This window comes from Dendropsophus ebraccatus, chromosome 7, assembly GCF_027789765.1.
Source record: "Dendropsophus ebraccatus isolate aDenEbr1 chromosome 7, aDenEbr1.pat, whole genome shotgun sequence".
NCBI lineage: Eukaryota > Metazoa > Chordata > Amphibia > Anura > Hylidae > Dendropsophus > Dendropsophus ebraccatus.
In genome coordinates this window covers 84,959,392-85,031,480 of record NC_091460.1, presented here as the reverse complement: position 1 = coordinate 85,031,480, position 72,089 = coordinate 84,959,392, and positions in this window count along the sequence as shown.

The following is a 72,089-nucleotide window of genomic DNA, read 5'->3' as shown; positions in this document are numbered from 1 at the left end:
ACTGACTTCTCTTACTCAGAGGAGGAGCTATCTGACTTAGACACTGGAAAATATACTGTTTTACAAAAGAGGCACTCTACTCTGAGGCAATCTATGTAACCTTGTGCTTACTCAGAGGAGGAAATACAAAGACTCTGATAACACTGAAATGCAATAGTACAATAAGTGCAATAATGAAATAAGTGCAATAATACCCTGTGTGGAACACACAATCACAGGAAAGTGCATTAGGAAGGAATGGGTTAAGTGTCTCTGTTAGGTAGAGTCTCTTTTAGGCAATTAGACATCGTCCATGTAAAAGGCTCTGGGACAGGCACTAGAGAACCTTTTGTTATGGTAAGTGTCCATCAGCTCATGGCTGGTTAGTACAGGGAACTTGGTCAGGAGGACCAGGCACGAACCTTGAACGTTGCATAGCAGGAACTAAATGGTGAAACAGCACACAAAAAAAAACACAGCCATAGAACTCAGCCCTTGGGAGGACATTTAACAGAAATGTCCTGGAGGACCCCAAGTGGCACCCCTCTTTTTCTCCCAGGGATAATACCGGGAGGAAGCCGGAGCAGGAGCATCATCTGCTGCGGTGGTGACCACGAGGCTAGGGGTCACGGTGGTCACAGGAGAGACAGTAGGGGCCACATGGTAGGTAGCGGTGGTGGTCGCAGCTTTAGCCACGGCAGTGGTAGGGGGAGTCACCGTAGTAGCCATGGTGAGGGGGGCTTTAGCCACCGGAGGTAGCAAGGTTAGGGCCTGCTTGATCTCATCCGCCAACTTCTTGATAACCGGGTCGTCCCCAAACACCCACTGAGGCAGGGATGGTGTCCCGGGCCCGGGGAGCCTCCAGGGACTGGCGTAGCAGGTGGCCTTAAAGTTATCCCCCTGGCTAGAGGCAGGAAGAGGGGCGCCCGGAACCCCGGTACTCACGGATCCATAGTTTTCTGGCGAGGTCGATCCTCCTGTGGAGAAGGCAACCTCGGGAGTGCTGGAGCAACGAGATCCCGGCGAGACGCTGGCGATGGAGACAGGCTCTTCCTCCGGACCGTTGGAGACTGGTGTAGAGCCCCAACTGATATCGCTGTCGGAGGGTAGCGGCATTAGCAGGCACGCAGGATTGAGCAGAGGCAGACTCTCAGGCAGTGTAGGCATCACAAGCGCTGGGGCTGCAGGCGGGTGCTCTTCATAGGCCGCCATCTTGCGTTCCACTGGCCGGAACTTGTAGCAGGAAGGGGAGGAGCGCCAGGCTGGAGGATCAGGCTCCAAAGTCTGCCCAGCAACAATGACGTCAGTAGAAGCGGCCGGCCAATCAGGAGAGACACAGTCATTATCAATGGCGCCAAGCAATTCCCGCTTCTCGGCCGCATGGCAGTTAACCCCCTCGTCACCGGGGGATGGCGCAGGTAGAAATAACAGCAAGAAGCGGCCATTTTGTGTACAGTCTAAGCCGTGCAGCGACTCAGTTATCAGAACTCCCATGGCAATTTTAGCACAGTCTCTGGAGACGATATTAAACTGTAGATCTGGTACACCGCGTGGTGGGTAGATCCTGTTCGTGACGCCAAAAATGCGATGCCCTGGCCCCTGGGGGCCACTTCCGCAGTGCTGGTGTTATGAGCGGGCAATGACCGGGGCAGCTGCAGGGTGTATACTTGTCACGGTATAGGCCTGAGGGCAGCACAGCTGTAGGGCCGGTCTGAGGAATCTGCGGGTGATGATGGGCATGCGATTCTTCGCTGCACTTAGTCAGGGCACCAGTTAGTGGACACCAATGCCAGGGTTCAGTAACAGCGGTTTTATTATAGAAAAGGTAACTAGTAGCAACAGTTCTGTCCGGATGCAACCGGGTATATAGCAGGCTTTGACAAATAAAGCAGGAGTGGTGCTGCATAGGCTGTGAGAATACGTGCCGGATGATGGGAGTAGGAGTATGAGAGGAATAGCGTTGCTGGGTGGATTAGCTTGAGAATAATACTTGCTGTGAATCCTTGCAGCGATGAGGAGAGATAACGGAATGACACCCAGAGGAGAGAGAAGAATCCGGTCACTTGAGCAGGCAGATACAGCCGAAGACTTGAATACAGCAGCAGAATCAGTCACTCCTCTTATGGTGAAGAGGCTGCAGAGAAGAAGCCCAACTCCTCTGAGGCAGGAGAGGGACGACACACATCCTCCTTGCTTGGAAGCAGGGGGAAGACTCACTTGTTAGGAGGAAGTGGGAGGTCACATGGTTGCTCCTGGCCAGAACTAGTCGGCCATTGGAGGAACCATGGTTACAGGTCACGTGATCAACAGCCTTGCATACCACTGTACACTGTAATAATACACAGGAATACATGACAATACACATGAAAATGCACATTACCAGAGAATACTAGGGGAAAACCAGCAGCAGTTGCAGTGCAAACACTTACCAGAACAGGCATTGACACAGCAATAGAAATGGCCATAATAAGAGTAGTAGTCTGTATGTTCTGGGACACTGCAGGGCCATATGATCTGCATGTGTGAAATGATGTGAGAAAAGGGCCATAATGTCACCTGATTTATCGGAATATAACAATTTTTAGGATCCAACTTGCACCACTCGATGAAATAGTATGCAAGTGTGGGTCTATTATACAGTAAGAAACCAGACACTTGCTAGAGCAACATAAAAAGTTTATTAATGCAAATCTAATTCCTAGGTCAAAAAGAGGGACATGTAAGGAGCAAAGAGGAACAGAGCGACAAGGGTCAAAAGTAGGGACTGTCCCTCCAAAAGAGGGACACTTGGGAGGTTTGCTATGGGAGGGCTTGCGCGACTGCTTGCACGCCTCCCATAAAGAGATAGTTTCACACTGCGGCAGGCGGGATTCCATGGCCAGAGAGCTCCACCACACTTCTCACACCACAATTCCGCCACACTTTCTCAGTGTAAACATATCCTAAAATCACCCACATCTTAAAATCACACATACTGTACATCATAAACCTACAATACACACTGTGCATTCATACAGATGTAGCAAGTGTTAAACAGATCTCTCTGATGCTACAGTCCCTGTACAGTGAAACGTCACTGCAATTTATCTAACATAGGCAATGTGCACAGCTCTGCACACTTTTCATGAAGGGATGTACTGCATATCCCCTGGACTGGGAGCACTGCATATAATCCCTTTAACACAGTGTAGACAGTAAACAGTGTAGACAGTGTAGACCAGGGGTGTCAAACTCAAATACACAGTGGGCCAAAATTAAAAAAAATTGGACAAAGGCGCGGGCCAACTTTGATATTTAATGAAAAGTGCATGGTAGTAACCCTTTATATCCCTCAAGCAGTAGGTAATCCCATAATTGTGCCCCATGTAGTAGCTCCTCTCCCAATAGTGCCCCATATACTAGCCAGTCCTACTACTAGAGCCCACACTGGGATCTGCTCAGACTGCAGTACAGCACAGACACAGTGCACCCTGATGTCTGTACTGTGCTGTAGGTCCCTCCCTGGAATTCAGGACACATGTCCCAGATACCCAGGTGAACATATCATTCATCTGTGTGTATATGCCTTTAAAGCAGAAGGGTGGAAGTACAATTAGGTTATTGAGGGCACAAGCACATTTTTTGCACAGGGACCCTCTGCCGTCTATGTCCACCCCTGATACTACAGAAGCAGGCATACATTATATACACTATTTATACACACAGGGCCGCCGATAGGGCAGTACAAGTGGTACTGCCGTATGGGGCCCGGACCCTAAGAGACATGGGGGGGGGGGGGCGCCGGGCGTCCGCTACGCTAGGGGGGCCCGCACGGCCCCCCTTGCCACCTTTTTTTGAGCATCCCGAGAAGCTGCGGCCGCGCAGCTTCTCGGGATGCACTGATCGCTTTGATGTTCCGCCCGCACATTGAGCGGGCGGAACAGTAAAGCGATCAGAATACAGGAGCAGGACCTGTCAGCGTCCTCCTCCTGTTTTCTCTCCCATAGGCTGCCGGCACTTCATACCAGCAGCCTATGGGAGGCCGGGCCGTGACCTCTCCGGCAGTCGTGATGATGTGACGTCATCACGCCTGCCGGAAGTCCCGTCCCTCCAGCCGCCGCCCCCCGTCCACTACGCTGGGGGGGCCCGCATGGCCCCCCTTGCCACCTTTTTTTGAGCATCCCGAGAAGCTGCGGCCGCGCAGCTTCTCGGGATGCACTAATCGCTTTGATGTTCCGCCCGCACATTGAGCGGGCGGAACATTAAAGTGATCAGAATACAGGAGCAGGACCTGTCAGCGTCCTCCTCCTGTATTCTCTCCCATAGGCCGCCGGCACTTCATACCAGCAGCCTATGGGAGGCCGGGCCGTGACCTCTCCGGCAGGCGTGATGATGTGACGTCATCACGCCTGCCGGAAGTCCCGTCCCTGCGGCTCGCAAGATGGAGCCCGAAGAGGAGGAAGAGCTGCTGCCTGCAGCCACACAGCGCGGATTAGGTGAGTAGGATGTTTGTTTTTTTAGGGGCACCTCTGGGGGCATTATTAGCTCATGGGGGGCACCTCTGGGGGCATTATTAGCATATGGGGGCACCTCTGGGGGCATTATTAGTGTATGGGGGCACCTCTGGGGGCATTATTAGTGTATGGGGGCACCTCTGGGGGCATTATTAGTGTATGGGGGCACCTCTGGGGGCATTATTAGTGTATGGGGGCACCTCTGGGGGCATTATTAGTATATGGGGGCACCTCTGGGGGCATTATTAGTGTATGGGGGCACCTCTGGGGGCATTATTAGTATATGGGGGCACCTCTGGGGGCATTATTAGTTCATGGGGGCACCTCTGGGGGCATTATTAGTTCATGGGGGCACCTCTGGGGGCATTATTAGTATATGGGGGCATTATTAGTATATGAAGGCACCTCTGGGGGCATTATTAGCTCATGGGGGCACCTCTGGGGGCATTATTAGTATATGGGGGCACCTCTGGGGGCATTATTAACTCATGGGGGCATCTCTGGGGGCATTATTAGTGTATGGGGGTACCTCTAGGGGCATTATTAGTTCATGGGGAACCACCTCTGGGGGCATTATTAGTTCATGGGGGCACCTCTGGGGGCATTATTAGCTCATGGGGGTACCTCTGGGGGCATTATTAGTTCATGGGGGCCACCTCTAGGGGCATTATTAGCTCATGGGGGCACAGCAGGGAATCCTACATACAGGGGGCATCCCACACAGCACAGTTACTATGGGAGCCGACAGAAGGGAGAAAGGAAAGGAAGCTGCTAGAAATGTGCGGAGCCTAAATTGTTTGTCTCGCAGGTTCTGAAAAGATGAAACATATCTGGAAGAAATCATCATGGAGGTCTGGGCCGGATGGAGAGGAAAAGGGAAAGTGACGCCTCAGATCAAAGAAGACGTCACCTGTGAGTCACTGTATGACACTTTTCTTATTTTGTAGAACATTATTTAGTAGGGGCGCCCCGAGGTGACAGCTACTACATTATCTGTAGTCAGAAATATCACTGTGTTATCTGTGCTGTTACATAGGACTGCAGGTGACATCTACATTATCTGTAGTCAGAGATATCACTGTGTTATCTGTTGTGTTACATAGGACTGCAGGTGACATCTACATTATCTGTACTCAGAGATACCGCTGTGTTATCTGTGGTGTTACATAGGACTGCAGGTGACAGCTACTTCATTATCTGTACTCAGAGATATCACTGTGTTATCTGTGGTGTTACATAGGACTGCAGGTGACTACTACATTATCTGTACTCAGAGGGATATCACTGTGTTATCTGTGGTGTTACATAGGACTGCAGGTGACATCTACTACATGATCTATACGCAGAGATACCACTGTGTTATGTGGTGTTACATAGGACTGCAATTGATATCAGGTGATTTCTCCAGGTTGCAGAAGTTCAAACTTCATCGTGCCCTGGTGTGCTGGTGTCTGTATACATGTGTGCTGGTGTCTGTATGTGTGTATACATGTGTGCTGGTGTCTGTATACATGTGTGCTGGTGTCTGTATACATGTGTGCTGGTGTCTGTGTGTGATATCAATTCTAGAGAACTGGCCCATATATCCCATTTTCCCCAGTGGCTTAAAATGTAACCTCTGTTATACAGTTATAAAATTGTAGAACCTAAATGTGAACAAGGTGCAATTCAAATAGACACTTACTTGTATAGCTGTCTCTTGTGCTCTATATGCAGTGCATTATATTCACCCTTGCAACGTACAATTTATAGTGTGTCTACAAGCCCAGCGGGGCTCATTATGATGGAGACTAAAACTTATACAAGAGTGGGGTAGGGGTTCCCCTGTATTCAGAATGCTGTTGAGTGCTAGGCAATGCCCCGTCTGGGATTATTGAATTTCGAGGGTCCATGCAGAGCAGGATAAAGACACCTCTGCTACACAAACAGGATCCCCTAGAAAGCGTTCTCACCGCCATGTATTCGCTATCACTGTCTTGGGTGAGCTAAACTAGTCTGCCTGGGGGGGGGGGGATTTGTATATGCTCACTAACATGGAACAGCCTCATTATATTAGCCTTAACAACATATTCTATGTTAGTGAGCATACCGGGGGGTATATTGGTGAACATATACGAATCAAACAGCCCCCCAGATCCTCGAAATTCAATAACCCCAAACGGGGCATTGCCTAGTACTCAACAGCATTCTGAATACAGGGGAACCCCTACCCCACTCTTGTATAAGTTTTAGTCTCCATCATAATGAGCCCCGCTGGGCTTGTAGACACGCTATAAATTGTACGTTGCAAGGGTGAATATAATGCACTTCATACAGAGCACAAGAGGCAGCTATACAAGTAAGTGTCTGTACGGTGACATTTAAATTGCACCTTGTTCACATTTAGTTTCTACAATTTTATAACTGTATAAAAGAGGTTACATTTTAAGCCACTGGGGAAAATGGAGTATATGAGCCAGTTCTCTAGAATTGATCTGAACCAAATTATACCTCCCAGCAAGGCGTGGGTCGAACACACAATTTTTTTTTTATTAATGTGGGGGGCCCAGACACTTTGGTTGTATGGGGCCCCGAAATTCCTGATGGCGGCCCTGTATACACATATATACATATAGGGAATTTTCCAGGATTTCTTGGGCTGCATCCAACTTCTTCAGCCACCGGTAATCAAATGCAGAGCGTTCGGGTAACATTGAAAGACTTATGCTACTTATTAAGATTAAAGAAAATCTGTAAGGTGCATTTTTTCTTGAAAGCTGAAGTGCCACAGAAGTGATAGTGAGCCATAGCATGCACACCTCTTCCCTCTCACACACTCCCTGTCTTGACTGACCAACATACAGGGCTAAGCCTTTAGCCCCATATGTCAATTAGTCAAGTAATGGAGAAGTGGGGGGAGGATGCGTGCTTCCTGTGGGTTAGCACCACTTCTGTGGCACTTCACCTTCTAAGGAAAAATACAGTTTTATAACTCAGCAAATGGCCATCAGCAAGGACAAAGGCATGATTTTTTTATCTGCCTGTGTCTTTATCTCTGTACCTCTGTACAAAAAAGTATGAGTTTATAAAGCAAATGAGCACATGCAATTTTTTAATGTGTTTTCTCGGCAGTTCTCAAATGCAAATATAGAAAAAACATTTAGATAATGCTTTTAGCCTGGGAAGTGACAGCTGTGTCCAGCCTGTGGGAGTCAGCAAACAGAGCCAAGATTAGTAGGACACATGGGCCCACATTTACTATTGCAAACACACCAGAATTTTGGCACAATTTGATTTAAAAACATTTGCAGCACATTGAATTTGAGTATTGGACACTTTTCTGCTGGGTCTGACAAAAGAGGTGTCTAATAAGGAGACAGTTTTAATAAATCCAGAACACAGTGTTTGTGGTTCTAAGCATTATGCTTAAAACTGACAACCAGTGAAGCTGGGATTTTACTTTGTAGCGTGCGTTATGTGAACTGTAAACTGTTTGCTGTGTTTTTGAAAAATAAAACTTGCTGTGGCTAGTTTGAAATATATCCCTACTGTGTTGGAGTGAAGTGTCTGATGTGCCAATTGTCTCAGCCCAGGAAATTGAATCCCTGTGAACTAAATGATCCCTGAGGTGTTAAAATACACTAATAAATAGTCAATTTACAAAACCACAAGATAGCTGGAAAAACTGTTAAACTCTGGCCTTTGTACATAGTTAAATACAAGTAGATATTTTAAACAAAATGAATTGTTTAAAGCAATTCCTAATATTTCCTTTCCAAATTAGAAGGTCAAGAACTGTGGATAAAAAGAAAGAATCCTCCTGCAAGAAATGATTTTTCTAAGTACAGTATATCCCAGTCCCAAGTTTCTTTGACCGTTGTGTTCACTGTTGAGGAACCTAATGTAAGTATATCAATACCTATATTTAGGGGACTATTACATTAGCTACATGGCACTCCTGTAACACTAACATTTGCATTTGGACAAATTTGAACAAGATATTCAAAACTGTACCTCCTCCATATGCAGCATCTTTAAAAGTTTCATGGTAATTTACTATTTCAGTTAAACAGTATATGTTAAATTGTTGTGATTTTTCTTATATTGCATGTTTTTATTACTACTTGTCCAAAAAAAAAAAGTTAGAATTCAGAGGGAATTACCAGGCAGTTATTACAATCAAAATGTTTCTTTCCGTGGTCACTTAAATTTGAAACTGCATCTTAAACTGTAAAAGGCCTAAATAGCTCCTTAAACCTTAGCACAATGTATATGGAAGCAATATCTCAAAATTGGGATCTCTTGTTCATATAAACAAACCCCTTACCGTTATGACATTTGAAATTCCCCTTGAAGTCACTCCATCCGTCCTACTGAACAAAAAGGAGGCTTGATTGCAATCAAAGACTCTGTTGTATTTCCCGCCTAATAATGCTAAATCTATCTATGCTATTAGATGTAGTTGTTTCACAGGTTTCAGTTGTCAATAAAGCACTACATACTGACCTGCCAATCCCAGTCTTTAGTTTGTGAACAAATAAATAATTGTGGAGAAGAAACCCTTCTAGGGAAATCTAAGCCTGCAAAGATATTTATCATTTTAACGATTAAATGCACCAGGACCATAGCAAAGATGTTTATCAGTTGTATTATCTGAAATAAAGAAGAATGAAATATCCATACCTACAGGCAGTACCTAAAAAGAGGAGACAGCAGTGCGCATGTTATAGTAATATACATTTACAGTGATCAATAACTCTAATCAGATACCTCAATGCAAACCTACTGTACAAACTCCGTGCAGTCGGAATGTTCATATACGTTCCTGATTGAGGTGCTTACTGATGTGTGCAGGAACGCTGCAGTGAGAGCGGTCCCGCACACATCAGTGCAATCCTGTAGCTGCGTCTCATTAACCTCTTAAACTAAGCTATAGATCGCAGCGTTTAAGGTTCTCAGTGCCAGAGCAAGCTTCTGTCACTGAGTTATCGGGACCCCTGCAGCTATGCTGCAGGCGTCCCAATTGCTTGTGCCCTGCTCTTATCCCGAAATGGAAACATAGTGGGAGATTTATCAAACAGTGTAAAGTGAAACTGGCTCAGTTGCCCCTAGCAACCAATAAGATTCTACCTTTCATTTTTTAAAGAGTCTGTGAGGAATGAAAGGTGAAAACTGATTGGTTGCTAGAGGCAACTGAGCCAGTATTACTTTACACCATATTTGATAAATCTCCCCCTATGTTTCCACTTTGGGATAACAGCAGGGAAAGGAGTTCATCTGGTAATATTGACAGCTGAAAATAATGATCATGAACATCATTTGCAGCCATCAGTATTACGAGAAGGCCGCCTTTCCTTGTTATTATCCCGATATGATCCTGTAGTGGAACATAGTCTTACTGTGATGTTGATATAACTGTTCTGCATGTATGCTTGCTTTTCATCTATTTGGATTGTTTGCCTAACAATAGGGAGGTATTGGGGAAGAGAAGAATGCCAGGATACAGAAAGCCATAAAGTGCAGTATCTTAGAGTGTAATTCCTCAGGTGTTATCTTCATTCCTATCACAACATTCTTACTAAAACATCATCATTACTTTCACACCCTAGATATATTACAATGTTCAGTAAGTAATTTACTGAAATAAGATCATACAGATAATGGACAATATAAAACTATGAGTACTATTTGTGAGGCAAGTGCAGTATAATGGATGCCCATAGTGGACACCATGTAGTGCCATCTGTCAACTATATGTTTTTTTCCAAACTGTGTAGTCAGGGGTCGGAAACCTATGGCTCGCGATCCAGATGTGACTCTTCCGCTGCAACTATAGTAGTGGCAACCTCACCAACTGCCCGCCCCACGTAGTACCCACATTGATTGGATAGGAGGAGTACATCCGGGCGCTATGTGAGGCGGGCAGTAGGTGAGGCTACCTATACAATTGTTGCGGCATCAGCGGGCTACGAGCAGAGAGCAAAGTCATCACCCAGCTTTCCTAGCAACTGAACTTCCTGTCCTCTCATTTCTCAGGTGGAGTCGTGTGTGTGTGTGGGGAAGCGTATGGACACACCACTTTGGACTGCTGAGTAAAGCATCCCTCTCAAAATCTGGCCCCTGAGGTTAGTGTGGCAGTTTGTGTGTGTGTGCGTGTAGGGGGTGTCAGGTGGGATAGTATGAGGGGGGTCAGGTGGGGTAGTGTGTGTAGGGGTCAGGTGGGATAGTGTGTGTGTGTGTACGGGTCAAGTGGGGTAGTGTGTGTATGGAGGGATCAGGTGAGGTAGTGTGTGTGTGTGTGTGTGTTTGGAGGGGTCAGGTGGGGTAGTGTGTATGTGGGGGGGGATCAGGTGGGGTAGTGTGTGTTTGTGTGTGGGGGAGTCAGTTAAGGTGGTGTGTGTGGAGGACTACAAAGCCATCAGCGAAACCATGCAGCACCAGAAGTCACATTTTTGGTAAGAAGGACTTTAGTCTTCATACATATTTAGCAACAGCATAACAATGGTATTTCAAAATAATTCAGAGACTTATTGTACTTTAAAAGTGTTGGGCTTACATAAAATGCAGACATTTACTTTTAATTAAGTTATATGCAGGTTGTATGGCGGAATTACTTTTTAAAAATGTTGGCGTAATGGCTCTCTCAGTCAAAAAGCTTCCCTACCCCTGGTATAGAGGATGAATTTATATAGGGGCTGTTGGCTTTCCTGAAATGTCTGTTATGACAAACCACCAAAGTATGATGTTTTCACCTCCATGCGTCACGGTTTGGACTTTGTTCTTGAGGTGATACACAGCTCTCTTCTTCTTCTAAACACTACAAGTGGAGTTGATACCAAAAAGTGTTTTTTTGGTCTCATCTGACCATATGACCTTCTCCCATGCCTCCTCTGGATTTTCCAGATGGTCATTGGCAAATTTCAAATGGGCCTGGACATGTGCTAGCGTGAACAGGGGGACCTTGCATACCTCAGAGGACTTTAATCCACAAAAACATAATGTATTACTGGTGGTAATCATTGAGATTCTGGTCCTAACTCTCTTAAGATCATTGACCAGGACCTCCTGTGTAGTTATGGGCTGACTCCTGACCTTTTTGAGAATCAACATTGCAATACAAGGTTAGATCTTGTATGGAGCCCCAGACCGAGGAAAATTGACAGTATTATTCTGTTTTTTAATAATTGCCCTGTGGAGGTCTACAATTTTGTCCCTTGTGTCCTTAGGCAGCTCTTTAGTCTTGGTCATGGTGGTTATTGATTGTGTGCATAGTTGTTTTTACACAGGTAAGTTCAAACAGGTCCAGGAGGAGGAGGAGCTTCTTAAATAAAAACTTAACAGGTTTGTGAGAGCTAGAATTCTTGCTGGTTTATTTGCTTTTTTTAGATTTTTTTTATATATTCTGTTTCTCACAGTTGAAGTGTTCCTACTATAAAATTACAGTTAGAGTTAGAAGAAAAGATGCTCACACATTGTTATTTATTAGGGAATACAAATAGTCTTAAGACTACTGTTCACAACATTGTCATGGCTTCCATTACAGCAGAAACGATGGTGGCAGTGCCTGACCTATGACAGACAACTCTGCCACACACAGTAGATATCATTGGCTTATAATGTGCTTTGACAGGTTCCAATGGGATGTCTGTCATTTTGACTTAAAGAATAGTGTAGTATGCTAAGCTTTTTCTTCCTGTCAAATCTGATAAAACTACCATTGGAGCCTCCAAACCTCTGAATGAGTCTCTGAAAAATGTATGCATGGAGTCTAAAACAGACATTTCCAGAGAGATCACGTATCCTCTGTAATTGTTTAGTTTTTTTTTCCCTTTACTAATTCTATTTTTTCTTTTGTGGTCTTCAAAGCATTGTCACTAAACAAGTGAGGATATGCCTGTCTATGTACTTACTCATTTCTATGTTTTCCTAGGTTTCCATTATATTGGGGAGATGTATGGCAGTAATATAGGTGGGATATATGCCAGAACTGCTTTTTAGTCCCTGTCCAGCCCTACTTTGCTCAATTCACATGGGCTCTGCTTACTGACCCATGTACAATGCAAAGTGGGATTTGGTTGTCCATGCCATGCACGCCATGAGTTGTCCTATATCATCTTAGAATTGTCTTCTTTGTTGTTATTTTAATATTAAAGATTTGGGAAAGGGTAATAATCATGCTCTGATGGAAGATCATAGGAACATATAAGGATGTGTCAGTGAAAATTACCTTTGTTATAATTTTATGGTTATACATCAAGTGTGAATAATATATTGTTGTAAATAGATATGGTAATATGTCTATATATCATATAAAATTAACTCTCAAAGAGGAACTGTAGCCAACCACCAAAAATGAGATGTTACTATCATGAAATAGGTTACAATGCTTAATTACAAATCGTTTTAGTTTCTTGTTACGCCTTTTCACTCCAGAGATGTGAGGTTTATAATTTGCCTGACAATTAATAGTTACATGGGTATAAATTTAACAATTTGACAATAGTAGTGATTATCAGGTGATGGACGGGTTACACAGTCTGAGTGTGTGAATGTTTTACATTGAGGGGTATGTAGTTTAACATATACCTCTTGACTGTATAATTAAACCCATCACCAGATATTTACCTCCCTTTATTAAAATTAAGTTCATGACTATATATGTCCTACATTTAAATGTATAAATCCGTGTATAAAAAGAAGACTTATCAATGTGGTTATCTTCCTGAAATATATTGCTGCGATTTTAAAAACAAACAAGAGGGTGCTTCCTAGTGCAATACAATCAGCAAAGGTGAGCACACACATAATTGTATTGAAATGAACTCACCTAGTCGAGTTGTGCAGAAATAGGCACAACTCTATAGAAGCGTGTTGTGGTATACATAAGTCACCGCAGCTCAAAGGAAGAGGGATCAACACCTGTGTCCACTTGTGTCAGGAATATGTAAGAAAGAACGTCTCGATCCAGACCTATCGTGCCACTTGATCCTCTTTAAAATCCCAAGCGCAGGTGAGCGGTTACCACAGTCCGTGATGGATGCAGTAGAGATGGACTATCAATTCAAGAGTACAAATAATTTATTAATAAATTCCAGAAGAAAGTGTTTTCATTTGACTGGAAATTTTTGGGCTTTACTGTATATACAAGATTCGATTGGAGATCATCTTGTACTGTTTCTCACATCAGGTAAAGGAAAGAATAGAGTGAGTATTTATATTACACAGAGAAATTATGTTACAGAAATTGGATAATGGAAAGTTGGATTGTAAATGTCTAGTGGATCAACCAGCTGCTCTAGCTGCTTATTCACAGTCCTTAACCCCTTCACGTCAGCCATCTGTATATATACTTTCCTATTGCACATGCCCCGTGCAGTAGGAATGTACATATACGTTCCTGACTGACAGGGGCTTTGTGATGAGAACGGGATCGCTGCAGGGACAGCGATCCCGCTCTCATCTGTGTACAGCACCGGAGATAATGAGGATCAGCTGTGATTCCGCAGTTGACCCTCATTAACCCCTTAGTGACCGCCGAAACGGCGGTCACTAATGGGCCGGTGCCGCCGCTGTATTTCATCTCCCCCCACCGTGAATCCACGGTGGGAGGAGATGAAATAGGTAAAAATCAGACCCCAGATCAGCCCCCTAGTGCCCCAGTCACTAACCCCCCCTCCCGCGGTGGCCATCGGATCCAAGATGGCCGCCGCGATCACTGTGAACAGACTAATGTTTGTTCACAGTGATCAAAAAAGAAAAATGAATGAAAGCCCCATGCTCTCCGCCACCGGAGATAACGGAGAGCATGGGGCAGTCATCGGGACCCCCCCTGTGGGGTCCCGGTACAAGCGATCAGCGGTATATACTATATACCGCTGATCGCTTGTGCCATGTGCCGCTGGCACTTTTTATCCCCTGTCACCATGAATGATTGGTGACAGGGGATAAAAAGTGATGTCCCCCCCACCCCCCAAGTCGCCCCCCCACCCCCCCTGTCACCCCCGTCCCCCAGTCACCCCCCCCTTCCCCATATACTCACCTGCTCCTGGAGCTCCTTCCTCTTCCGTGTCCTGGCTGGTTATGAAGTGTGCATGCGCTCCACAACCAGCCAAGCTCTGAAAATTTAAAGTGACAGAGACCAATTTGGTCTCTGTCACTGAACTAGGATTACTGTGATAGAAAATATCACAGTAATCATAGTAATACAGTGAACATGAATGTATAAAGTACAAAAAGTGACAAACATACAAAAAAATAAAACACACACTTTTTATTATAGTAATAATTGCAGTTTACTCCCAAATTACCCCTACCCCCCCCCCCCAGATTACTCGTAACCACCGCAGGTTGCCCATAACCACCCCAGGTTGTCCGTAATCACGTCAGATTGCACATAACCCCCCAGATTACCCGTAACCACCGCACGTTGCCCATAACCACCGCACGTTGCCCGTAACCACCGCACGTTGCCCGTAACCACCGCACGTTGCCAGTAACCACCGCACGTTGCCAGTGAACCCCTCCAGATTGTCCGTAATCACCCCAGATTGCCTGTAACCACCCCAAATTACATGTAACCACCCCAGATTAGCTATAAGCACTTCACTCTATCCGTAACAATTCTAGATTGTCTGTAACCCCCCCAGGTTGCCCGTAACCACCCCAGGTTGCCCGTAATCATGCCAGATTACATGTAACCCCCCAGATTGCACGCACCCACCGCAGGTTGCCTCTGACCACCGCACCTTGCCTCTGACCACCGCACGTCGCCTCTGCACGTCGCCTCTGACCACCGCACGTCGCCTTTGACCACCGCACGTCGCCTATGACCACCGCACCTTGCATCTGACCACCGCACCTTGCCTCTGAACACTGCACCTTGCCTCTATCCACCCCAAATTGCCAGTGACCCCCTCCAGATTGCCCGTAACCACGCCAGATTACAGGTACCCACCTCTGATTACCTATTAGCACTTCAGTTTATCCGTAACCACAGCAGGTTGCCTGTAACCACCCCAGATTGTCTGTAACCACCCTAGATTGTCCGTAACCACCCCAGATTGTCCGTAACCACCCCAGATTGTCCGTAACCACCCCATGTTGCCTGTAACCACAGCAGGTTGCCTGTAACCACCCTAGATTGTCTGTAACCACAGCAGGTTGCCCGTAACCACCCCAGATTGTCCGTAACCACCCCAGATTGTCCGTAACCACCCCAGATTGTCCGCAACCACCCCAGATTGTCCGAAACCACCCGAGATTGTCCGCAACCACCCCAGATTGTCCGCAACCACCCCAGATTGTCCGCAACCACCCCACATTGTCCGTAACCACAGCAGGCTGCCTGTAACCATACCAGATTGTCTGTAACCACAGCAGGTTGTCTGTATTCACCCCACGTTGCCCGTAACCACTCCATGTTGCCTCTAACCACCCCAGGTTGCCTCTAACCACACCAGGTTGCCTGTAACCACCCCAGGTTGTCGTAACCACAGCAGGTTGCCTGTGACCACCCCATGTTGACCGTATCCACCCCAGATTATCCGTAACCACCCCAGATTACCCGAAACCACCTCAGACTGCCCGTAACCACCCCAGATTACCCGTAACCACCCCAGACTGCCCGTAACCACCTCAGACTGCCCGTAACCACCTCAGACTGCCCGTAACCACCTCTAGATTACCCGGAACCACCCCAGACTGTCCGTAACCACCCCACATTACCTGTAATCTAATTTTTTTAATTGTATTTTAGTAACTGCGCTATTCTAATAACTGTTACTAGCTGCGGTTTTGCTCCAGCAAATTGACGCTCCTTCCCTTCTGAGCCCTGCTGTGTGCCCATACAGTGGTTTATGCCCACATATGGGGTACCGTTGTACTCAGGAGAACCTGCGTTACAGATTTTGGGGGTACATTTTTTCTCCTGTTCCTTGTGAAATTTAGAAATTTCAAACTAAACCAACATATTTTTGGAAAAATTCAAGTTTTTCATTTTTACTGGCCAATTTTGAATACTTTCCTCTAATACCTGTGGGGCCAAAATGCTCATCCTACCCCAAGATGAATTCTTTGAGGGATGTACTTTCGAAATGGGGTGACTTTTGGGGGGATTCTATTCTGTAGACATTACAGGGGCTCTGCAAACGCACCTGGTGCTCAGAAACTTCTTCAGAAAAATCTGCAGAGAAAATGCTAATTGGCGCTCCTTCCCTTCTGAGCCCCGCTGTGTGCCCATGCAGTGGTTTATGCCCACATATGGGGTACCGTTCTACTCAGGAGAACCTGCGTTACAGATTTTGGGGTGAATTTTCTGTCCTGTTCCTCGTGAAATTGAGAAATTTCAAACTAAAGGAACATATTATTGGAAAAATTCGAGTTTTTCATTTTTACTGTCTACTTTTGAATACTTTCCTCTAATACCTGTGGGGTCAAAATGCTCACCTCACACCAAGATGAATTCTTTGAGGGGTGCACTTTCCAAAATGGGGTGACTTATGGCGAGATTTTACTCCGCTGGCACTACAGGGGCACTGCAAACCCACCTGGCGCTCAGAAACTTCTTCAGCAAAATCTGCATTGAAAAAGCTAATTGGCGCTCCTTCCCTTCTGAGCCCTGCTGTGTGCCCATACAGTGGTTTATGCCCACATATGAGGTAACTTTTTACTCAGGAGAACCTGCGTTACAAATTTTGGGGTACTTTTTTTCTCTTGTTCCTCGTGAAATTGAGAAATTTCAAACTAAAGGAACATATTATTGGAAAAATTCGAGTTTTTCATTTTTACTGTCTACTTTTGAATACTTTCCTCTAATACCTGTGTGGTCAAAATTCTCACCACACCCCAAAATGAATTCTTTGAGGGGTGCACTTCCAAAATGGGGTGACTAAAGGCGAGATTTTACTCCGCTGGCACTAGAGGGGCTCTGCAAACACACCTGGCGCTCAGAAACTTCTTCAGCAAAATCTGCATTGAAAAAGCTAATTGGCGCTCCTTTCCTTCTGAGCCCTGCTGTGTGCCCATGCAGTGGTTTATGCTCACATATGAGGTACCGTTTTACTCAGGAGAACCTGCGTTACAAACTCTGGGGTACTTTTTTTCTCTTTTTCCTCGTGAAATTGAAAAATTTCAAACTAAACGAACATATTATTGGAAAAAATTTGAGTTTTTCATTTTTACTGTCTAATTTTGAATACTTTCCTCTAACACCTGTGGGGTCAAATTGCTCATCCTGCCCGAAGATGAATTCTTTGAGGGGTGTACTTTCCAAAATGGGGTGACTTATGGGTTTTTTTCTCTCTGCTGACACTACAGGGGCTCTGCAAATGCACCTGGCGCTCGGAAACTTCTTCAGCAAAATCTGCAATGGAAAAGCTAATTGGCGTTTCTTCCTTCTGAGCCCCGCTGTGTGCCCATACAGTGGTTTACGCCCACATATGGGGTACCGTAGTACTCAAGAGAACCCGTGTTACAAATTTTGGGGTGCTTTTTCTCTCATGTTCCTTTTGAAAATGAGAAACTTTAATCTAAATGTATATATTATTGGAAAATTTTAATTTTTCATTTTTTTACGGCCTAATGGTGAATACTTTCCTCCAGCCCCTGTAGGGTTAAAATGCTCATTATACCCCTAGATTAATTCTTTAAGGTGTCTAGTTTCCAAAATGGGGTCACTTATGGGGGTTTCCAGTATACAAATCTCCTAAATCAACTTAAAATAAGAACTGGTCCCTAAAAAAATCAGTTTTGGAAACTTTCACGAAAATGTGGTAATTTGCTGATAAATTTCTAAGCCCCGTAACACCCTAAAAAAGTAAAATATGTTTATGAAATGAAGCCAGAATAAAGAGGACATATTGGTAATGTGACTTAGTAACTAATTTATGTAATACAACTTTCTTTTTTTAGAAGCAGAGCATTTCAAAGTTCATAAAATGCTAATTTTTTCAATTTTTCATGATATTTTGATGTTTTTCACAAAAAAACACACAAAGTAGTGACCAAATTTTGCCACTAATATAAAGTGCCATATGTGACGAAAAAACAATCTCAGAATCGCTAGCATACGTTAAAGCATCACTGAGCTATAAGCGCATAAAGTGAGATAGGTCAGATTTTGAAAAATGAGCCTGGTCTTTTAGGTGCAAATAGGCTTGAAGCAAAAGAGCTATAAGAAAAATGACAGGTGCACCATAGTGAATTAGTATATATAATGTGGTAGTAGAGGTGAGGAATTCACTCACCTGTTGATGTTGCACTAAGATGTTACTTCATAGGCAATGCATATCAAGGTACAGTACATAGGACCTCTTTCTCAAGCTACAAGAAAACATGCATATCTTCATGTGGCTTGAAAAGGAGGTCCCATGTGTCTTGAAACTCGATGCATGCCTTGAAGTAATAAAGCTATTCATATCTATAACTACCTTCATCATCATTCTTTGGAGCACCTAGAAGTCTTCAGCATATTGGGAACGGTGTTACACTATCTTAGCACTTTACATACATGTACAATGTAAAAGAAAGGAAATGAAGGCAAATATAATTTTCTAAAAGTTTCAAACGTAAAAATCATATCACCCTAGGTTGATTTAAGAAGTTGCCTCTTGGGGCAATCACTTTTCATCCTTAAAGAGTCACTGTGGTGAAAGGCGATTTTAAGAAACTTTGTAAATGGGTTTATTGGCCTAAAAATGATTTTTTTATCATGAAAAAGCAGTTTGAAGCTCTCCCCCTGTCTTCATTGTTCTCCTATGGAGAGAGGGAAATGAGACACCAAAACAGGACAACAAAGAGTTAACTAAAAGCTACATTACCTGGCTCTCTCCTTTGATGCCACCATGGACCTATCTGACCTCTGAATAACACTCTGAATAGCTCCCCCGCTGTGTAATCCTTTGTTCTCTGTTCTCTGCTGCTGACATTTCTCCTCCTTCTCTCCTCCCCCCTCCCCTCTCCATAGCACAGACAGGATGCGTCTGATTGAGATTTCCTGATTCTGAGCAATGGATGACAGAAAGGAGAGGAGAGGGAGGACCTGGGAAAAGGCATTTTAAATGCAGATAATGGCATATTTGCCTTATAAACTCAATTACAATGTTTCTTAAAATCGGCTGGACTATTGATTTTTGGAAAAAAAAAAAAAATTCACAAGAGTGACTTAAACAATAAAAAAAATGTATGTGTGAAGTGTGCAGGTTATCGAACACTTTTTTCTGATCCAGAATATTGCCAAATCTCACTATGAAAAATACAGTGTGTGAATGTAAAATTTATAAGAGATACATAGCCTGTAGGAATTTTTGCTGGTCTACCTTGCTCGGAAATGTGAAATGGAGAATAAGTAAAATTTATATGGCACATTTTGTCCCAAGATGTGATAGGAGGAGGTAGAGAGTCATCCGCTTTTTTTCATTAGAAGCAACAAATTTTAGGGTGCCATAGCTCAACTTCCTCCCTCTGCTTGTCTGTGCTGATAACTTTAGCAGATGAGAGGGAGACATGGGTGTGTTGTGGGTGCTGCATGAGATGAAACCACACCTGCTCACAGTGTCTAATAGCTACCTAATGTCACCACAACGCCAGTAACATCAGACAGCTATAGGTCGTTGCCTTTAATATGCTTCTGCTCCCCCTCATCTGCGGAAGATATGGACATAGACGGGCAGAGGGAGAAGGTGGATTGCCAGATAGTAGAAAAGATAGGACTAGAAATGAGCAAAGGGAATCTAACCAATTCTGATTTGCAGTGAATCTGGCATTAAATTAGCTTTATAGCGATTCACAAATTCGCCAGATTTGCTTTGCAAATTCACTAAACAGAACAGTCTTTTGGTGGGAGCAAGGGATTATTCATAATCCCTTGTGCCTGTCCAATCAGCTGTAAGCCCCACTATTATGTCAGCAACCAATGTTTACCAATGTCCACTGCTGTCCTGGGGGAAAATTGATATTACACCACTGATCTACCAAAGTCCACTACGGTCCATGGCGGAAATTGAATGATTGACAGGCTGATTGACTTTTTTTTTAATTGAAATTTTCAAATTTGACACAGTCACAGCAACAGATGTTGAAAAAATTGCTACTTTGTAATAGTCCCACCATTGTAGCTACTATAGTTTGACTGTTTTAATAAAAACATGTTTGTATTTTATTCCTGAATATTCGTGAATTTGCGCCAATATTCAAACTTTACAAAACTAATCTCCGAGTGATTCACTCATCTGTAGGAAGAATCATTGTCGCTCTCTGGATAACACCTTAAAATGGGGTATTCTGGGAATTAATGTTTTTGATATATTTCTGGGGCTATGCGCCTACTGTTGGCTTAAGTTCTATTTATGAACCAGTATTTATGAGAGAATATTTTTTAGACTTTTTTTTTTTTTTAAGTCTTAAGTATTCACCCAAAAGTTTGCATATTTTGGGATTAGCACCCAATTTATCATTTGCAACTTTTTCAAAAGTCGCACAAACATTCACTATGGCAGTGCTACATTTTAACAAATCATTTGCAAGATATTGGAAAAAAATATACAGTACACCAATTCTCATTAGAATAGTCACACAAGTTAGACTCCTTAATAAATGCCCCCCTTAGAGTCTACAGGACTGGAATCACAAATGTGTTACCCTAGGGGTCCACTTACAGTGATATAAGTATATGCAGTGCAATGTGCAGTATAATGTTATATGTGAATTAATTGCCATAGACTAGTTGGTAATAAGTTAAGTGGAGAACCTTTAATATTGATAAAATGTAATATTCTCTAAGAAATATGACATACTACACAGAAGTATAATGGAACCTGCTTTTCATAAAAAAAAAAAGTCTTGACATGCAAAATCATAGGTTAGCATGATTGGAAGAATATATAGTATAGTACCGTGTTAGACAGAAAAATCCATACCATGGTAAATACTTGTGATCAAAGTATTTTTGGAGTGATACCTTTATTGGCCAACAAAAAATTGTAAGCTCTCGGGATTCAAAAGATCCCTTCATCAGACAAGTTCACAAATTAATGACTTACAGAAACAACACAACATTTAAAGGATGTTACAAGCAAGAAAAGAGAGTCCCCCCTCGCCTTATTCACAGGTGTCTCTCTTTTATTGCTTGTAACATCCCTAAAATGTTGTGCTCTTTCTGTAAGTCATTAATTTGTGAACTTGCCTGACGAAGGGATCTTTTGAATCCCAAAAGCTCACAATTCTAACAATTATTTGTTGGCCAATAAAGTTGTCACTCCTAAAACACTTTGAACTTATGTAAGTAATAAGCAATTATTTTGGTTATATGCTTGCATTTTAAGTTATTAATCCCCTTACACTGAATCTGATCTTTAGAATTACCTACCCTGCAAGCCTGGCTAAGCTAAATAGATGCATTATACAGACTGAGAGAGATAGCTAATTGAAAAGTACATAAACATGATACTTACAAGTCCATCTAGGTTGCATGGAGAACCTATTACTCTATCAATGGACTTTGAATAGCTTGCTCCAAACACTGGGCCAACCTTCTTTTCCCCCCGCCTCTCCATTTCTTATTTTCTGGAATCCCCATGGACAGTACACATATAATAAAGCCACACTGTCTTTTCACTGACCCCAACCCAGTCTATGCCATTCACTGTATATGCAAAAAAGGGGTCAGTGGAGTCTGGCTGTGAGCCTCAAAAGACAGAAATAGCCAGATATCCCTCCAGGGAAGGAAACCTATTGGCAAGGGGTGCCTTCCAGTGGGGAGATCACCAAACCACCCTGACATGTAGCCCCTTCAGTCCCACTCAGTTTCGAATATTGGGGCACAATTAGAGAAATACCAGAGTGGTCCCTTTTGAGTCAAAGTCTAACTCAGTTGCCAGTATTGGAACATGCCAAGGGATTATCAAAGCCAGGCACCCATCCACAGACAGCTCTTTCAGGGTATTGTCCCTTGTCAGTATGGAGTAGGATTCTGGTAAACAAGGGCAATGAAAAGTAGACCAACAAAACTCAACAATAACTGATCTCAGTGAAAAAATCTAATGGAGTACTCATTCAAGAGTTTCCATTGATACTTTTGTAATCTCTTGTCATGTCGCAATACTAGAGACTTAGTTTGATTTTGATGAAAAAGGGGCCATCCTGGTTTTACCCTTTTTGTGTCCCAAAACCGATGCTCTATGGATCGCTTTTCTGCATATTCAAATTTTATAGGGGCCTGCATATGTGACCTGGACATCTGTGCATCAATGAACTTTGGTCATAAAGGGGTTGGCCATGAAGGCATGGCTATACTCCTACACTTACCGTGTTGGTAAATTTGCTCTTTGTTCCAGCTTGGTATGTAGTTTCCACGGGTCCTCATCAAATGACACCAGAGAAACAACATCCCTGTTCCTCTAAACTGATTATGCATACACGGTCAGACTATCAGCATTACAATACAGTTTGTGGGTAACAAATCTTCATTACATCATTTACAAATGTTCTTCAATATTATTAATCCTGGTTCTGATAGTATGCAACTTCAGAAACAGACCAGTTTAAAGTATGTCACTCATTGTTCTGCATATATCTAATTAAAAACAGTGCCACCAAAAGTGTCATACTGTTCTGTTAAGTATTTGTACAGCACTGAAATACTTCTTTTCAAATTCTTTTTCTAATGTCAGATTAAATCCTGGTGCTGATAGCATCCCACACTGCATGCTCATACAGAAATCACGGATATTAAACAGAATATCATAACATACTATAAGAATACTCAAAAGGCTTAACGTGTTACTGTAGTTATAACTTTCAAAATCTAAATCAACAGTAGATGTGATATAAAGCAAATTTACATGTATTATTATGTTTTAGTCATCATGGAAAACACAGCATTTCCTGTTTTCTGACTCTTTTTTTTCTCAAAAAACAGGAAGTCCTGTGCATCCCAGGCTCAGAGTGCTCACAAAGAGAAGGCAGCCATGTGATTGATGGACATATTGAGCTGTGTTTCTCTGTACTGGCCGTAATTCCTGTGTTTGGTCAGTCTTTTTCAACCAGCACAAGTCAGAAGATTTGCCATCGGGAGACTGGAAATTGATATTTGGTAAGTTCAGCTTTGTTTTACAGCATGATAACAACAAAAAATAATGAATGTATATTGCAAACATGCTTTATTTATTTATTTAATTTGCATAACAATCAATAACAAACAATGTCTTGTGAAAAGCTGGTGATTGCACACCATACATCTCAGGGTATGTTGAGTTTAAAGTTAAGAAAGGACACATCTGTATATTTAATTGCTAATAGTGCCACCATAACTTGGCATAATGGTTTGTATAAATTCATACACATGTGCTCAGGATCAAAGATGTCAAACTAGCCTGCCACCTTGGTGCAGCAGTGCATCAGTCCTGTGAGAACTCAATGTGTCATACATACATACATCAGGTGGTAAGCAAACTTTTTTTGAAAGTGAGTTCTGTTATTAAAGTTATGGAAACACAGCTTTCACAGTTATCACATATATTATAATTAAGTTAAAGTTTAATGAAAATTATACTGTTAACGTCTTTAATAAAAATAACTTATAAACAGCAATAATGCAAAATGGAAATAATATTTCCACTCAAGACATTAGATGTAAACTACAATAATGAAAAAAGTCTGCCCTCTTGAATCAAGCATAATTAAAAAGATTTGTCTATTTCTATATAATAAAAATGAAAGTCTGTCTGTCTGTCCCAAATAGACTTCCCTGAACCGTTTGACCCCAAATTTGGCACACAGATACATTGGGTGCCCGGGAAGGTTATTGCGAAGGTCCCGTCCCCGCCAGATGTACAGGAGGGGAGGGGGAGGGGGAAGAGCATAGCCCCATAGAAATGAATGGGAAAATCTCCACACTGCAAACACAGGTGATATAATTAGCTGCATGTCTCCAGCAGTAAATGGCAGTTGGGAGCCTTAGCAACCAATAGGATTACTACTTTCATTTTCACAGGGAGCTGGAATCTGAATGGTTGCTAGGGCAGCTGCTTCACAACATCCACAGAAATAACTGGTAGACCCCCTACTCCATCTATACAGTACATGTATACAGGACCCCCTACTCCATCTATACAATATATGTATACAGGACCCCCTACTCCATCTATACAGTACATGTATACAGGCCCCCCTACTCCATCTATACAGTATATGTATACAGGACCCCCTACTTCATCTATACAGTACATGTATACAGGACCCCCTACTCCATCTATACAGTACATGTATACAGGGCAGTATTACCAGCTGCCACTGCTGCCCTAAGCACTAAACCTGAGGACGCCCCATCCTCATTCACCAATTAGCATCATGATATGATTGGTAGGTAATAGCTCCGGAGGTCACATTTAACACCACCATACCAGAACTGAGCAATACTGCCAGACCTGACCAATACCGCCACACTGTGACTGGATAGCACTGCCATACCAGACCTGACCAATACCACCATACTGTGACTGGATAACACTGCCATACCAGACCTGATCAATAACGCCATACTGTGACTAGATAACACTGTCATACAAGACCTGACCAATACCGACACACTGTGACTGATAACACTGCCATACCAGACCTGACCAATACCGCCATACTGTGACTGGATAACACCACCATACCAGACCTGACCAATACCGCCATACTGTGACTGATAACACTGCCATACTAGACCTGACCAATACCACCACACTGTGACTGGATAACACTGCCATACCAGACCTGACCAATGCCGCCATACTGTGACTGGATAACACCGCCATTCCACAACTGACCAATACTTCCATACCCCCCTTCGAAAAGACTAGATTTTCTGGCAAGTCTGAACAGGAGGTGGAAAACTAGAAAAATAAAAAAAATTAAAAGTTGTTTCCTTCCCCCTGCTCCCTGGTGCTGCGCCCATGCAAGGTGCTGCACTAGGCAGACCACGAGTGCCTAATGGTAAATACGAACCTGCAGGTATACAGGACACTACAGGTATACAGGACCCCAAAACTATACACTACAAGTGCACGGGACCTCCACAAAACTATATACGACAGGTATAAAGGACCCCAAACTATACACTACAGGTATACAGAACCTCCACCAACTCTATACTACAGGTATACAGGACCTCCATGACTATATACTACAGGTATACAGGACCCCAAACTATACACTACAGGTATACAGGAACTTCACTAACTATATACGACAGGTATACAGGACCCCAAACTATACACTACAGGTATACAGCACCTCCACCAACTCTATACTACAGGTATACAGGACCCTAAACCTATACAGTACAGGTATACAGGACCCCCAAACTATATACTATAGAACACTACAGGTATACAGGACCCCAAAACTATACACTACAGGTATACAGGACCTCCACCAACTATACACTACAGGTATACAGGACCCCAAAAGTATACACTACAGGTATATAGGACCTTCATAAACTATATACTACAGGTATACAGGATCCCAAACTATACACTACAGGTATACAAGAACCCAAAACTATACACTACAGGTATACAGCACCCCCACCAACTCTATACTACAGGTATACAGGAACCCAAACTATACACTACAGGTATTCAGAACCCCCAAACTATATACTTCAGGTATATAAGATCTCCACCAACTCTATACTACAGGTAAACAGCACCTCCACCAACTCTATACTACAGGTATACAGGACCCCCACCAACTCTATACTACAGGTTTAAAGGATCCCAAACTATACACTACAGGTATACAGGACCTCCATCAACTATATACTACAGGTATACAAGACCCCAAAACTATACACTACAGGTATACAGGACCCCAAAAGTTTACACTACAGGTATACAGGACCCCCGAACTATATACTACAGGTGTACAAGACCTCCACCAACTATACACTACAGGTATCCAGGACCCTCAAACTATAAACTACAGGTATAGAAGACCTCCACCAACTATACATTACAGCTATACAGCACCTTCACCAACTATATATTACAGGTATGCAGGACCCCCACCTATACAGTACAGGTATACAGGACCTCTTCCAGCTATATACTGCAGGTATACAGTACTTCCCAAACTATACAGTACAGGTACACAGTCCACCCCCAATTACACACTACTGGTAAACAGGACCTCCCTCAACTATACACTACAGGTATACAACCCCCCCTAATTACACACTACAGGTATACAGGACCCCCTCAACTATACACTACAGATATACAGCCCCCCCAACTATACACTACAGGTATACAGGATGGATGTTTGTAGTTTTTAGTTTATTTCTAATGTGCAGTAACAGTAACAGGGCAGAATTGTCGGGTATATAGGGGCATAAAGGGCTACTGGCGATTTCCCCTTAACCCCTTAGCGACCCATGACGTATCTGATACGTCATGGTGCCGCTCGGGGTGTTCAAAGCGGGGTCCCGCCGGGACCCCGCTCTGAACGGCGCTGATCCCGGCTGACACGTGCAGCCGGGCAGTGCCCCTATTAGCCGGCGTGGGTCCCGTTGCCGCGCTGGCTAATTAAGCCTCTAAGTGCAGCTGTCAAACCTGACAGCTGCACTTAGAGGCACTGCGCCGCATGTCCCTGGTGTCTAGTGGGACGGATCTCCCCCCCGCGATGCGATCGCGGGGGGGAGATCCGTTCTTCTGCCCATGCCGGGCCTCAGCGTCGGAATGACGCTGATCCCGGCTCGGCAATAGATTGCTATGGCCTGCAGCAGGCCATAGTAATCTATGACCGATCTAATCGATCTTTGCTGTGTATATACACAGCATTGATCTCTATGAGAGATCAGTGCTGTCTATATACAAGTCCCCCAGGGGAACTTCTAGTTACAGTAAAAAAAAAGTAAAAAAGTGTTTTTATTAATAAAAAATCCCCTCCCCTAATAAAAGTCCAAATCACTCCCTTTTCCCATTTTATAAATATAAATTAATAAATAAATAAATAAACATATTTAGTATCGCCGCGCGCGTAATCGCCCGAACTCCCCGAAATCAAAACAAATTCGTTTTTTTTTTTCAATTTGACAGCGCAAATGATTTTTTTTCCGGTTTCGCAGCATATGTTATGGAAAAATAATGCCTGTCATTGCAAAGTACAATTGGTTTCGCAAAAAATAAGCGCTCATTTACGTCTCTAGGTGAAAAAATGCAAGCGCTATGGACTTTTAAACTTAAAATGGAATAAGCAAAAGCGCAAAAACGAAAATAGACTTTGACCTTAAGGGGTTAAACAAAAAAAAACCAAGGACATAGATTGGCCTTCTGACCTTAGAATAAATTTACTTAACACACTGAAAGTTTATACCCGGGCAGCGCCAGGTACATTTTCTAGTAATAAAAATCAAAGTCTTTCTGTCTGTCTGTCTGTCTGTCCCAAATAGACTTTCAAACGCCTGAACCGTTTGACCCCAAATTTGGCACACAGATACATTAGGTGCCTGGGAAGGTTATTGCGATGGTCCAGTCCCTGCCAGATGTAGAGGAGAGGAGGGGGAGGGGGGAGAGCGGCGCCCCATAGAAATGAATGGGGAAATCCCCTCACTGCAAACACAGATAATATAATTAGCTGCAGCTGCAGTTGGCAAATGGGAGCCTTAGCAACCAATAGAATTATTACTTTCACAGGGAGCTGGAATGTAAATGGTTGCTAGGGCCAGCTGCCTCACAACAGATAAATAACTGGAAGCCCCCCTACTCCATCTATACAGTACATGTATACAGGGCCCCCTACTCCATCTATACAGGTATACAGGGCAGTATTACCAGCTGCTGCTGCTCTGAGCACTAAACCTGAAGACGCCTCATCCTCACTCACCAATTAGCATCAGGAAGGATTGGTAGGTAATAGCTCCAGACGTCACATTTAACACCGCCACACCAGACCTGACCAATACCGCCATACTGTGACTGGATAACACTGCCATACCAGACCTGACCAATACCGCCTTACTGTGACTGGATAACACTGTCATACCACACCTGACCAATACCGCTTTACTGTGACGGGATAACACCGCCACACCAAACCTGACCAATACCGCCATACTGTGACTGGATAACACCACTATACCAGACCTGACCAATACCGCCATACTGTGACTGGATAACACTACCAGACCTGACCAATACCGCCCTACTGTAACTGGATAACACCGCCATACCAGACCTGACCAATACCTCTATACTGTGACTGGATAACACCGCCACACCAGACCAATACCGCCATACTGTGACTGGACATCACCGCTATACCAGACCTGACCAATACCGCCATACTGTGACTGGATAACACTGCCATACCAGACCTGACCAATACCTCCATATTGGGACTGGATAACACTGTCATACCACAGCTGACTAATACCGCCATACTGTGACTGGATAACACTGCCATACCAGACCTGACCAATACCGCCTTACTGTAACTGGATAACACCACCACACCAGACCTGACCAATACCGCTACACTGTGACTGGATAACACCGCCACACCAGACCTGACCAATACCGCCATACTGTGACTGGATAACACTGCCATACCAGACCTGACCAATACCGCCTTACTGTAACTGGATAACACCACTACACCAGACCTGACCAATACCGCTACACTGTGACTGGATAACACCGCCACACCAGACCTGACCAATACCGCCACACTGTGACTGGATAACACCGCTATACCAGACCTGACCAATAACAACACACTGTGACTGAATAACACTGCCATACCAGACCTGACCAATACCGCCATACTTTGACTGGATAACACCACTATATCAGACCTGATTAATACTGCCATACCCTCCCTCGAAAAGACAGCAGATTTTCTGAACGGGAGGGTACTGCCCCTCTGCAAGATGCTACCCTAGGCACCAGACCATGGGTGCCTAATGGTAAATATGACCCTGCATGTATACAGGACACTACAGTTATACAGGACCCCAAAACTATACACTACAGGTGCACGGGACCTCCACCAGCTATATACTACAGGTATACAGGACCCAAAAACTATACACTACAGGTATACAGGACCTCCACCAACTATATACTTCAGGTATACAGGACCTCCACCAACTATATACTACAAGAATACAGGACCCCAAACTATACACTACAGGTATACAGGACCGCAAAACTATACACTACAAATATACAGGAATGCCACCAACTCTATACTACAGTTATACAGCACCTTCACCAACTCTATACAACAGGTATACAGGACCCCCAAACTTTACACTACAGGTATACCGGACCTCCACCAACTATATACTACAGGTATAAAGGACCCCAAACTATACACTACGGGTTTACAGAAACCCAAAACTATACACTACAGGTATATAGGACCTTCACCAACTCTATAATACAGGTATACAGGGCCCCCAAACTTTAAACTACAGGTATACCAGACCTCCACCAAATATAAACTACAGGTATACAGGACCCGAAACTATACACTACGGGTTTACAGAAACCCAAAACTATACACCACAGGTATACAGGACCTTCACCAACTCTATAATACAGGTATACAGGCCCCCCCACCAACTCTATACTACAGGTATACAGGACCCCAAACTATACACTACAGGTATACAGGGCCCCAAAACTATACACTACAGGTACACATGAACTCCACCAACTATATACTACAGGTATATAGGACCCCAAACTTTACACTACAGGTATACAGGACCTCCACCAACTCTATACTACAAGTATACAGCACCTTTACCAACTCTATACTATAGGTATACAGGACCCCCAAACTTTACACTACAGGTATACAGGACCTCCACCAACTACATACTACAATTATACAGGACCCTCAAACTATACACTACAGGTATACAGGACCCCCTAACTATATACTACAGGTATACAAGACCTCCACCAACTATACCCTACAGGTATCCAGGACCCTCAAACTATAAACTACAGGTATACAAAACCTCCACCAACTATACATTACAGGTATACAGCACCAACTATTTACTACAGGTATACAGGACCCATGGACTATACAGTATCGGTATACAGGACCTTACCAAACTATACACTGCAGGTATACAGGACTTTCCAAACTATACAGTACAGGTATACAGCCCCCCCCAACTATACACTACTGGTATACAGGACATTCCTTAACTATACACTACAGGTATACAGCCCCCTCAACTACACACTACAGGTATACAGGACTCCCCCAACTATACACTATAGGTATACAGCCCCCCCACCCAACTATGCACTACAGATATGCGGGACCCCTAAAAACTATACACTGTAGGTATACAGAACCCCTCCAACTATGCACTACAGGTATACACTAATTCCACTGATGAAACAATACTTTTAGATTGCCCTCCTGGGCACCTTAGAACAAATCTAATTAACACACTGACACTTTATACCTGGGCAGTGCCGTACATTTTCTACATTTTCTAGTTTAATCTATGAACAAGAAGTATTATTAATCTCATTGTCTTAACTGCAAATTGTTTTTAGGAATATAAACTGTGATAGTTCTCTGAAAAACATTTTTATCTAATACAGTTAATTTTCTAGATCTAGATAGGGGATAGATTAGGAAGGCCATATGGTGAAATGAATGGGGATTTGTTCAAAATAAACTGTCCTCCCTCCCTTGTAGCCTATTTCTTTCTATACTTATGTGCTTTATTCAGGCAGAATATAAAGGTGTCAAACACAAACAAATTTAAAAATACAATTTTTAACTGTCATGGTAGTTGCAAACTGTCTTGTCCGAATCCTAATTGATCATTTCTGAGTTGGCTCTCTTGCATTTCTTAACTACAGAACTTGTTTTGTCCAAAATATGTCTACTATATATAAAAAAAAAATCATTTTGTTCCTCAAATAGCTTATAATGTTTACATTCTAACATTTCTCAAGTCTAATAAAAATCTAATATTTTGGATGGAAACATAGAATTGATATTAACAATGCATTAATATTCTGACAATGATTTGTTATGTAACTGACAATTTTTAGTTGTCCTGATTTTTTAAAATACATAACGTTTCCAAAAGGCAAACAACTTAGCTTTGTTGTAGACAAAGTTGAGCAAACAGAGATTTGTTTCAAACCTTTCAAAAATTTGGTTTGCTCATGAACTGAACTTTTTGCAAAGTTCAGAACAAGTTACGCATGATGGCAGCCGTACATAAAAAAAAAAGAAAGAAAGAAAGAAAAAAAACACCTGTCCACACTCCCCTGTTGTCCTCACCTGGTCTTATGAGTCTTCAGATCATTCAGTCAATCACTGACTGAGACGGGACAGCACTGCGGTCAGTGATTGGCTGAGAGGCTTGTCACTGTTGTCTCTAGAATCACTGGCTGTGGTTCTGTTCCATCCAAGTCATTCTTGATTGGCTGAGCTAGCTGTTACTCCGGAAACAAGACTGACAGACCGATCTGACTGAAAAACAGACAAGAGAAGATGGAATTTCGGGGGAGCGATGAAAGCTAAAGTGAGCGTCTTTTACAAGCCACAGTGAAACAGTTTAACACCTGCAAGAATTAAGCTGTTTAAGTGCGGTTAATTAAAGTTTAGTTCCGCACAAACCCAAACTTTATAGTTCGGCGAACCTGACAAACCAATCTTTTTAAAAGTTTGCTTATCTCTTGATCTCTAGATCTTCAATAGTTCCTGGAGAATTAATAACTTTTTATTAGAGGTAAAGTACTAAATCATGACTTCAAACAATTGTTGTGCTGATAATATAAAGGTTAGACCCTGCATTCATTTTCTTTAAAGCGGCACTATTAGCAGGTTCAGGCCAGTAAACCTGCTGATATGCGCCAGCCGCTAATAACCGTAGGACCTCAGTAGCGTTGTTCATACTCCTGTGAGGTCCAGTACTGGGTAGATTTTTGATAATTAGCGATATGCTAATTAGTGGGTTCCAAACATTTGGGGAATTTCCCGTCTGCCCGAAGCACCCGCTCGGCCCGCCTAGCCTGCCTCCCGGCCCGCCCACTATGCATATTCATATATGCATAGTTAGGTTGTTTGTTACTGCGCATGTGCAGGAAGCAGCCACCAATGGTACTAATGTCTAATCTACTCCAGCCTGCAGAGGTTGCTGAACCCCCTATAGCTAAATTAATGCTTTCATGATGTCATTTTTCAGTTATCCAGTGAAAGAAATGCAGTTTTTTACCCTCTTAATTTTTTCTTTAAGTTGTTCCATGTATCCAGTTTACTTTTCTGGATGGTAATTCCAGCTTTTCTTGCCTGTATAGGTATAAAACTTAGCCCAAACATCTCCCATTGCCTTTAATAGGGTTTAAGTTAAAGTCGAACTGTAAACTAAACACCACTACCGTTCAAAGTTCGACTGAAACTCAAACACTTTACAGTTCACTTATCACTACAAATGAAGCAGTGGCCTAATACTACCAAAAAGGTAAAGGTTATTCATTTTCCCAGTCTAATAATGGCACTCTACCACCACCCAGGTTGGTGTCTGACAGTATCCAGCTCTTCCTGGTACCCCTGGTGAAGGGGTACCAGAATCTGATGAGGGGATACCATTTAAATTACTATTGTTTTTTATACTAATAAAGCCTAAAATTTTATCTACTATACCACTTGACGAACTTTGCAGCAGTACCAGGAGACCTACCAGATTTGTTTTCCTTTTTTTGCTTCCTAACATCTCAATGGTCAGCCTTGTGTTTATTTAATTAATTTGGTTCATATTTTGTGGTAAATCTCTTTTCAACTATGACATTCCAATGTAAAAAGTTCCCTAGCCATAGTGAAGGCCTGAATCTTTTATAAAAGAGAGAACATTATATATTCAGCTTTTCAATCTTCATTTTTTCTGATAAAGACTGGTGTTGAGCTGATATGTCAAAGTATTCGAGTTTGGCAGCTGGAACACTCGGCATTTGATTACTCTTAGCTGCAGAAACTGCATGCCGCCCTAGGGCTGCCAGGAAGGCATGGATACAACCTATGGTAATGTCCATGTTTACCTGGCAACCCTAGAGTGGCATACAATCTGTGGAGCCACAGGTAATCAAATGCCAAGTCTTTCAGTTGCCGACTCGAACACTTTTGACAGATCAGCTCCACACTAATAAAGACCACTGGTCCAAATTCCTTCAATTGGGTTGAATAATAAAATGTTTGTATCATTAACTAAAGAAGCCTAGAAGCTAACTTCACGGTGTTATTAAATTAACACAATATCTAACAACCTTTTAAGCTCCCTCTTCTGTAGACTTTTAACTTTATGCAGAAAATTTAGAGCTGTTTTAGGGGAAAAAAATCATAGCTCTAAACCCTTGCAAGGTAAATTAAGAAACGTTAATGTTGGTCCTAAAATGGTATTAAAATATACTTAGATTTGAATTTGTTTAGATGAAATGCAAGTGACAGCAGTGTCAGCGGTTTGCCAATAGATTATCTTAGCTGCTTGCATTAAAAAAAAATTATCTTTCATAACAGAATAATGAAAATGCTAAATTAAAGGACTAAATTATATAACATAATGGACATAGATTCATAATTCCATTTTGGACATTTTCCACTTGGGACTTTTTAAGATATTTGAATGCTGAAATGATCTTCATTAAACCTGTTTGGATTTAGCGCCTAAAATAAACACTTTAATTTGTATCTTAAAAAATGTAAAATATACAGAAAAGCACCAGAGACACACTACTTCATAACAACAATTTGTAGAGATTCTACATTCAATATATTAGGCTGTGAACCTTGATAAAGTATCCACAATAACATCTGTCCATTTAAGCTGTATCCAAAAGTCAATGAAAAATGGTAACGCTTCCAAAAGTGTGACTTACATTTATAACTAGAGATAACATATCTCAAGAAATTTGAATATGCAAAAAAGGAATTTATCTACATTATTTGTTTAAATAATTTTAGATATTTGAAAATATTAATTTTTCCTACAATTCAACAACTAGAACAGTTAATGTTAATAAAAGTAAAACTGTCAGGGCCCCTGGGAACACAGAGACACAGGACAAGTGGGCCCTATGGCTAAGACCCCCCACACTGTCCCTACCTGCTTGCAGAGCAGGCCCTAAATGACCGTCCGCAACTGGGCGACGTTCCCTACGCTGCAGTAAGTGCGAAACACAAAACAAGACGAGACAAACAAACACAATAAAGAATAGTCGGCGGGCAATGTTGGCAACAAACGGGCAGCAGAAGTACCGAGTCAGAATCCACAAGCAAAGTCGATGTCACGAAATCCAGGTCAGAAACACTAATAAACACGGAACGGAGATACAAGAAAAGGTACAAGGAACTAAACACAATAACAGACAGTAAAAAAGGTACAGGGAGAAACAGAAACCAGAGACAATAACCAGGTAACTAGAGGACAAGGCAAGGAACAAGCAAAGGGATCAGGAAAACAGACAATAAGGCAAGAGGCTGGATCTAGCAGAAACAGACAAGCTGGACAAAGCTATCAAGAGCCCTGAGAGAAGGGAGGGAGAAGCTTATAAGGGACCAGAAGTCCCGGACTCCAAGCGGATAGGTGGAGCAGGAGAAACACACAAGAAATCCACAGGTGAAGAGACCTGTCAATCACACCACAGCAGACACAATTAGTGAACAGACCACAACAAGGAAAGTGCATGGAAAACTGAGAAAACATGGACTGGATAACAAAAGACAAGCAGAGAACATAACAAAACCAGGCACGGACTTAATGCCAAAAGCGCAATCTTTGGCGCAGCGGTCGGATCTTCACCGCAGAGGGTGGCACTGATGCCTTTTCAGGCATGATCATGACAAAAACTCTCTCTATAGCTCTTTCTCCTTCTTAAACACAAAAGTTGTCTCTTTTGGGCCATTGTAAATTGAAACCAAAATGGCCAGATTCTCTGTCCCTATAGGTCACAGGTATCAAACTGCGGCACTCCAGTTGTTGCAAAACTTCAACTATTATCATATATGGACAGTAGAGATGAGTGAAGTAAATTCACTGCATATCGGGCCGTCAATTTGCTTCGTTCTGTGAAGGTGGCCAGGTGGCCAGTCCTCTGTGTCTGGAGGAGAGAGCAGTATCGCAGCAGGCAGTCAGAGCAGAGTAGGGAGAGACTGAGAGAGAGACACAGTCCATATTATTCATTCACTGAGCAATGGGCACTGTAAATTCCAATTGAGTTATGCCAATTTACTGGGATCAGTGAATTGAGCATGCGCTTTACTTAATCAGTGCTTGCACTTTACTTCTACTGTGTTATACAATTTGGGTTTCATTACTGAATTCAGCATGCGCTTTACTTAATCAGTGCCTGCAACTCACTTCTACTGTGCTATACAAGATGGGTTTCATTACTGAACTGAGTGTGCACCTTAATCAGTGGTTGCTCCTGTCCTGGGGGAAAAAAAATGATATTAACCCACTAAAGACCGGGCTAATTTTCATTTTTGCGTTTTAGTTTTTTCCTCCTTGTGTATATAAGGCCATAGCAGTTTTACACCCACGGACCCACATGAGCCTTATTTTTTGCGTCACTAATTGTACTTTGCAATGACTGGCTGAATTTTTGCATAAAATATGCTGCGAAACCAGAGACATGTTATATATGTTCCTCAAGTCGGTACGATTAAAACAATAAGCAACTTGTATAACTTTTATATTAATTGATGGCTCATAAAAAAATAGAACCTTTTACAGAAAATAAACGTTCCTTAAAATTGCTCTTTTCCCATGCTTATAGCGCTCTTATTCTTTGGTCTCTGGGGCTGTGTGAGGAGTCATTTTTTGCACCATGATCTGTACTTTTCATTGGTACCTTGATTGCACATATTCGACTTTTTGATCTCTTTTCATTACAATTTTTCTGGATTTCATGTGACCAAAAATGCGCAATCTTGCACTTTGGAATTGTCTTGCGCTCACGCCGTTTACCGTGAGGTATCATGAATAAAATACATTTATATTTTGGGCGATTACGCATGCGGCAATACCAAACATGTTTGTTTATTTATTTATTTATTTATTTTTATTTATAAAATGGGAAAAGGGGGGTGATTTGGACTTTTATTAAGGGAGGGGATTTTTTATTAATAAAAACACTTCTTTTTTTACATACAGTAATAAGAAGCCCTCAGGGGGACTTCTACATACACAGCACTGATCTCCCATTGAGATCAATGCTGTGTATATAACAGAGCAGACCATCTGAATAGATTGCCGAGCAGGGATCAGTGTCATTTGAAGAGTAAATTAGTCGTCCGCGGCGGCTGATACCCGTGGTCACTGGCTGCACATAGCAACTGGGGACCGCAGGCTGCAGAGAGGGCTCACACTGGGAGCCCTCTCTGATCCCCCTTAACGGCCGCATGACAGGTATACCCGTCATGCGTTCTTAAGGGGTTAAGCCGCTGATCCAGGTCCACTGCTTTCCATGGCAGAAATTAGATGATTGACTGATGATTGATATGTTGTCTAAAAACATCCTTAGTGAATTTGCTATTGGTTTCGGCTTGATCCAAACCCCCAGTGACATACCAGACTCAGCTCATAAAAGACCAAACGATGAGAGAGACATCGCCATTCGCCCTACACCTGAAGACGTTTTTCATGGAGTGAAACTAGTTGTGGTGGCAGTGTCTAAGTTTTAATTATCTATTTCTACAGCCTGTAATAACAAATTTCTGGCTGCTTCGCTCATCTCTAATGGACAGCTCAAGCTTTGGCTGTCCAGACATGGTGGGAATTGTAGTTTTACAACAAAACAAGTAATGGAGATAGCTCTTGAACAATTAATTGGAGTTTATTCCTTGGTGCGGCTGTTTTGGCTGGTATAGCCTTTCTCAAGCAGTAAAACATAAAAATTAATTCACTCAGTGCACATACAAATACAGGTGTCACAATATAACAATATATAATAATATATTTAATTAATCTGTTTTGCAACAGATGGAGGTTCGCTAGTTTTATATGAAATCAATCTGTTTTATAACAGATGGGGGTGTCACAATTTTTTGAAAAATTGAAGCACCCTATTTGATTTATTTTTACCATCCAGATATTTATATCCCAAGAGATAACACTTCCCTTATACCTTACCAACTAAACTGCTTAGTGAAATAAATTTGAAAGAAAAACAAAACATAAAGCAATATGGTGTTTGTTATAGTTTTCATGAACATTTGAGACACATCTGTACCTATGTTGTGAGGTTCTTTTTCTATCAGTGTGTAACATACTATTGTCCCAGCATGGTCATGCGTACAGGCATACTGTGAATCAGTGGTCTGTATTTTCTGAGGTCTTTAAATGAATGGCTTCCAAAGCAGTTTAGTCCTTTCATTCTTCCCATTATACCCTCCTTAACCATTTCAATATTAAATAAAAGGTATGCTTTTATCGGTTCTCTCTCATCTGCCTCAGATCTACAAATCTCATGGGGATTACAAATCTTTCCTTTTATCTGTGGTTCTTGAAGAGGAAATGAAAATTACCTTCATAAATATTCTTTAAGTGCAGTTAATTATTCAATTATCATCACTAAATTCACAGTTTATATTACTATGGACCATGTGACATTCAACTTTTCTGGTCAAGAAAATGTGTAAAAGAAGAAAAATAGAAAAGAAAATGTTATTGTAAAAAGTATCAAAGTAATTGTAGAATAAAGAAAAATGACAAGGCATGTTGATTGCTCCAAAGCCCATTTTGTTACACTTGTTAGGGTCACACTGAGTAAAACAGGCGAAATTTTCTGTCAATTCTTTGAGCGGAGAGCAAGGCATCATATTAACACACTGAGGTAAGCAGGATTTTGAGCAGAGTTGTGGTGGTGCTGGTGGGGAATTTTGCATGTTTTACTCAGTGTGAACAGACCTTTAGGCTGGGTTAACACTACATATATTTCAGTCAGTATTGTGGTCCTCATATTGCAACCAAAACCAGGAGTGGATTAAAAACACAGAATGGCTCTGTTCACACAATGTTGAAATTGAGTGGATGGCCGCCATTTAATGGCAAATATTTGCTGTTATTTTAGAACAACAGCTGTTATATTGAAATAATGGCAGTTATTTACTGTTATATGGCAGCCATCCACTCAATTTCAACATTGTGTGAACAGATCCTTTCTGTGTTTTTAATCCACTCCTGGTTTTGGTTGCAATATGAGGACCACAATACTGACTGAAATATATGTAGTGTGAACCCAGCCTTAAAGTGCAAATACTTATACTTCTTTTCTCTATAATACATGGTGTGGTGTATTTCAAGAAGGGAAACATAAGCTGGTGGTAGCACAGGTCCTGCCTATGGACTGTTTGTTGTATTACAGTTCATCTCCATTCACTTTAATGGAAGAGTGCTGCAAAACCACACATGAGCTGAGGAAGAGTATCACTGCTTCACCTGTAAACACCTGTAAAACCATGCATGAAATACTACTAGAACCCTAATAGTAGTTCAGATCCATACAATGATTTATGGTTCATTCATTTGTGTTGAACTACTTTTGGACTGCAGCAACTTTCTATGGTTTTGTGGACCCTTTTTCAAAGGTCTGTTTGCTAGTATCATCTTATGCATTTTGTTGCTCTCTTGTGGTCTTTCACATTAATCCCCTCAAATATATTATATTGCATAATATTTGATGAAGGATCTTAATCCTAAAACAACACTAAATTAGCATGAAAAGTAATTACCTCACTTGCTTGTATGTATAAACCACCTCAATAAATGATCCATGTGTGTATGTAAATAAGCTCTACACAGAGATAAAATCTGTGAACAATAAAGCAAAGTTGATTATGCAGCAATTAGTAGAAAAGCTGGAACAAGTTTTAAGATCAATCATCTTTACAATAAAAGCCTAATTAAAGGAAACATTATTTATTTCCTCAAATTCAGAGACCTCGAATTTCCTCTAATTCAAGAGACCTGGTGTTAAGATGAAATATTCATAACTCTTTCACACTTCCTTTTTTTTCTGAATTTCCTTGTTTGTTTAATTATGTGCATTTTTGTTTGTTTTTTTATGCAGTTTTTTATGTTTTTCTAAAAAAAAAAAGAAAAAAAAAAAAAGAAGTGGTAACAATTACTAGAAAAATGCAACAAAATATTGCAGCGTTTCTCTATAAATGCTATGTGTGACCTTGCCCTAACACGTTCCTATCCAGGAGGACATACTTTAACCTGCATCCTCAAAGCTAGTGATAATCTCCAAGCCCAATCTTAATTTTTGTTTGGATTTCTGACATAATATGTATTGAATAATAAAGCTTATATAACTGCAATTGCATTTGGTGTATTCTTGAGATCAATCTGCAGGGAAGGCAGAGGTTTCTCCAGAACCATTTAATCTTCTTTGGAACACTAAATAAAGAAACATTTAAATGAGGGTGAGCGGTGTGGTTGTTGTTTCTTCATGCATGAATCGTGTGTCAATGATGTTTATATGAGCACCCAAATGCCACTGATAATAGCTGTAGATGCACTTTTTTTTTTTTGTTTTTCTTTACCAAAAAGGTTTATCCATCTAAACAAAAATTTGCCTATTCTGCAATGGCTGTTAAAAAACATTGTTAAAGGGGAACTATCAGCATGTTAGACGAATGTAACCTGCTGATAGCTCCTTTTAGAGTTTGGGATGCTGAGGAGGAAGGTATATATGTTACTTTCCTCCTCAGCACCGGTCCCACACTCTTAGTCAACATAATTTTCAGAGCACTACCTCCTTCCTTGATTATCATTAGAAGGAGCAGAACAACGATGCAGCAGTGCTCCTGAGCAAACATTACTCCAACTAACAGTGCGGGACAGGCACAGATGGGTGAAGGTAACACACTCCCTTTAAAAAAGTTTTCTAAGAATTTTTTTTATTGATGGTCTCTGGGTAGGCCATCAATATCTGATCTGTGGAGGTGTATCCCTTAGCTCCCCTGTAAATCAGCTCTTTGCCAGATTCTTGATGTCTGCATGCACAGTTAACAAAGCCAGAAGCAGACAGTAACTTACATTGTGTACTGGGTTATTGCTGCTCTCAGGGAAGTGAATTCAAGTGTTTTGTAACATTTTTGGTTCTTTATTTGGGGTCCAGAAATGTTGTGCAGAAGAAGTGTTTTCAAATTTTTCTTTTCTACCATTTTTTCCCATAGAATTTATAAGACTCGGTAAAGAACATGAAAAAAGGCGATGAAGATGCTTAAAGGGGAACTCCAGGTAGAGGTTAAAAAAATGAAACTTCTGCAGAAGCATATAGCATTACTTACCTATCTATCCCAGTTTTGAAACTACCAAAAATCCATTTTTTTTTGGTTTTGTTCTGTATTGTGTTTCTGTACTTCCTGGTTGTGCAGTTCCCAGAATGCAGTACTGGTTCCAGAATGCATTGCTTTCCCTCAGCTGTTCATCACAGTCCCAGAGAAGCTGCTGCACCTACTTCTGGCCGGTCAGAGCCAAGCCTCCTGTGACATCACGCCCTGCCCCCTGTCTGTATCATCAGCTTGCACTCAGCAAACACACACAATGTGAGACAGAGGCATGGAATCTTTGTCTCCTAAGGTGGGAGAGCAGTGGGAGCAAGATAAAATGTGAATTGGCACGGAGGCCATTTTTCTTCACTTCCTGGATTTTTATCAGCTACCAGTGTGGCAGAACCGCACAGATACGGTAATAGATTATATACACTACCCGGGGTCACCCAAACAATTTTGTGTTTTCCATGAAAAGTCACACTTATTCACCACCATACATTGTGAAATTAATAGAAAATAGAGTCATGACATTGACAAGGTTAGAAATAATGATTTGTATTTGAAATAACATTGTTTTTACGTCAAACTTTGCTTTCGTCAAATAATCCACCTTTTGCAGCAATTACAGCATTGCACACCTTTGGCATTCTAGCGATTAATCTGTTGAGGTAAGCTGGAGAAATTGCACCCCACACTTCTAGAAGCAGCTCCCACAAGTTGGATTGGTTGGATGGGCACTTTTGGCGTACCATACGGTTAAGCTGCTCCCACAGCAGCTCAATGGGGTTCAGATCTGGTGACTGCGCTGGCCACTGCATTACCAATAGAATACCAGCTGCCTGCTTCTGCTGTAAATAGTTCTTGCACAATTTGTAGGTGTGTTTAGGGTCATTGTCCTGTTGTAGGATGAAATTGGCTCCAATCAAGCGCTGTCCACTGGGTATGGCATGGCGTTGCAAAATTGAGTGATAGCCTTCCTTATTTAGAATCCCTTTTACCCTGTACAAATCTCCCACCTTACCAGCATCAAAGAAACCCCAGACCATCACATTACATCCACCATGCTTAATAGATGGCGTCAGGCATTCTTTTAGCATCTTTTCATTTGTTCTGCCTCTCACAAACGTTCTTCTTTGTGATCCAAACACCTCAAACTTGGATTCATCCGTCCACAACACTTTTTTCCAGTCTTCCTCTGTCCAATGTTTGTGTTCTTTTGCCCATCCTAATCTTTTTCTTTTATTGGCCAATCTGAGATATGGCTTTTTCTTTGCCACTCTGCCCTGAAGGCCAAAATCCCGCGGTCCGCCTCTTCACTGTAGATGTTGACCCTGATATTTTGCAGATACTATTTAATGAAGATCCCAGTTGCTGTCCACTGGGTATGGCATGGCGTTGCAAAATTGAGTGATAGCCTTCCTTATTCAGAATCCCTTTTACCCTATAAAAATCTCCCACCTTACCAGCACCAAAGCAACCCCAGACCATCACATTACCTCCACCATGCTTAACAGATGGCGTCAGACATTCTTCCAGCATCTTTTCATTTGTTCTGCGTCTCACAAACGTTCTTCTTTGTGATCCAAACACCTCAAACTTGGATTCATCTGTCCACAACACTTTTTTCCAGTCTTCCTCTGTCCAATGTCTGTGTTCTTTTGTCCATCTTAATCTTGTTCTTTTATTGGCCAGTCTCAGATATGGCTTTTTCTTTGCCACTCTGCCCTGAAGGCCAAAATCCTGCAGCCGCCTCTTCACTGTAGATGTTGACACTGGTATTTTGCGGGTACTATTTAATGTAGATGACAGTTGGGGACCTGTGAGGCGTCTGTTTCTCAAACTAGAGACTCTAATGTGCTTATCTTCTTGCTTAGTTGTGCATCGCGGCCTCCCACTTCTTTTTCTACTCTGGTTAGAGCCTGTTTGTGCTGTCCTCTGAAGGGAGTAGTACACATCGTTGTAGGAAATCTTCAATTTCTTAGCAATTTCTCGCATGGAATAGCCTTCATTTCTAAGAACAAGAATAGACTGTCGAGTTTCAGATGAAAGTTCTCTTTTTCTGGCCATTTTGAGCGTTTAATTGACCCCACTAATGTGATGCTCCAGAAACACAATCTACTCAAAGGAAGGTCAGTTTTGTAGCTTCTGTAACGAGCTAGACTGTTTTCAGATGTGTGAACATGATTGCACAAGGGTTTTCTAATCATCAATTAGCCTTCTGAGCCAATGAGCAAACACATTGTACCATTAGAACACTGGAGTGATAGCTGCTGGAAATGGGCCTCTATACACCTATGTAGATATTGCACCCAAAAACAGACATTTGCAGCTAAAATAGTCATTTACCACATTAGCAATGTATAGAGTGTATTTGTTTAAAGTTAGGACTAGTTTAAAGTTATCTTCATTGAAAAGTACAGTGCTTTTCCTTCAAAAATAAGGACATTTCAATGTGACCCCAAACTTTTGAACGGTAGTGTAGACACATCTATATAACTTTTAATGTACTTTTAATAGAAAACAAATTTTCCTTATGTGGAGTTCCCCTTTAATAAAGCTAAAGAAAAATATGCCAATGACAAGGTTTTTTTTTTATTTATTTATGTAATTAAACTAGCTTTAAAAAAAAAATCTTTGATGGAGCCCTAGAGGAAAGCTTTAGTAGATTCACAAAGCTGTCTATTAGAATAAAGCTTTCACTTTTATATTTCAGACTAGAAAATGAAAGCGCCAATGGGATAGCAGCTCTAATTTTCCTTAGCACAATTTTATAAAATACCCTGATAATCCTCTAGTAAATACAAAGTAGAAGTCAGGATATAAAAATATGAAAGTTTTTTTTATATTATTAGCTAGCAGGGTTGGATGAATAGTTTAAAATTTTATATAAAGTCGTAATTTAAATAATTCTATATACAGCTTATCAAGTAAGTAATTTACAATATAATAGGTTTTTAGGAAGACCTTTTACTTGCTATTTTACTAATTATCTACCTTTTTGCAAGTTCATTATTCATATTTATTTGAAACACAGATTAAAAATGACAGAAATAAAAAGAACTGCAATGGGTGACCTCATAAAAAGTGCATCAAGTGTCACATTAATTACAACTTGCTCTGTCAGGCAATTAAAAATTTGGTAATAGATAGAACAGATGGGATGACCCATTGATTTTTTTTCTCAGTTTTACCGGACTAGATGTCAACTCATTTTAAGATGGGTCATATGACTTAGCAGAACAGTCTTACAGAAAATGGAGTTCATTATAATTAGGGGGCATATGCAGTTAAATAATACATTATATCTGTATTGCAGAATTCAAAATGTTTCTTTTACAGCAAAAAATATACCTATGATATTTAGTTACTAAACCTGTCAAGCTGTACCCTAGCCAATATCAGTTTGATTGTCTAATCACTAGTGTTCATTTATAAAGCACTAAAAGCATCAGAGATAGCTTTGACAGTTGAAATATGTTAACAGTTTTTGAAGCAGCTGCGATAAATCTAATGGAAAAAATAGTGTTTAACCATACCTTAGAACTCAAACCCTCCCAGTGTTCTGAGTCATCAGACTGGGATCGATCAAAAGAACTAGCTGAGAGAAATCTGTGTTGCTGTGCATTCCTCTCTGTGTCCATTTGACCTGAGCAGCCATATAGCCTTACATTATGCCTCCCTCCAAGTCACATGATTCACACAGAGCTGGGAGAAAAAACAATGTGCGCTGATTTCTCACGGCTCGCTTACCGGTATGCTTTAAGTTTTATCTTGTGAGTATATTTTAATAAAGCTGAGTGCTCTTTATCACTTTTACAGCCAAATGGTCAAAAATCCAATGTGTAATGATGTGTTTAGACAGAGAAATTTATCCAACAGATTTTTGAAGCCAAAGTCAGGAACACATTACGAACAGGAAACAGGTCGTCAAGGAAATCCATTCCTGGCTTTGGCTTCAAAATTCTGTCAGATAAATCTCGCCATAAGTGCAAGAACAATCATGAAAAAAAAAACTATAATTAAGGAAAAATTTCCAGAAACATGAAAGCTTCTAGTCACCACTTAGGCTATGTTCACTCAACATTTTTTCAGCTCAGTTTAAAATGATGTCCGTCTAAAATAACGGACATCATTTAGCTGTCTAGTTTTCCCTTAGTGCAATCACGGCTGTTAGTACATTATTCTAGTTTAGGAGGACTGATTGGCTTTTAGGTGTGTCTTAATTGAAAAGTCCATTGAATTTAATAGTAAAAATGGAGAAAGAAACACTGTGTGTGAACAACTAGTAAAAAATGTCGGCTGTTTGCAAAAGTTGTCTCAAAATATTGATCATGATTATTATTTTAACATCTGCGGTAAAAACGTCCGTTATTCATTACATTGCGTGCGTTGGATGTCCATCTTTCCATTGACTTCAATGCGTTGCCATTGCAGTCAGTTAATTTGCTGCAAAAACGGACATTATTTTAAATAGCAAAATTGGCCGCCTTTTCTCTATTTTTGGCGTTGTGTGAACATAGCCATACACTGTTTTACATTGGATGAATAAAAGAAAAAATCTGCTTGTATGGTAATGCTATGGTGCTGGACTTTATTTGCTAATACAATTTTTTGGGTGCTTTTATTTATCTTTTTTATAAAATATTCTGTGAATTTCATGCACTAGTTTTTATGGTAAAGTACAGTGTCCAAGACCCCGTATTTTATGCTGCTGGGTATATTATTGTTTTGAGTGGCAAACCCGAATGCTTTATTTGAGGTCTTAAGGGGTTCTGTGTGTTTGTATGTTGTAAACACTGTATTTTACCCACTGATAGATAGCATGTGCTAAAAGATATGGAGGGGATAACTTAGTTTCTGGGATTTTTGCTGCGTAAATGTGCCACCTGCTTGCAGACACAATGGCCCAGATTTATCATTGTGTTTACGCCAGTTTTTTGGCTTATTTTGCACCTTTCTTTTCTTATGCAAGTGTGTTTCATGTCATGTGTGAAGCCTTTACACTCAATTTGCCCCTTTTTTCCACTTGCTACTCCATTTTTTCGCTCAAACAAAAAAGGGAGTGTTCTGACACAATTTGTGGGATTAACATCAAATTTATGATTTCTTCTCACTAGCTTTTTGCACAACGTTGACGTGGTTTACACCAAGTAGGATTTGGTGTAAGTTTACATACTTGATGCAAAGTACACTTTTTTTATCCTTATTGATCATAAATGTTGATGTATTTAGGTGTCTAACGTTAATAGGCCACCTGAAGATTATCGTTTCCTACTTACATGTAGTCTATTTGACTTAATAATATTTGACACTACGTCACTGTACTAAGTGATGTCACCATTATAACTTTATATATATATATATATATATATATATATATATATATATATATTATTATTATTATTATTTATTTTATTTTTTTTAATTGTCTGGCACAAACGTATAAAGGCTCAAGTGTGGCCGTGCTGTTGCTGAGTCATTTGATTCGCTCACTTGTTCCTTTACCTGACATCATATTCTGCTTGACTCTCACATTTTTTTTTTTTTTTAAAGATCTGTGTGAATACAACCTTAACAACCTTACTGCTTTGTGTGCTTGTTCCTTTATAGCTTTGTCCCTGCCTGTCTGTCTCTGTAAAAGTGTCGATATGTGCCTTTGAAAATGCAGGTGACACAAGGAAAACGCCAAACCTGCTGTTTTTTTTGTTTGTTTGTTTTGTTTTTCATTGTGAACCCAGTTTAATTCAAATCTTAGCATTTTCAGTTTGTTTACCAGATTTGCCAGGTCTTCCATAAAGTTTGCATCAATTCATTTATTTTTTCTTGTAGGCTATATTCACAGATAGTATTTGTTTAGGCATATTATTTAGGCTATGTTCACACTATGTTGTTTTTGGTTTTGACCCTGCCTGTTTAACTATCCTATATTGTGTTTGTCCGTCTGTCCTGATCTGTGTTTCATGTACTTAGTATAGGGAACGTCTTTGTGGTTGTCCACGGCCGCCTAGGACCAATTGAGGCAAGTAGGTAGGGACAGTTGGTGGGTTCAGCATCAGGGCTCACTGTTGTGTCTTGTCCCTGCCTCCCCTGTTCTGATAATAAAGTGATTTGTTAAAGCGACTCTGTACCCACAATCTGACCCCCCCAAACCACTTGTACCTTCGGATAGCTGCTTTTAATCCAAGATCTGTCCTGGGGTCCGTTCAGTAGGTGATGCAGTAATTGTCCTAAAAAACAACTTTTAAATTTGCAGCCCCGTGCCCAACGGGAGTAGATGTACCCTAACTTTGCACCACCCCTCTGTCCCTCTTCCCCACCCTTTTCATCATTAGGAATTCCACTGAAACATTTTCTCCTATCTGAATATTGCAAAGGTGCCTTTAAGCGACTCTGTACCCACAATCTGACGCCCCCAAACCGCTTGTACCTTCGGATAGCTACTTTTAATCCAAGATCTTTCCTGGGGTCCGTTCGGCAGGTGATGCAGTTATTGTCATAAAAAACAACTTTTAAACTTGCAGCCCCGTGCCAAATGGGAGTATCTGTGCCCTAACTTTGCACCACCCCTCTGTCCCTCCTCCCCACCCTCTTCATCATTAGGAATGCCACTGGAGCATTTTCTTCATGCTGAACATTGCACAGGTGCTTAACGATCCAGCCCATGTGCCAGGCTGACACAGGTCGGGAATAGGAGGCAATCTGCCTGGAGCATTTCTAATGATGAAGAGGGTGGGGAGGAGGGACAGAGAGGTTGTGCCAGTGCAAAGTTAGGGCACAGATACTCCCGTTTGGCACAGGGCTGCCAGTTAAAAAGTTGTTTTTTAGCACAATAACTGCATCACCTGCCGAACGGACCCCAGGACAGATCTTGGATTAAAAGTAGCTATCCGAAGGTATAAGTGGTTTGTAGGGGTCAGATTGTGGGTACAGAGTCACTTTAACGATCCAGCCCATGTTCAATATTCACACAGCTGATGAATAGGAGACAATCTGCCGGGAGCATTCCTCATAATAAAGAGGGCGGGGAGGAGGAACAGAGAGGTTGTGCCAGCCTAATGCATACACAATCTAAGACCCGGCCGTTGCCAGTTTAAAAGTAGTTTTTTAGGACAATAACTGCATCACCTGTCGAATAGACCCCAGGATAGATCTTGGATTAAAAGCAGCTATCCGAAGGTACAAGCAGTTTGGGGGGTGGGAGGGGTGTCAGATTGTGGGTACAGAGGCACTTTAAGAGAGGTGGCAAATCGGAAGTGTGTGGAGGAGAGAGCAGGATCGCAGGAGGCAGTTAGAGCAGAGAAGGGAGAGACTAACAGAGTGATATAGGGACAAAGAGCAGAGGACGGCTGATTGTGGGCTATGTCAGCACCTACCCCTCCCCCTCTATATAAGGTGGTTCGTTAATGGAAGTAGCCAGTCTTCAGTGTGTAGAGGAGAGAGCAGGATTGTAGCAGGCATTTAGAGCAGAAAAGGGAGAGACTGACAGAGTGATATAGGGACAGAGAGGAGAGAAATGGTGGAAACTGGATTATTGACTGGCTGAATGACAATTTTTTTGTAAATTGTGATTTTCCGATTTTTAACACTCCTATCACAACTAGTGTTGATCAAACTGTTCGAGAAAAGTTAGGTTCGAGTCCAACATCGCGATTTACTCGAACCAAACCAAACCAATTACTCTTCGATCGAGTTAGTCTTCAAGTTCAAGTTTGAGCGCCTTTTGCCAGCCAATAAGTGCAGAGCACATAGATGTGTCAGAAACATCATTGCTGAGGTGTAGGGGTCTCATTGGCTGCTAAAATCACATGACCATCTAATATATAAATATCACTGTGATGTGTTCTGGATGCCATTTTCTGCTCCCTCACTGTGCTGTACAGAATGCTATCTGTCTGTCTATCTGCTTGCATGCTGCTATTTAGCTTAGTTACTTAGTGGGATGTGTAGCAAGCTCAGGGACTTAGGGACAAGCGTAGACATAGTTAGATAGCCTTTTCCTCTCCATACACAGCAATACACCTCCATTATTTTCTTATTCACACTCATTTTTGTCAGTTTTTATTGCTGAATAATAGTTTAAAAAAAGTCTTCCCATCTGTCATATACACCAATCAATCATTCATAGGAGTTGCTTAGTTACATTTATCTTGAGTTGGTAAAAGTTCATTTTTGTCAGTTTTGGGGGTGAAATACCTTTCAAATATACCGATTTTAATTGTCATACAGACATATATAAACACCGTGACCGTTTGTTATAGTCATATATATATATATATATATATATATATATATATATATATATATAAAGATAGATATACATACACACCCACCATGTGTTATTGTCATTCAGATATATATATATATATATATATATATATATATATATATATATATATATATATATATATAATGTATTATTGCTTTATCTATTTATGTTTTATTGTATATCTATCTATCTATCTATCTATATAGAAAGATACACACTGGTGGAGATTTATCAAACATGGAGTAAAGTGACACTGGCTCAGTTACCCCTAGTTGCCATTCAGATTCCACTTTTCATTCCTCACAAAATCTTTGGAAAATGAAAGGTGGAATCTGATTGGTTGCTAGGGGCAACTGAGACAGTTTTGTTTTACAACATGTTTGATAAATTTCCCTCACTGTGTGTTATTGTCATACAGATATATATCCAGGAAAAGAGTTCTATCTGTTGCTATATTTTTCTCAATGGCAAAAAGTGTAATTTTCACAGGGGTATTCCCCCCTAAAATCATTTTTTGCATTAATAAATAGCCCACCCATAGCTTTCCATCTTTCCAATTTCAAAGCTGGGTGACCTCTATTAGGGTAAATTCACACGGGCGTCTGACTACTGACTACTGTACAAGATACTAGCAAAGCTGGGTGACCTCCATTATACAAGATGCTAGGAAAGCTGGGTTACCACCACTATACTGACTACTATACAGGATGCTAGGAAAGATGGGTGACCGCCATTATACTGACTACTATACATGATGCTAGGAAAGTTGGGTAACTGCCATTATACTGACTACTATATAAGATACTAGGAAAGCTGGGTGACCGCCATTATACTGACTACTATACATGATGCTAGAAAAGTTGGGTAACCACCATTATACTGACAACTAAATAAGATGTTGGAAGACCTCCATTATACTGACTACTACACAAGATGCTGGGAAAGCTGGGTTACCTCTATTATACTGACTACTATACAAGATGCTGGAAAGCTGGGTGACCTCCATTATATTGACTACTATACAACATGCTATAAAACCTGGGTGACCTCCATGATACTGACTAATATACAAGATGTTGGGAAAGCTGTGTGACCTCCATTACACTGACTGCTATACAAGATGCTGGGAGACCTCCATTATATTGACTATTATACAAGATGCTGGAAAGCTGGGTGACCTCCATTATACTGACAACTATACAAAATGCTGGGAAAGCTGGGTGACCCCCATTATATTGACCACTATACAAGAGGCTGGAAAAGCTGGGTGACCTCCATTATACTGACTACTATACAAGATGCTGGGAAAGCAGGGATACCTCCATTATACTGACTACTATACAAGATGCTGGGAAAGCCGGGCAACCTCCATTATACTGACTACTATACAAAAATGGGGGCCCTTAAGGCACTGTGAGCCCTGGCACTTGACCAAGTAAGCCGGGTGCTGACACCAGCCCTGACTATATGGAACTTTGTCCCTGTCTGATAGCAAACCCCCCCCCAACTGTTCCCCACCCTGGAGCTTATCCGCCCTTTGAATGCAGCACATGCCCCCCCAGCTCATCCCACAGTCCCACCTGACTGCCCCCCCCCCCGAGATCACCCATGGCCCCGCGGCACTCCTCTCAATAACCCACTTACCGCCCGCCTCAACTCTACTACCTCTGCAACTTTGCTACTTCACTGCCGCTTCAATTCTGCTACGTCATTACCTCCTCAAATTCGCTACGTCACTGCCGCCTCAATTCTGCAACACCACTACAGTTCGAGGTTCAACTCGAACTTGAACATTTTACTGTTCGATCATCACTAATCACAACATGCTTTAACAAATTCACCCTTCAGTATTAGTCCCAGTATTGGAGCTACAGTACAGTACTATAGTTTCGGCTGTTTTAATGAAATTTGTTAAGATTCGATTTCCAAATCTTAACGAGCTTGACCAAAAATTTGTGAAACGAATTTTCGGCTGCTTTGCTCATCTCTACTCATTTGTATATGTCAGAGGGACTTTTCAGTTTGCCCTGAACTGGCATCCTAATTACAACTGTGCCACAGGTATTAAGCCTTAGTTTATATTTAATTAAATTTTATCCTGTGCAAAAAAACATTATACTGTACATTTCTTAACATTGCAGAAGTGACAATCACATTTGTTAACAGGCTTAGAAGAAAGACTAAAATACTGTATGAAAAATGAATTTCCTCAGAACGTGCTAAATTATATTTTACAAAGTTATTTTAAAGCTTCTATTTTCTATCATCTGAAAATAGAGATTGACACTTCTACTTTTATGTTGCTTATTTTCTATCAAAATTTAGCATTAGTAAAATAGGTAATAAGTCAGTCAAAGCAAAAAGAAATGCCATGTGTTCACTGATGCAATCAAAACAGCTGATTTTTAGATCCTGTTCAAAATGACCCGACTCACTTTACAATTAATTTATTTCAATTGGAAATACCAATTACAATAAATCAGAGAGACAGTTTAGCTTTTATGTCAGTAATTGAAATCTCATTAGTTTCTCCACAAAAACTAAATTATATGTTGAAAATCTGATTGCAGCATCTCAAGTTATGTGAATATGTGCTTTTCATAGACCTCAATGTGTTTGTTTAATTTAATAGGATATTCTAAATTGGTGAACACGAAATGCATTTCCTCCTGAAACGAATTAAACAATTAATGAACTCAATTCTGAGACCGTGCTTATTACCAGCTTGTCTGGCACCTTACAATTATTTGAAGGCCTGTACAGACAGATTTTATTGTTGTGCACAACATTGAAGTCTTGAACTACATCGATTATTGTATTATTTCTTGCCATTTTAATTAAACCAGAAACCCATATTGTGCATAGGCACTGATAAGCCATGGCTTTATAGCCTATTGTGTAGGTCTCCTTCCTGCCTCCAAAACAGCTGTGACCTATAAGGACATGGACTTTAAAAGACCTTGGCAGGGGAACATATTAGAATCCTATGGACATTAGGGCAATTTTTACTTGAATATATAAAGATATGTTTTGCCCCTTCTTAAAATGCATGCAAGTATTTATACATCTATCTCTTACAGTTAAAATAGCTATAACAAACCAAATAAAGAAAATTAGCCACTGTTAACGCTGATCTCACAAAGATGGAAGTCAGTATTCTAGGATGTAAATTGGTAACTATTTGGTGGTGCTCTCCTCTGAATAAACAATCCATCAAAAATATGCAATGTGATTCAAAAAAAATTACAGGGCACTCACCATAGTGCCTTTTCCATTTTCTTTTTTGTGCATGGTCCAAAACATACAAACACCATTGCCATGGGTGCAGACGCCAGAGCATGATCCAGTGACAGCTTTCTCGCACTAACAACTGTCAGTGGATCATGTGCTGGCATCCGCACCCACAATAATCCATGCAGATCCATTTGAAGGCCTCTCCTGGGGCCCTTGATGGAGCAAGAAAGGGGTAGGGCCACTTAGCAGCTGCATAGTCTGCCTCATCTAGCTGTCCATGTGAAGGAAAATAAAATGTAATATTATAGCTCAAGGCACTTCTCATGCTGCATGGTTTAGGGGTATAAAAAGGGACTCTTACTGGGCTGTGGCTATAAAGCTTTATACAAACAGCTTTATACATGCAGTAGCAATACATTTTTACAAATATTGTACTGTAGCAGCAGTTTTGTGTAGTCAGACTAGATTAGATAAATTTTGTATCAGAAACAGATCAATGAGCTTTAGGTCCCCATGTCACTGGTTCACCAGTTGCCCTTCCTTGGACCTCTTTTAAAGCACACTGAGAATACACCACTGCTATTTGAAGAAGCTTTGACTCTATCCTTCAGCCATCACAATTTAGACTAAGTCCGGCCACCACATTAAATAAAAAAAAACTGACTGTTGACTTGCTGCCTTATATATCCCAAGCAAGATAAGATAATCAATGTTAGTGTGTTCACTTGTCAGTGGTTTTATTGTTGAGACAAATTGTTGTATTTGCTGTTTAAATTGATTTTCCTATATATGCTTATTCAATTAGTATTCATTTAGGGTGTGTTCACACTCCACTTCAGCAGCCAGAGTTGTGATGTGAGACAGTTTTCTATAGATATAGTCCTGTTTTCACACTGCATATTATTAAAGTTGAAGAAAAATCAACATTGATTTTGAAGATGACTTTTTTTTTTTTAATGGCAGCCTAAACTGCAATATGTGCTATTTTATTACTGTAACATCAAATATAAAAACAACAACAACAACAACAACAACAAAAATAAATATTGATAAAACTGGTGGCAGAGTCTGACCATGGACACACGTAGCAGCTTTAGTCCATTGAAGTCTTCCTCTGCACAGGAATTCTTTATCTCCCCTCTAATGGTTATCAGGACCCCCATAGAGTAATTGTGGGGGTCCCTATAATTTTTCCTGACTGCTGGAGAAAAAATACTTGCCTCCATGCAGTCCGATAAGTGATCTTTTCATAAAGCCTGCCTCAGGCATGTTCTATGAGAAGAGTGCTGACAATACTGATCAATACTATGCCAATGCAGTCCGATAAGTGATCTTTTCATAGACCCTGCCTCAGGCATGTTCTATGAGAAGAGTGCTGATAATACTGATCAATACTATGCAATGGCATAGCATTAAATAGTACATGCAATGTAATTATTGCATTTAAAAGTCCCCTCATGGGACTTAAAAAAAAAATGCCAAAGACCCTCCCCCAATAAAATTTTAACCCACCCCCCTTGCCATTATACAAAAACAACATGTAAAAATAATTAAACATTTTATATATCGTAGCATGAGTAATTGTTCAATCTATTAATTAGTTTGATTGGAGATAGTAGCTAGATGCTTGAAACTTCCTTGGTCCTTCAGGCTAAAATGACCCATGATCATACCAAGTGATACTTATTGGAGTAGTTCTCCTCCTTCAACCAATTTTCTTTTTCAAAAGTAGTATCAACTGTGATACAAAAATCTCTCCCACTTAAGTAGATAAGAGAGCATTGTTGGAATTTTTTTTTTTTTTTTTTTTAAAAAGCTCACATTAGATGATCTGAAATTACTTGCAGTGAGCCACATACAGTAATAGTCAGTAAAACCCCTAGTTTAACCATTCCAAATGTCACAATATCAGTCACAATATCAGACCATGCCCCAATGTTAACAGGGCCATATTAAGGGACATTTTTATGTTCCGTAATTACAGTCCGTGCATGGAATATGTGCTATGGACTGAAAAGCAGAACTCCTGGCATCACGATTCATTATGATGCTGGGAAATCCAAAACAGTTTAAAACTTCCCTGTACAATACTGACATGCTGTGCAGAAAATAATAGTATGTCATTTCCATAAAGATACATTTTGTAGACTTCATCCTAACTAAATCTCCTAATTCTGGCATCTTACTATACTCTAAAGTCCAAAGGTTTTGTAAATAGGGGTGACCAATATGGACATAAAGAAATTGTAATAAAATTGAGGGGCTCAACCTAAGTCACTATCAAACAAGGGGTGCCACTCTGTAACTAATAATGACTACAAGTATATGAAAAGGAAAGACAAGACACATGGTAGAGTGCACTCTACAAACAATTCTAAATAAACCAAAAAATATGTTCAATTAATTTTATTGCATGATAACAATATACAAGAAAAACAACGAGAGCACTGAAAAGCAAAATTAAAACCATTTGTAGGACAATGTAGTGTGTAATATAGTGGCGGATAGAATAGAGAGGGGACAGAACATTGAGGTGGGAGGAGAAGGGTCCTGTGGGGGGAGGATAAGAGCAGTGGATAGGGAGATCCATATGTTGCAGATGAGCAGTGAGGATGATTGTAGCTACAGCACTGTAATAAATCCCATTTCTTAAAAACGATGGTAATATAAAGTGTAATAAATCCCATTTCTTAAAAACGATGGTAATATAAAGTGTATGGTTACTAATGCCAAAAGTCTAGCCAGCAAGATAAGGAAGCTGGAGGCCTTGGTTCTGGAGGAGTCCATTGATGTGGTTGGTGTGACTGAGACATGGCTGGACTCCTCACATGACTGGGCTGTCAATATTTAGGGATTTGCGTTGTTCAGAAGGGACCGGGTGGGCAGAAGGGGAGGAGGAGTATGTCTGTATGTCAGAAATGATATTAAAGTAAGTGTAAAAGATGCAATAGTGGGCGATGACTGTGATGGTGTGGAAGCATTATGGGTAGAACTACAGAAGGAGGTAAAGAGTGAAAAAATTATTCTTGGTGTAATCTATAGACTCCCCAACATTACTGAGGAGGTAGATTGAATAGACAAATAGAGCGGGCTGCCCGGGAGGGGACTTTAGTAGTAATGGGAGACTTCAACTACCCAGATATAGATTGGGGTCACGGTTCAGCTAAAACCACAAAGGGGAGGGAATTTCTTAACCTCCTGCAGGATAATTTTCAGGGCCAGTTTGTGGAGGAGCAAACTAGAAGTGATGCCTTGTTGGATCTGGTTATTTCTAACAACGCTGAGCTGGTTGGGGATGTCACTGTCCATGAACACCTTGGTAATAGTGACCACAATATAGTGACTTTTAGCTTAAAGTGTAGAAAAGAAAAACATGTTGGTAGGGCAAAAACTTTTAAATTTAAAAGTGCCAATTTTCTTGGGTTAAAAAAACCAAGGTCAGAGCATGTAGGACCCCTAAATAATGGTGATGGGGAGTTAACAACTGCGGATCAGGAGAAAGCTGAGTTACTTAATGGCTTCTTCAGTTCTGTATATACAAAAGAAGAGGATGGAGCTGTGGTGGGTGGGGCCAGTACTGAGGTGGGTGGGGCCAGTGCTGCTAACACATGTAATGTACTGAACTATAGATATGGTCCAAGATAAATTAAATAAACTCAATGTAACCAAAGCTCCAGGACCTGATGGATTACACCTCAGAGTTCTTAGAAAACTCAGTTCTGTAATTTCTCTACCCTTGTATGAAATATTCAGTGATTCTTTGCTTACTGGTATTGTGCCGAGGGACTGGCGTAAGGCAAATGTAATGCCGATTTTCAAAAAGGGCTCTCGTACTTCCCCAGGTAACTAGAGCTGGAGAGGGTACAAAGATGGGCAACTAAACTAATAAGGGGAATGGAGCATCTTAGGTATGAGGAGAGATTAAAAGAATTAAATTTGTTTAGTCTGGAGAAGAGATGTTTAAGGGGAGATTAATTTATTATTAAATATGATTAATTTATTTAAATATATAAATGGCCCCTACAAGAACTATGGGGAAAAGATGTTCCAGGTAAAACCCCCTCAAAGGACAAGAGGGCACTGCCTCCGCCTGGAGAAAAAAAAGATTCAATCTCGGGAGGCGACAAGCCTTCTTTACAATGAGAACTGTGAATCTGTGGAACAGTCTACCACAGGATCTGGTCACAGAAAAACAGAAGAGGGCTTCAAAACCGGCCTAGACAAGTTCTTAGACCAAAATAATATAAATGCATATGTATAGAACTTATCATCCCTCCCCCTTCCCTGTATCCATCCCCTCCTTGGTTGAACTTGATGGACATGTGTCTTTTTTCAACCGTATTAACTATGTAACTATGTAAAACATTATCAAAAAGCGACAAAGGATCAACGGTGTAACCCAAGAGGTGTAATGGGTATAAAACCTACAGGGGGCTGCACACAAACAATACATTGTGACCATGATCCGGGTATAATAAAATATTTTTTGGTTTATTTAGAATTGTTTGTGGAGTGAACTCTACCATGTGTCTTGTCTTTCCTTTTTCATATACAGGATGGACATAAAGGGCATCTCTAAATTACTTACTGTACCTTAGTTAAGAAAAATCAAATTTCCAACTTACCAACCACTCCACTCTTTAAAATGAGTTGGTGGCCTAAAGATAAAAAAGACACAATACAATGGTGACAATGCACTGTGTCATTTGCAGAACAAGTTAGTGGGCATGGACCGGAGTATTGATACAAAAAAGCTGCTTGGGCAATACTACAGCCCTTAGTGCACCAATTTTCCTATCATTCTTCATGGATATAAAGCAGGTGCGCAGCAGTGATGCCAATAAAAGCACTCATCACTGCAAATCGCTGGCTAAATATTCATGAGGTGGGGAGGGCGGATCAATGCACCGATGACTGTAGTCCCTCTTCCAGTTCACTCAACTGCCTAATATTCATATTAATGAAACAGGATTATAGGAAAACAGGATTTAGGTTTTAAAAAAAAATAATTCTTCCTTAGCTTTTCCCGCCACATGGGAACGTGCAGTAATAGCAGGTTACATTCTTGCAACCAACGTATTTTTGCTTAAGCTTTCCAACAAATGACCATATTTCTGTATGCAAATACACTATCTTCTTGACAGCTCATAATGTTGCTGGAGTTATATCTTTGCTATCCAACTGTATATGTCCATATGCACACTGTTAGTCCACACTATTAATGTCCTCACCATTGACTGCAGCAGTTGAAAGGGTTATCTAGCTGACATTGAACTAAACAGTTAAAAACCCACTCCAGGCAAATAAGGGTGCTTTAAGTCATCACTGCTCAGGTTCTTACCAGAGCCCATTAAGATAATAAACCCAAGCTGTGGTTGGCTTTTAAAGAGAAAAAGCAGACTGTGAATTTTAGACAGCTTCATAAATCTGGGCCAAAATCACATAATGTGATTTCATATCTAAATTTAGCTTCAATGGAGCCCTTTATGATATTGTTCCATTAGACATGAGCAAATAATTGTCTTAAATTCAATGAATACTAGTCATTGCAATTCCTATATATATATATATATATATATATATATATATATATATATATATATATATATATATATATATAAAATACCTTTATTTGCATTCATTAATTGATCATTTTTGAAAAATCATATGCAATTTTAGGCTGGGTTCACACTACGTATATTTCAGTCAGAATTGTGGTCCTCATATTGCAACCAAAATCAGGAGTGGATTAAAAACACAGAAAGGATCTGTTCACACAATGATGAAATTGAGTGGATGGCCGCCATATAACAGTAAATAACTTCCATTATTTCAATACAACAGCCGTTGTTTTAAAATAACATCAAATATTTGCCATTAAATGGCGGCCATACACTCAATTTCAACATTGTGTGAAGAGTGCCTTTCCCTGTTTTGGTTGCAATATGAGGACCACAATACTGACTGAAATATCCGTAGTGTGAACCCAGCCCAAATATGTATTTGCATTATTGTATTAGTATAGCTTATACACTGGGGGGGTAAATTTGATGCTGTATCTTCAAGTACCCTCACTGAACCATTTGTAACCACTACAATAAAAAAGGCTATTTCACCATTATTTCTTACAGTTTTCATAGCTTTCTTATTTTATTACTATGCAAATGACTTCCAAAACTCATGTTTCACACATCTGGGGAAGAGGGAAAACATTGCAAGAGTAAAAAAAAAAAATGCATTTATAGAAGGAACAAAAAGTGTAAAAGAAATGTGTGGTTGAGAAATGTGGTTAAATAGATTGCTTCTTGCTCTAGTATGATTAGTTCTTTATGGATAAATTGAATGCAGACTTAAAGGAAAGTCTTAGCATAAGAAAGTGATTGAAATTATCCTTGCCTTCCTGCTGCCTTGTAAAAGGAAAATGTGAATAGTGAATACAACTCGGCAAATAGAATTGAGGATGCAAAGAAGAGATTGCTTTTTCCAAACATATAATAAACCAAGAACAATTGCTTTGAGCTGGAATGGTGTCAATATGTGTATTTTCAGGATAGAAATGGCATACATAAGATGAAAGAGACATACAAAGCATTGCCTATACCCTGGACAGCTTCCTTTCAAAAGTGCATAGGTCACATTGGGTGCACTTTAACCACTTCAGGATGTGGACAGCTTATCTTTTAAGATTTAAATTAAAATGTGTTGTTTGTCATACGGTATGAATAATGATAGCTTTATTCTGCAGGTCCCCATGGAAATACCAAGTGAATGTACACCCACTAACAAAAATGTAATGTTAAATGTGAATTGCTGAAAAACACGGCCTTCAGTTATATCTCAGGCAGATATGTGAATGATTACAGATGTAGTCTGATTAGATACTGGGTCTTACCTAAAGAGGGTATAAAAGTTCCTACCCTGCTGTCCTATTAAAAGACTCACAGAGGCTTCTTTTAGTAGTGTACTTTAGTGTATTTTAAGGTAGTGTACCTCTTGGTGATTGATTGTTAACTGCTACACATGCCTCCATAATGCATTCAGTACAATGCACATTGTTCTGAGAGATGTAGGATGATCATTTCAATGAATTGTCCGCTAATCAAGGTCGTTCTGACCAAGCTGTTAGGAGGTGTTGGAAGCAGTGATGATGTGAGGGCATGCAAACAGGGCAAACAGGGTCCAAACAGCCCAGAAAGACCACAAGAAGAGGATTGTTTGATTTATTGAAAAGCACAAGCACATTTAATATATACTCCTGTCTCTGCCCAGACCTTTTCCACATGCTTAGCAGAATGTCATGTCATGTTGTTTATTATGTCCCATGCTATTAATAGGCAGCCTCAATTGAATCCGTTTGTGGTGTTGTGAACACTAAACCTGAACCTGAACCTAAGGATTAGAACCTCCCCTCACAAAAAAAGTGTACTAAGACATGTGCAGTACTTATCAAGCCAAGAGGACTGAAGGTCCTTTTTTAAACAGAAAGATTATCTGACAGATTATCTACCAAAGATCTGAAGCCAAAGCCAGGAACAGACTATAAACAGAGATCAGGTCATAAAGGAATGACTGAAATTTCTCCTCTTTTCAAATCCATTCCTGGTTTTGGCTTCAAATCTTTGGCAGATAATCTGTCAGATAATCTTTCTGTGTAAATGGACCCTTATGGTGCGTTTACACAGAGAGATTTATCTGACAGATCATGGAAGCCAAAGCCAGGAACAGACTATAAACAGGGAACAGGTAATAAAGGAAGGACTGGGATCTATCCTTTTTGTAAATCCATTCCTGGCTTTGGCTTCCAAAATCTGTCAGATAAATTTCTCTGTGTAAATGCACCATTACACAGGCCAATTATGGTCCAGGAGCATGGCTAGAAATGCTCCTGCAGCCAATAATCGCCCTGTGTTAGGGTCCATTTACACAGAAAGATTATCTACCAAAGATTTGAAGCCAAAACCAGGAATGGATTAGAAAAGAGGAGAAATCTCAGGCTTTCCTTTATGACCTGATCTCTATTTATAGTCTATTCCTGGCTTTGGCTTCAAATCTTTGGCAGATAACCTGTCAGATAATCTTTCTGTATAAATGGACCCTTAGGCTATGTTCACACTGCGTATGAGTCTGGCCGTAGTGCAAACCGCAAATATATGCACGTAGTTTTGAGGTTGATGCGTTCGCTTGAAAGGATACGATATACGCCCGCACAATGCACACTACGTATGAGCTTACGGCCGGATCGTATACATCGCCATGAAAAATGAACAAAAGACCATTGTTTGAGGACGGAAATGTTGAAACTCACGGCCGTGGATTTCCATGCGGTCCAGTACAAAGTACTTATTTCAGCCAAATTGAACTTGATTTTTCGATCCAAAAGGTTCTGTGTTTTTTATTGGGCTGGGCGAAGATTTCCAGATCGCTTCGAAACAAGCTAGGGAAGCATAACTGTACTACGGGCATATGTTCGCGGTTCGTATGCATCCGGCTGCATGTCGATTTTTCCCACGCCCGTAGTTTCAGCCGCACATGTACGGCGGCGTACGAAATGTGGCCGGACTCATACGCAGTGTAAACATAGCCTTAAAGTGGAAGCGATCAACCGAAGATCAAGCAAACATCCAATTATTGACTAAGTGTCTGGAAAATTCTTTAAAAAGTATCTAGCGGTGGCCGGGTTTGCATGGTCGAGAAAAATAAAGGGAACTGACAGCACGGATATGTATATTTCCAGATCACAAGCTGTCTATACCTAATAGCCATACTGCTTATGATCCGGCATCTTGTTTTTCGGGCCTCTGGCCACTGCTGTGATTTCAGGCCGAAATTTTTGGCAAAGCGGAGCGGAGAGCCAGAGCCTGTATCACAAGCAGTGTGACTGGTAAATATAGGCTGCTTGTGATCCTGAAGCCATGTTCACACAACGTATCCGTACAGCTATTGCTTGATGCGGTTGCTATTAGCAGTGTTAGACAACAGATGTTGTTTTACATGTTCCTCTGACAGATACTGCATAATCGACAAAATAAACATTATTTTAATATAATTGAATTTGTCAATTATTTGTGGCTGGTGTTTTCGAACAACGGTCAAAAATAATTGACATGCCAATTATCTGTGCGGCTGCAGCAAACATCAGCCATTGTTCAATACACTGTGTGAACAACAGGCGCTGTATGCATTGATTTCAATGCTGCTCGTTCTTTTATGAAAGAGCTGGCACTGTTTTATTTGCTAACAATGGCTACTCTTGTCATAAAAAATATGTAGTGTGAACATAGCCTTAAACTGACAGCACAGATGTATACATATCTGTGCTGTTTCCAGGACTGCATGAATGATAAATGGATTGTTGATGCAGCTCATCTGCTCAATCTGTCATGCTGTGTAAAGGCGCAGCAAACGAGTCGCCAATCTCGCTGATCAGTGCTCATTTGCGGCCCCCACCGCTGAGAAATCTGTGTGTCTAAAAGGACCCTCACAGTAGTATTGGCAATTTTACTAACTGGTTTTCGCTTGTTCGCTTGTTCGCTTGCTAGGTCCAAGAGACATAGGTTGTTGGCATAGCTTGGATCACAAGTATTGAGAACTCTATGAAAGAACAGTTGTGTATGTTATGTTAAATTATATTGCTATATATCTTCAATGCTACATTTAGAGTAATTGGGGAGCTTTGTGCCTATTTTTCAGTGAGTAAGTGTTGGTTGCGCCCATTTTGTTTGGTCTAAGTGGTATTTTTCATGTGCGTAAAAATCAAAAATTTGCATCTTCTGGTGTAGGACTACGTCTGGTCCAGACCAGGGGAATTAAAAAAAATTCTGTGCATAATTTTTAACCTGTGCTTATTTTTTTTAAGGGATGTGCGCAATTTTTTTTTTATAAATGCACAAAGAGAAATACAAATGGCTAAAACAAAGCAGAGAAATTGCAGCTATTACACTCAACAATAAATTTTCCAATATGTTTTTAATTTAGCTGGCTAGAGAAATATCTATCATTATGCGTGTTGCAGATTCTTGGTGAAATAGTACAGGCATATGGTGAACATTATTTGTAAATAACTGGCTAAGCCGAGCACAGGCATATGGCACTAATGATAATTATACTATATTTTGGCATCAGTGTTAAAACTGAATGCATAAGCTTTACTATATTATAATATGAATTTCAATGATGTATTATTGTATTATATATTAGTAACTTAACATAATATATTCTATTTCATTCATAGCTATATAACTTGTCAGTGCAAATCCATGGTTGTAAAAAGAAAACTTCTTTTAATCTTAATTGCTTTGAATTTAAAAGAATGACAATCATACTAAACATGCATAAAAATGAATGGCTGATGGACTTGCATCTGCAACTCTCATTTATCTTTACGGCAATAGGAACTAAGAGGGCAGACTGCAGTATTACTGAGAAAGCCATTGCCATAGTAACAGCTTCATTGCACTAAACAGAAAGTCCTTTCTTTATAATTGAGCCACAATGACACGGCTTTCGCGAACAGAGAAGTAGAGGATATTTGAGAACAGTATCATTTCACAAGTTGTATGTGTGTTTTTTTTTTTGTCCATAATACAAATAGTACGTGATTGGTATGAATCTGTACATACTGAAAATGGATAAAGAAAGAGTCCTTATAACTCCTTATTGCATTGTGTTAGTTTAGAATAAATCAGTCTGGATGAAAAATATGTGACAAGTGAGTTTGCTAGCTGCATTTTGTACAGATAGCCAAATACAAACGCCTTATTTCAGACTTCAAAATCTTTTCTCTTTTCAAACTTTTTCCTGTTTAATCATTTTTTCCCATTTCAACTAAATTGATTTTCTCTTTGTGAACATTTTAACCTTATACCAATTTTCTTTTTATTGCTAAAAGTGTGACTTCTATCTTGTTTAGCACATTCAGTTATTTTCAGACTGACAGAAGCTGAAAGGGTCTGAAACAGCCAAATGCTGATATGAAATGCCACCCACTGTTTTGATCATTGAAAAGGCTGCTTTGGACATGCCCGGCATATAGCTGCAAAGAATAGCTTTAAGGGCTATTAACATTTGGTGAATATACTTTCTAGCCCAGAACAAGTCTTCATATTTATGTTTTATCATAATTTGCCGGTTCCCTACATGATATTGTCTATTATTATAAACTACAATAAGCTACACTCCCTGGCAAAAAGAATGGAACCACCATACTTTTTTCCTTTGTACCAAAAGCCTCAGATCCCAAATATAACATTAAACAACATTTGCAAACAGCTGAACATCCTGGATTTGTTAAACATATCTTAAAGGAGAATTTGGGCAATTTTTTTATAGTATTGTATTGCCCCCCAAAAGTTATACAAATCACCAATATACACTTATTATGGAGAGGCCATAGTAGAGTGTAGGACTGCCCCGTTTATGAGGCCACCATAACGTGGTGGGGTAGTTTACACCATTTTCAAATGGTAACCAAGAGCCTCCTTATTTTTGTGGAAGTTTTTTTTTTTTAGCAGTTGGGGGGGCTGCTCTTAACTATTTTCATGTCTGTAGTGGGTCTGTATCTTGCCATTGCGGTGAGCTGTTGCATTTTTTTGTATTTTTGTGTGTTCGAACATTTTACTGTTCGTTTGAGTTAGCGTTCGAGTTGGTGTTCTAGAGCCTTTTTTACCAGCCAATCAGTGCAGAGCAGAAACGTCATTACTGAGGTGTAGGGGTCTTATTGGCTTCTAAAATCACATGACCATGTCACATAAAAGTCACTGTGCCGGGTTCTGGGCGCCATTTGCTCCTCTTTCAGCGTGGCGTATGGACGGCAATCTTAGTGTACCTCAGTGTACCATCATTTGCCTGCACACTGCCAGTTCGATTAGTTGCTGTGCTGTGTTCTGGTCGCCATTGTCTCCTCACTCACTCACTCACTCACTCACTGTGCTGTACAGACTGCTATCGCAGTGTATCATTTCCCTGCATGCAGCCAATTCAATTAGTCCCTATGTTGCTTTCTGGACGCCATTGTCTCCTCACTCACTTTTCTGTACAGAGAGTACAGAGGCAGTAAGATTAGTGATATTACAGAGATAGGCATTGAGATTAGAAAGATAAATGGGTTGTTCATCAAGGTTACAATACCATATTTGCAACAAGCATTTTCCTGTCCATAGACACCATTAAACCCACAGCAATATGTATTTTTAGGATTGCAGGCTGCATATTGGATTTGCCAATTTATACATAGTGCCTAAAAGTGTATTTTGGTCTGCTCACATCTGTTATACATTACTTAAACGTACATCTAATTTGTGTACGTCCATTTGATTAGTTATTACAGCTGTATTCCTATAAGCTAAAAAACACCCTCAGTCCGTCAGGAAATATACAAAATAGTAGACATCTGTTATACAGTGATTAAACTTACATTTTATTTGTGTACGTGCATTTCTTGAGTTATTACAGCTGTATCCCTATAACCCTTAGGGGACACAGCCAGTTTTCATTTTTGCGTTTTCGTTTTTCCCTCCTCGTGTATATAAGGCCATAGCGCCTGCATTTTTCCACCTAGAGACCCAAGTGAGCCCTTATTTTTTGCGCAACTAATTGTACTTTGCTATGGCAGATGTAATTTTTGCCTAAAATGTGCCGGGAAACCAGAAAAAAATTCAAAGTGTGGTGAAATTTAAAAAAAAAAACGCATTTCTTTTATTTGGGGGAAATGTGTTTTTACGCCATTCACCCTGGGGTAAAACTGACTTGTTATGCATGTTCCTCAAGTTGTTACGATTAAAACGATATGTAACATGTATAACTTATATTGTATCTGATGGCCTGTAAAAAATTCAAACCGTTGTTAACAAATATACGTCACTTAAAATGGCTCCATTCCCAGGCTTATAGCGCTTTTATCCTTTGGTCTATGGGGCTGTGTCAGGTGTCATTTTTTGCGCCATGATGTGATCTTTCTATCGGTACCTTGATTGCGCATATATGACTTTTTGATCGCTTTTTATTACAATTATTCTGGATTTGATGCGACAGAAATTGCGCAATTTTGCACTTTGGGATTTTTTTGTGCTGACGCCGTTTACCGTGTGAGATCAGGAATGTGATTAATTAATAGTTTGGGCGATTACGTACGCGGCGATAGCAAACATGTTTGTTTATTAATTAATTAATTTATTTTTATTTATAAAATGGGGAAAGGGGGGTGATTCAGACTTTTATTAGGGGAGGGGGTTTTGTGTTATTAAAAATAAATTTTTCTTTTACTTTACACATATACTAGAAGCCCCCCTGGGGGACTTCTAGTATATGTACTCTGATCTCTCATAGAGATCCATGCAGTATAGTTATACTGCATGAATCCATGAGATCGGTGTTCTATTACTTTTGGCTGCTGCAGCCAAAAGCAATAGAATGCCGAGCCGGGATCAGCGCCATTACGGAGCAGACCCCGGCCCGGGATGGATGCAGGGATCGCCCCCCCGCAATCGCGCCGCAGGGGGGCGATCCCCCCACTAGACCACCAGGTATGAATAAAAGCAAGTATTTAGAAGCAGCTGTCAACTTTGACAGCTGCTTCTAAGTACTTAATTAGCGGGCACGGCGATCGGACCGTGCCCGCTAATAGCCGCGAGCCCGGGCTACACGCGGCACCCGGGATCGCGGCAGTTCAGAGGGTGGTCGCCGCGCGACCCCCCTCTGAACTCCCATAGCGGCACGAGGACGTTCAATAACGTCCTGGTGCAGCTATGGGATAAGCTGAAAAGTGTCCCCTTTCTGTCAGGAAAAATACAAAATAGTAGACCTCTGTTATACAGTGATTAAACGTACATCTCGTTTGTGTACATGCATCTCTTGAGTTATTACAGCTGTATTCCTATAAGCTGAAAAACGTCCTTTGTCTGTCAGGAAAAATCAGAAATAGTAGACATCTGTTAAAAAGTGATAAAACGTACATCTCGTTTGTGTATGCGTATTTCTTGAGTTATTACAGCTGTATTCCTATGAGCAAAAAAACATCCCCTGTCCGTCAAAAAAAATACTTAATAGTAGACATCTGTTAAACAGTGATTAAACGTACATCTCGTTTGTGTATGTGTATTTCTTGACTTGTTGCAGCTGTATTCCTATAAGCCAAAAAATGTCCTCTGTCCGTCAGGAAAAATACGAAATAGTAGACATCTGTTAAACAGTGATTAAACGTACATCTCATTTGTGTATGTGTATTTTAGGAGTTATAACAGCTGTGTTCCTATAAGCTAAAAAACGTCCTCTGTCCGTCAGCAAACATATGAAATAGTAGACATCTGTTAAACAGTGATTAAAGTACATCTCGTTTGCATACGTGTATTTCTTGAGTTATTATAGCTCTATTCCTATAAGCTAAAAAACATCCTCTGTCCATCAGGAAAAATATGAAATAGTAGACATCTGTTAGACAGTGATTAAATGTACATCTCCTTTCTATATGTGCATTTGTTTACTGATTACAGCGGTATTTCTAGAAGCTGACATACGTTCTTTGTCCATCATAAAAATAAAATACAGAATACTTCTGCTATACCCAGTAATTAATCGTACATCAGATTTGTGTATGTGGATTTATCAAGAGTGGGTAGATCTGTAGATTTTTTTTGTTGTAGTATTTTCTATCTAAGATTTTAGATATATATTGTTAACATGGTGAGAACCATTCTGAAGAGCTCTTTGAACACACAATGCAGTTGGGGTCAGAAGGCAGTTCAAAAGATCAAGAGGCCAAAGAGAATGATTTAGTAAGAAATACTGAGCCGCCAGCAATGCCTGAAAGTGCCTGTGGCTTCTAGTCCGCAGTTTGAGGAGACTGTCAGATAAAGGAAGTCACCTGTCATGATGATGACGATGATGATGACATCGCAGATCCAAGGTGGTCTTTGGAGCGCCAGCTACTGAGGGCATCATCAGTGGAGGATGAGGAGGATGAGGTAGTTACAGAGCGGTTTCCACCTATTACAGCTGAATATATTTTGGAAAAATACACCTGTATGAGCTTGATGTGTACTCCATACATCTCTTTCTTCTTCATCCACTTTTTCTCAGTCTGCATTGCAAAATATTTTTTTTTTACACATCTGATCATCTGTTAGATTAATTAATCTTTGGTGCAGAGGAGTTGGTGGTTAAATGTTTTCTGAGTGTGCAAAAAGCCAATTTTTCTCATTCTGCATTGCAAAATAATTTTTTTAAAGTCAATCTCAACATCTGTTAGATCAGTCATGTCAAACTCTGGTGCCATTATTTTTGGCCCGCTCAGCTTTTCCATTGCTGTATTAAATCTGGCCCGCCTGACATTGCAACATATTATAATATGGGTTGTCCGGACAGCCGCTCGAACTGACTACTACATAAGAGACTATTTGGAGGGTTAGCTACTATATAAGAGACTATTGCAGAGGGCTGGCTTCTACATAAGAGACTATTGGGGAGAGCTGGCTATTTTATAAGACTATTGGAGAGAGCTGGCTATTATATAAAACTATGGGGAAGGGCTGGCTACTATATAAGAGTCTATGGAGGAGGCCTGGCTACTATATAAGAGACTATTTGGAGGGCTGGCTACTATATAAGACACTAGAAAACCGAAAAAAAATTGCACAATTATTTAGAAGTATAACAAAGTCCTTTATTTACATATGCATAATTTACAAAAATTTATAAAAACTAGGGAATTTTATGGGAAATGACACAAATAACACCAGGCCAGAGGGGGAGAAAGATCTCAGTGTGGTAAATCAATATAAAATTAGAAATTATAAGTGCTGCAATATTATGTGTACCAATTGCAACACTACCATCTGGTGGTCACTGAAATTATAGCAGATTACAAGTATTTAACCTGCAGTTAAAGCATAGATGTAGTCTAATATGATATAGTATAATGGAGGAGAGACTGTTACCCCTCAGCGGCCAGCCAGGTAATGAATAGAGCACCACAAGTAAGGCCCTACAAATTTCAATTCCTATGCGACCACACAAAAGTGAAAAACAAACCAACACTGAGATCTTACCCCTGTCCGTCCGGCTGGTGTGCCGGACGGGGTAAGATCTCAGTGTTGGTTTGCTTCTATATGAGAGACTATTGGGAGGACTGGCTACTATATAAGAGATTATTTGGAGTACTGGCTAATATATAAGACACAATTGGGAGGGCTTGCTTCTACATAAGACACTATTGGGAGGGCTGGCTACTATATAAGAAACTATTGGGGAGGGCTGGCTTCTACATAAGAGACTATTGGGAGATCTGGCTACTTTCTAAGACAATTGGAGAGAGCTGGCTATTCTATAAAACTATTGGGGAAGGGTGGTATTGTATAAGAGACTATTTTAGGGACTGGCTTCTATATAAGAGACTTTTGGGGAGGGCTGGTTACTATGTAAGAGACTATTTGAAGGGCTGGCTATTATATAAGATACTATTGGGAGGGCTGCTCACTATATTGGACACTATTGAAAGGGCTGGCTACTATATAAGACACTAGTGAAAGGGCTGGCTACAATGTGGGGCTCTAATAGTAGGCCTGGCTAGTATGTGGGGCACTATGGGGGTGGGGGGCTACTTCATGGGGCACAATTATGGGATTACCTACTGCTTGAGGGAGATAGCTAGAAACGATGCATGCACTCTTCATAAATATTAAGGTTGGCCCGCTACCTTCTCAAATTTTTTACTTTTGACCCACTGTGTATTTGAGTTTGACACCCCTGTGTTAGATGAATAAATTTTTGATGCTAACAAGCCCATTTTGGTCAGTTTATATTTGTGAACAATCTGTTAGATGTATTGATGTTTCGTACAGAGAAGTTGGTGGTTAAGTTTATCCTGAGTGGGTACAGAGCCCATATTTGACAGCCTTCATTGCAGAACATTTTTTTTTTATATATAATCTCATCTGTTAGCTGTATCGATGTTTCATACAGAGGAGTTCCCAAGTTTTTTTTCTCCCATAGACTATAATGGAATTCCATATTCGTACGAATATCCGAAGCTATTCTATTTGAATTGTCAAATATTTCACTATTCGCCCATCTCTTTCATTATGAAAGCCAAATTTCAGGCAATAAGTTGTTCCATGTTTCCAGTTTGCACTTCTGGATAATTACAGTTTTTCCTACTACATATAGGTGTCACCTACAGACACACATTAGCCCTTATTTTTGCAGCACCAATTGAACTTTGCAATGACAGGCTTAATTTTTTCCACAAAAAATGCAATGAAACCAGGAAAAATTATTTTGCCCAGAGAAATTGGGAAAAAAGCTATTTTTTTTCAGCTTTGGGGGATTTGTGTTTACATCATTTTCCCCATAATAAACTGCCATGTTATCTCTGTTTCTTAAGGCTATGTTCACACTGCGTATGATTCCCGCCGTAGTGCGAACCGCGAATATACGCACGTAGTTTTGAGGTTGATGCGTTCGCTTGATAGTATACGATATACGCCCGCACAATGCACATTACGTATGAGCTTACGGCCGGATCATATACGGCGCCGTGAAAAATGAACAAGACCATTGTTTGAGGACCGAAATGTTGAAACTCACGGCCGTGGATTTCCATGCGGTCCCGTACGGAGTACTTATTTCAGCCAAATTGAACTTGATTTTTCGATTCAAAAGGTTCTGTGAGTTTTATTGGGCTGGGCGAAGATTTCCAAGTAAATTTGTAGATTTCCTGTTTGTATGCATCCGGCCGCAAGTCGATTTTTCCCACGACCGTAGTTTCGTATGTTCGCGGTTCGTATGCATCCCGCCGCATGTCGATTTTTCCCACGCCCATAGTTTCAGCAGCACATGTGCGGTGGCGTACGAAATGCGGCCGGACTCATACGCAGTGTAAACATAGCCTAAGACAGTACAATTACAGCGGTAGGTAATACAACTTTTATTTCTATATGGCTTTTAAAAAATTAAAACCTTTATAAAACTAAATCTGTTTAAAATTGCTCTATTACCATCCTTATAATGCTTTTATTTTTTGGTTCTATGGGGCTGTGTGAGGTTAAATTTTTTTGTGTCATGATCTGTATTTTCTATCCGTACCTTGCTTGCATATATGCAACTTTTTGATCACTTTTTTAATTACAATTTTCTAAATTTGATGTGACCAAAAATCTGCAATTTTGCATTTTGGCAGGATTTGTGCTTATGTTGTCTTCTGTGCTAGATCAGGAATGCGATAATTTAATAGGGTGATACCAGAATAGGGCGACACCAAATAGGCTTTTATTTTTATTTATAAAATGGGGAAAGGGAGATGGCGAGTCCACTCCGTCTAACAGCCGCAGTCCCAGGCTGTTGATAGCAACCAGGAGCGGGGTCTGCTGCCTCCCTGAAATATCCCACCCTTCGCACGTGTTTTTTTTTTTTTTTTTTTGTAGCTGCCACAGTTTTTATAACTGTAGCCATATTTATTCTGGAGCTTTTTCTATCTTTGCTTGTCTTCTTCGGACCAACTGTGAAACTTAATGAAAAATTACAGACTATATACTTCCCTCATGTTCACTCAATTGACTGCTGCTGATCATTAATATAAAAAGTAATGCTCAAAAAGAATATGCATAAAAGAATTTTTCTGTATACTTTAACATATTTTAATTAAATTGAGATCTCAGTTTTTCACAATTCACAGAGAATACTGTATTTTTAAAACAATCTTCATTTTTTGCGTCTCGAGAGTTATGCATTTTTAATTTTCCAATTGCCATAGCCATAAGAGGAGTTTTTTTTCTGTAAATATGTTTTTTTTCTTCTGGTAATTTAACATATTATTTTGTCAAATTTGAAAACAAAAGCTATGGGTGAATATAGCTAAATGAGAGAAGTTTTTAATATCAAGCCCATGCAAAACTGCAAACTGTATATATATAATTCTACTTTACACCATGTTTGATAAATCTCCCCCTATGTCTCAGTTGAGCATATGTACAAAAAAAATCTCTCTTCCCAATGCAACAGATAATTCAAGGATTTGAGGTTGTAACTGTCTTACCCACTCTGAGAAAAGGATTTTAGAATGAACCCTTTTAGGGGTAAAATCTTCAGCTATGCTGTTAATGTAGGAGTTGCAAAATCATAAAGAATATTCCGGTAATTTTAAAAACCACAATAAATGACTTAGGCTATGTTCCCACTACGGATGAGACCGGCCGTTCCGTGACTCCGGACGCAGAGCTCTGATGCGGGCGCATCAGCACGCGCCCGCATCAGAGCTTTCCATAGCCCACAGTGAAGCGAGCGTCCGGAGCCACTCGCTTCACTGTGTGAACTGACAGGTCTTTCTGCGGCTGGAATTCACTGAATTCTGGCCGCAGAAAATTGACAAGTCAGTTCTTTGCAGCGCAGCATAGATCCCGGACGGAGCGTATACGATGTGTGTACGCTCAGGCAGGGATCCCATTGAAAGTAAGGTTATGTTCTACCCTGCAAAACTACGGCCATAGTTCTGCGGCGAGAACTACGGCCGTAGTTTTACGTAGTGTGAACATAGCCTTAATGTGCAACAAAGGATGCAATATTAATCCAATGTTTATACATTGAGAGTAACCACTATTTCACTTGGTCAAAAATCAAGGATATTAGGAAGACCCAGACCACTCAAAGATAGATGCAGAAATAGTGTAGTTCCTGAGCAATCTCTGTACAGTATATAGATAAGGAGATTCCTTGTCATGGGTATAGGGAGATTGCGGAACAGATGTAATAATTTTGGTAACTACTGAAATTAGGCCCATCAAGTCTATGGGTAAATTGGAAAAAGACCCAATGTCCTTTTTACTAATAGGGATTAATAAATT